The following is a 64,550-nucleotide window of genomic DNA, read 5'->3' as shown; positions in this document are numbered from 1 at the left end:
CGCGGCTCCGTCCCGTGCCGCCCCCCGCGCGCGGAGCCTCCCCGGGAGCGCGCGTTACCCGCACGTGCGCGGGGCGCATGCGCGGCGCGGCGGGGCGGGCTGCCCCTGGCGGGGTCCGTGGGGGACCCCGTGCCCCGCGGGGGCGCTGCCCGCGGCGCGGAGCAGGGCCCCGAGGCCGCCCGTGTGCCCGGTACCGCGCGGGAGCTGGACACGTGAAGCCGTTGCCTTAATTAAGCCAATATAACTAATCTGAATGCCTGCAGTGTCTTTCCCACACGAACATCCGTTAATGCCTTTCATATTGTTCAGATCGTTGTAAGAGTCACCTCTGCTGACTGTAGTGAGTTTCTGATCATCCATGAGGCTCTACCAGGAAGGYTTCCTAGATTTATTTGTTTAAAAAAAAAGGAAATATTGTTTGAATATATGGACAAAAACTGAAAAAAAAATGCTTGGTGAGACTGAAGATCGTTTTAAACACTCGTTTTCATAGAATTTGTCTACATGGTTTTATCTGAATTGCTCCTTGGCGGGCTCTCCGAAGAGCCAAATCTCTGTCCTTTCCTGAAAATGAGGTTCTCTCTGTCCCCAAATCCCGCTTTTTTTGTCCTCGACCCCGCAGCAGCAGGAGGCACCGGCCTGCACCTGCAGGGTGAGTGACTGCTGCTCTGTAAGGGCTGCAATTAGGCAGTGGCTCCTACAGTAAAAATAAAAACGGTAAAAAAAGAGAAAACCATAATTTCATTATTATGCATTAATTAAAAACTAGTCACAGTTACATGCTCAGCTGAGTAATGAAAGGACAATGTGCATAATCATAACCCCACCCAAATCAACTTACAAATAAACCATAATAAATTGTTTATAAATAGACAATCTTATCCTTAAGCGCTACTCGGTTACAGACACGTTCCATTTCAGCGGCACCAGGAAGGCACATCGTGTCCCCCAGGCTCTTCTGCTGGTCTCTCCGGCGGGACACGGGAGGCGTCATCATTTCCAAGAGGCCGGATGCGGCGCTCATTATGGCATTAGGCTTTTGTTTTCCTAGTCTTCACCTTCGCTTGTTCCCTCGCAGCTCCGCTCTCAGTGCTTGTGGCGGCAGCCGCTTCYGATGGCGTTGAACCTGCCCTGCGCTGGGGCAGGTTTCTACACCGCGCTTAACACCGGTAATAGCAGAGCTGCCTTAGTGACAGGCACAGTGTCACCCATCCTCCAGACCACACAGCCCCTCCGGAAGGATCAGCAATTTGGCTACACGGATCCTGTAGTTACCCTGGAAAYGCACAGTGCGATGTGTCCCGTGCACAAGGTTGGAGCTGGCCGGTTGTGTGCTAAAGCGTCGCCTTCGGTGCCGCCTCGTGCCCGCTGGCGCTGCAGACGCGCCTCGCTCTCGCCCGCGTGCCCGCTCCCTTCCTCCGCGGAGCTGCAGAGCTCCCTTCTGCCTCTTGTGCTCATTCGCCCTCCTTTTCCAGGTCCATGTTCCAGGTTTTTTCAGGCATTGCCATCTACTTTTACTACAGAGTGATTCTGTTATGTCAAGTGTGTGTTCCTTGGTTTTCATCACTTAGGCACAGGTTGTGAAGAAACCTGCAGGAAACGCAGCCTAGCCCYGGCCTGGCCCAGCAGACAAAGCCAGAGCAGGGCTGCCCTCTGTCACAGGCTGCAAAGGGCTTGCCAGGTCCTCAYGGAGCAGAAGGCACCGCAGGAGGAGCCCAGGGCTATGAAAGAAATTAACGCCCCGGTCCTTGCAGCACTGAGCAGCCGCAGGGCAGAACTGCCACATGGGCATGAAAGCAGAACRTTTAAGTGGCCCGGAGCAGTCTGGCCCAGCGGGGAGGTTCTGTGTGTGCCGCTCTCGTTGCACGTCTCATCCCGAGTGCCTGAGGAGCAGCGGCAGGCGGGCAGGAGAAGCAGTGCAGAGGAAGATCCCATGTGGGTCTTCCAGCTATGGAGACCTTGACACAGAGRATTAGCAAAGCCTAAGAGCTGGTACCAGATACCCGATTTTTCAGAAATGCAGTTTTATGCATAACTCCATGCATTCATGTAATTATTGCTTCTAATTATTGTAAAGTATCTAAAGAAATGAAGGTCTGCTTGCATGACCAAAATATACTGCAAAACAAAGCAGCTCGAGAACTGCAAGGTGATTCCTCTGTGTAGACACACACACGCAACTGAAGTCCCCTTTCCCTTTAAAGAAGTTGCTGGGTGTATATGGATAAACGGAATGGGTACAATGCCCAAATTCCAAGAGCATCTAAAGAACAATACCAGAAATTAAAGATTTATCTACATTCTAGTAAAAAGAATTAAAAAAAAAAAAAAGTTTTACATTTGACTAGGAAAAGTCTTAATGGTATAGAACTGAGGTCTAATTATCTCAGTGCAGCACTTATTGCCCTTGGTACAGCACTAGGCCCACTAACRAGATGCAGGTAAATGTTAAAACATTTAACTGAAGGTCTGGCTTCTAATACTGTAATTACATTTTCCTCAGCTTTTGAAGGAATTGTTCATCTCCTGTAGCGTTTAAAGAGATCTTCACRGGATGGAAAAACTGGGAAAAAAAAGGGACAACCATTGGTGACAAGGTAATACTGTGACATGTAAGGCAGCAGGACAGCACAGGCTGAAACACGGACCAGGCCCTTCAGACTGATCACCACAGTGACAGCCTGCCTACGCACAGGATTCCTCGCTGCCTTGAACTGCATCAACTACAGCTTGTTACTTCTTTCTTCCACAGAAGTACAATAATGATTAAAACACTAAATTCGTTTAAGTTTGGTCTTTGACTTTTTTTTTTTTTTTTTTTTTTGGGGGGGTGGTGAATAAGAGGGTTAAGAGTGGGAGGAAAATACGTTTGTTAAGTACTCACAGTCAGGAGTTAACTCTTTGGGCTTCTGAGGGCCAAAACATTTTCCTGTCCCTGTAGCCAACACCGGCAATTTCACACGAATCCAGTGCTTGCCTATTCAGAGCTGTCTATTAAAGCTACCACTAAGAGATCCTATATAACAAGACATGAAAAGGCAGACAGCCTCTGAGAGCGGAGCCGTTGCAGACCTGGCCTCCTCTGGYTTTTTCTGAAGCATCAGTCACTGCCACACCAGGCGCGTAGCAGCATCACGGGATAATGTCCTACAATGATCCTATACCAACCCGAAATGACGACATCCGTCACGGTTTTTCAGGAATCTATTTTGCAGAGCTGTCCATGCCATCAACAGCAACTGAGTTTTTGCTAATGTGTCCTTCTTTAATGCAGGACTGCTCGGACCCACACTCAGTGCTTGCTGACTTTTGCAGACAGGAGTGCAGCGGTTCCCGGCCGCCACTTCCCCCTGGCGGCAACTCCTGCGTTAACCTCTGGTGTAGAAGTCTGCCAAAAATACAGATACGAACAAGGAAGGCAAGTGCAAATGTCATTGCCTCCTAGTGGCCCTTTACAGCAATTAATTCTGTATGTAAATATGTACAAATGAAGGGAGTAGAGGAAGGAGGAGAAGAGCGGGGCCTTTTAAACAACTCGCAGAGCATGCACGAAAAAAGTACACCACACTCGTTTCAGAACATTGTAACAAAATGATCTAGTGTCTTTTATTTGGGAAACAGCCAAGAAATCTGTAGTTTTGCCTAATATGGCTTTCTTCTAAAATTAAAAAGTTGCATATACCTACATTTGAGTCCGAGTACAGAAAAGCTGCTGTATGCATCCTTAATCCAGGTCAGCATCACCAGAATACAGCTTTCAATGGAGTTTTCAAGCTGAATTACAAGATACAAGTTTTAAAATGTTCATTTAGAATATTTTATATTGTTTATATGAAAACATACAAATCTTTCATTTATACATATACTACATAGAAAATTCATTGCAATTAGCAAGTATCTTAATTTGGGTATTTACCTCTGTGCATATGGGGAAAAGAAAAAAAGGATATAGTCAGGGCTTCAGAAGAAACAATCAAGTCCAATAACCTTTGTATATGCCAACTAAAACATTATTTAACTAATAGCTCAAACAATTTTTGCTGCTTTTAAAAGATAAAGAGATTCAGCTTAAAAATACATTCATAAAACAAAGAGACAATTTTCTCCCTGAGACTACCAGTGTGAGTTACTTTGTGGTAATCTTTGAATGAAAAAACATAAATATTAAAGACAGTAAGCTTTGTTTTTCTATATGCTGCCTCAAATTTCTGGATTAACACTGGTATCATAAAAGGTGTAGACTGGAGAATCATGCTCGCTAGCCAAAAAAAGCAGGTGGTTCATAGATCAGTTGCAGAAGAAGGAAAAAAAACTCTTTAATCTAGACAACACACTGTAAAGTAAGATTTAATGAAAGATCTATACCTTGCACTGGTATGTATGAATGGACACATTTTTGTCTTTGCATTTCAGGCATGAATTTTACCCAAAGCAGGACAGCCAGATCAAAAGCTGGAGTCTTGATTTACGCAGAGAAACTCAGCAGACTATTCCAGATTTCCCAAGCATTTACCGTGGTTGGTATTCATTAAACAAACACGTAATTTTTGAGAACAGCTTCTGGTTAAACTCAGTGTCAAAATGTTAAGTTCTAAGCAGAGGGCAAAGACTGACGAGCAGTAGGTAAGAAACTTAAACCTCTCAATGAAGATTTTCCCTGTTGTTAGCACATGTCACAACCGCCCAGCTCGGGGGCCAGCAGCGACACTGGCCCCGATTCCCTTCACATTCACCCTTCGGGTTGTTAGGGAGAGGTCGGTTGTTTAAAGTGCTACAAGGTAACAGAGTAGAATTGGGCAGGATTAAACACGTCCTGTCTTAACTGCGAGACAGACAGAAATATATGWTTTTTTTCCTTTTATAATTTAAATCATATTTATAATAACCATGCAATTACAGTATTTTCTCTGGGGGAGAAGGGAGGGTGGGGAGGGAAGGGGAAGCCTTACCTGAAAACAAAGAAAACACATCTTCATAGGCAAAAGGGGGAAAGCATTATGTTCGTTCTACCAAAATTTATTATGTAGTAATTACAAAGTTTAAAGATTCTTCCGTTTCAAATAAAAATAATAGTTATAATTACACACATTTATATAGTACCATGTCAAGTGATTCCAACAAATATCACGTGAAATACAGTGCATTTTCAAATCAGAAAGACAAATACTTTCTCATTCACAGTGTTGGACAAAGTACGGGAAAGCTTGTTCGCGGGAGGGTTTACTTCAGGTCATGCTGTTAGAGAGAGCGCAGGCGCCGCCGAGCCACGAGGCCGAGCCGTCCCTCAGAAGGTGAAGTAGCGAGCGAGCCACTCCTGGCGCTGCGGGTCTGGAGAAGCCTCCGGGGACGCCTCAGTCTGAGGAGGGCTGAAGTCACAGAGAGAGAGAGAAATCTGACCCACGGCTAAACAGCGAGCGCGGAAGTTAAAGGGAAGGAAGCTCAAAAGCACACGGTCTATCCACGCCATGGATTAACTGATTATCCACATGCCTTAAGCTACGGTGTCGGGTCCCCCTGCGGAATGTGTCAGCATCCACTCCATTGGAGAGCACCAGCAGCACAGACAGCTCAGATCGGAAGCCACATTACCAACCAGGCAGCAAATAATATTTTGGGGAAACTGCATTTTAAAATCTCATCAGCAACTSCAAGTTTTGGGGGAGAATAAAAAGAGTTTTCTTGGAAAAGTGTGACTGTAGAAGCTCCTCTTTTAGCATCCTTTTCCTGTGGTAAAGGTAATTTTCAGGAATATGATGCCAGCATCATATTCTTAGACATGTGCTCACAGGGACTGGTTGGCAACTGAACAAAAGTACACGCTAGTTTAATACTTTACACAAACCACACTGAAATATCACTTGCATTGTTTCATGCACACATTTAAAATATGCTAATATACCAGGATGAAAGGAACCGGTGCACTGCAAACAAGATCTGTTCCTCCTTGAGCACTCCCCATTTCTCAAAAAATAGATGAAATTTAAGTTTGATGACACAATTAGACCCCCTTGTGAATAAAATAATCCCTACTGTATTACTGGATAATGCAGGGCAGAAAACAATTTGCAAGGGAAACTCCAGCATCACAGCGCCTAAGCTCATGCACATGCACGCGACAGGTATCTAAGCACACTCATGCAYGTCACATGCAAAGGAAAAAGCAAGCAATCAATATATTTAACAAAAGATTGTTTTGTTGAAATACATTATTTTTAGGTATCTATTGTATATTCTACTACTTGCTGCCCTTTAAAATTAGGGGTTGCTATGTCCCTTTCACATCTAACCCAGAGGAGAGGGTCAGCCACCAAGTGTGGGCCTGGTCTCTACAAACTACTTTCAACTGCCAACTCAGGAGGCAAGACACCAACACYTACAAAACACAGAGCCCAGCATTTCTTTGGGGAATTTAGTACGTAGGCACACCAGCCAAAATAGTTAGAAATCCTCTCTCATAAGTACCTTTTTTAAAATTAATAATTCACTCTACCAATTCTTGAGAGAATCAATTGAAAGTTTAACGTTGGTTTCACTTATAGGAAGCCCACCGTTAAACCTCCGAGCATGCACGTTTCTTGCTGCTGCAGTGAAGCTGTGCTTAGGAAACAGTTTGATACAGGTGAGGAAAGGGGAAACACCAAACATTCACATAGCACAGAAAACAGTTTTCTTGCATAAAAAAAACATTACCACACAGTGCTGAAGAAAAGAAAACCCTGTGCTAATATCARTTCTTAAATGACAATCAGTAAATAACACCAACATGTAAAACAATTGTTCATGTGAGTAAACAATTGGCAGCACATGAATTAAGGTGTCGAGAGAGGTTTTCAAAGTTGAGTATTCAAGACAGGTGAGAGAATACTTCACATTTCCAGAAGGTTTACAATAGAAAGGAATACTGTAAAGAGGTTACAGGTAGAGTGTAAAAAAATTAAAATTTCATAGTAGTATTTGTATTTCAGAAAGGTCCGTAAACAAGCGGGATTCAGCTAAACAGGAATGCAAAATTTTTCTGAATTAAGAAGGAAAAAAACAACAAAAAAAAAGACTGGTGAGGCAGTGCTCACCTCCAAAACGTCTTGGGCTCTTTGGGTGGTATTGGCTGTGGTAGTGGTTTGCTGCTGCTGAACTCAATATCGTGGATGGGTGAGTTGGGAATGGGGTCCAGGCGGTTAGGATGTCCATTGCCCACTCCACTAGACTCCATGGCACTTAGATTGGGGACACTCACAAACCTGTTTGTCGATTTATCGTTCTTCTTCTTTTGCTGCATTGAAAACAACAAACGTGAGGAAAGCCCCTTGCACCACGACAGAGGAGGGCATCTGCAGACTGAGGGTTTTGCTGCTCCTTGTTCTCATCWTTTGGATGGGGAGCAACTGACACAGAGCTCGATATTTTTCTACTTGTATTTTAACTGTTTGCTTTGATCTGCACTGAACAGCAGAAACTTGCACAGACCATTCAAATGTCCAAGAAGGTGATTACRTTATTAAGAACTAGTTTAATCATGAATGAGTGTATAATCTTTAAAGATTTTCCTGTATAAAACATTGGAGATGGTAAGTTTTCCACAAACTATCATTCAGTCTGTTAAGCCTTTCATTTTTACTTAAATTCTTCCTTAGCATTAACGATTAATGACACCACTCTGCTGTCCAATGTGTTTCATCTCATTACTTAAGTACATTTTGGTAAGTGAAACACGGAACCTAGAAAATCAAGTGCATTAAAGCACTGATGCCCTCCTCATTAGCAAACATTATAGCCGTACTCTTAAAAATTAAAAAAAAAAGAAAAAAGAAAAAAAGAAATTAGAAAAATAAGAAAATACCCTTATACCATTGTTCAATTTCCTGCACACAAGAAAAAACTCCAGACTTCTAATTCTACAGCTAACACTTCTTGACACCAGATGGCACAACTGGACTTCTTTTTTAGGACTCTGCTTACTCCTATCGACTGACTCAAAAACACTCAAGAATTATCCTGATGTTACTGTTCTACTATCCATAATACATCTCACACCAAGGAATGATACTCATCCTCTCCACTGTCACAGATACTTCAGTGCAGATCAAGTAGTTCTCTAGTTCTATAGCTTTATTGTGAACTGCCACAAGTATTTCTTGACTTCTATCGAACATGCCATGTACAGTTACTTCAAAAAAATCTCTATTACTGTCTTAATTTATTCTCACGAATCATATATGAAGTATATAACATAATATATGTTGAGTTTTTAAATAAATACTATCCTTCAATTACACATATAAAACTCTAACTAAGCAACTAGAAAACMAAGCGTAAGAACTTTAACTCGTGTAATCTGAAGCTGACAGACAGGCGGGATCTGCACTTGAGGCAGAGCTGCCCTGCTCAGAGGGGCGGCAGCAGCCGCAGCTCCAGGCGGCCGCAGGGCCGCAGGTTGAGCCCCCGGCCACGGAGCCGCCCGCCGGCTCCCCAGAGCCCGACCTGCCCAGGCCGGCGCCTCGCACCTGCCTTGGCTTTTGGCAAGGGATCCACAAAGCGACAAGAGTTAGAGCCATCGGCAGCACAGGATTAAACTAGGATCACCCATAYGCTTTACTTCAAGCTGAAAAAGCTGAAGTAACACTGCTGTGGAAGAGTAGTTTAGCAGGAGTAACCAAGTATGTTAAACACATRAGGCAATATACACTGTATTTACAACTGTGTACTTCTCAGGTAGCTTATTTCTGGAAAGTTATTTTCAGACATTCTAAATTTTYCTGAATATATTATCCATATAAATGCTCAGAAAAAAATATAATTTATATCTTCTTCTATATAAAACTATCTGCTTCTGAAGAAGTTAAATTTGGAGAGATAGGATTATATGTGTAGTTTCCATGAAATTCATGCCAAGTATTATGAAACGTGAGATCTAACGATATAATACTGAACATATCCATTGCACGAGTTTGAGAGCCTGTAAGATATATACACACACACACACAAATACACACATTGCAATGGTTCTAATTGTGTGCTAATATGCAAAGCCTGTAGTAACTCATAATTTCTGTTTTTCTTATTACAAAAAAAGCAAAAAGAGCAAGGTTTTCACTTTCTTTGTGATTCATTCTCCAGTAACATAGTATGCACTTTGACAAACTTAAGTAACAGAGCCCACAGTTAACAAAATGAGAGACCAAATGTTTTGGCATACAAGACAGTATTAAAACCYTAACAATTCTTAGTGATACAAGTATATGATAAAAGTGAAATTATCACTTTGGAAATCTGATGCTGCAGTAATTCTCACAAACGCTTCAGATTTCACACAGAACACAAGCTGATGCACTCGACAGCTAAACCCGGCACCTGCTCTAGTCAACTGTGCTCTAAGCTTCACYGGCTGTTCTTAGACATCCCTTTACTGTAGCTGGTGCTCAGATACACAGTGCACGTGTGGGAACTGTCCTACATCCCGGCATTGGCACTGGATCTTCAACGGGCTTTCAACGTTGCTGACTTCTCAAGCGCACAAGGGATGTTTTGAGTCCAACTGTTTTCCAAAATCTGTACGAACTGTTTAATTCCTAGTCAATGGGGGGTCCCTAATCCACATTAATCTTGGTAACTGAAGCTCTAGGTGATCTCAGCTGCTTACACTGTGCCCTTCGGGTTACTCCCTTCACCTTTCCACACGCTTCCGTCTCTCATCCCTCTCCACGCAGGTGTAGCGGCCGAGGAGCTGCTGAACGCTGCACTATGTGGTGGAGGAGTCCTCCTTCCTGCCGAGGTGGGGAAAGGGAACAGGGGCGACCCTCTGGCTGCTGGAGCCACACGCAGGACGCCTGCTCCCCRTGGGGGCTGCTCCCCGCAGGGTGCCCGAGGCCCCAGGAGGCACCGGGGCTCCCGCCGCAGCCGGGGCAGCGGGAAGGCCAGGGCTGCCCGCCCCTCCGGCCACTTCACACCCCTTCTCCATTATTGCTCCATCTCACTCACTCTCATTCCATGCCCTTCTCATACTCTTTCCTTTCCTCTTTTACCTTTCTTCTTTTTTTTTTTTTCCTCCCCTTTGTCTTTTTTTTTTCTAATGGTCTTCCTTCCTAAGCACCACCTAAAAAATAAAATTGCCCTCCCACTTTCCAAATTAACCAAGGAAAATGATGAAAGCAATATAGTGCTCCCAGATTTTACTGTCCTCTATTCATAYGCCACAATTCTGTCTTCTATAGACTTTCTTTCACTTTTCTACTGAGATTTTGCAGTTTTGTGTCATCCATGCCTAGAAAATTAGGGCAACAATATCAGTGGATCCTTAAACAACATAATAGAAACAAACACACCTACACAAAGAGAGACAAATAATAAACTATGTTCCTTCTTTTGAACATTTCTTTAAATAAAAGTGATATATGTACACACAAACACACACATATATATACTTCTTTTTATTATATTCTAAGTTAGATTTCTTTTTCTTCACTTTAGCATTGAAGTCCATGGAACATACCTTCACCAATGGATTAATAACACCAACATTAGGGCTTGCATTAAACACTTTGTTGTAGTTAGTCTCCCTGTTAACTAGTTCCAGTTGATAGAACTTTTTGTCCTCCTAAAAGAAGAGCAAATAGAAACTTCTTTTTATGCATTTTCAATCAGTGGCCAAACCTGTCTATGAAATTATTTGAAATAAATTTATTTAAATTTTAAAGAAAACTACATTTCTATTGATCATGTTTCATATTTAATATATTTTATATACTATTATATGTAAACACCAGATCATTTCTATTTATGCAATTCCATTGTATGTTTTACCCTTTCGAATGAGCACAGCCTTACGGATTATTGGGAAAGATTTCTGGTAGTTAACCTAAATTTTTTATTAATTCAAATTTCCTGACTCCTACGTGGTTGGCTCTGAATCAATTACAGATCACACTAATCTGTCAGGCCGCCTGGGATCCGARTTTGGGAAGCTCAGGGCATCAGGAAGTTTGAGACCTAACACAAGAAGCTACTTCTTACCTGGTGTTCATGCCTTACTACTTCTTATTCCAGGATTGCAGCTAGGATATGTCTGCTGAAGGTCATACTGCAATTATTTTAATTAGTATTTTAACCTATGTTTGTAATTAGGCATTATGCTTGAGTTTGTAAGAAAACCTCTTCATCTAATTAATTTTACTGAGTCACTGACAATCACAAGGCTAAAATGTGAAAGCATATGAAGATATGCTAGCAGAACTGGTACTTTAAATGCATTTTAAACACTCTGAATTAGATTAACATTTATATCTGCCATGACACTAAACCAAGAGAGCATAAAAAGCCTTACAATCAATTTCTTTATGAGCTGGTCCCTCTCTGCAATTAGGTCTTTCAGCTCTGAGATAAGCTGCAAATCTTCTGGTCTTGATTCTCTGCTTTTATATTTTTCTTCCATTTCTTCTAAACTTTATAGGAAAGAAAAAATAGTCCTTTTAGCCTGACCCAGTGTTAAAAGATGAGAGAGTAAAGTCATATCTTTGATTAGTACAAAAGACATTTCAGGGAGTAAAAACAGAAACGACTTGCATTTCATCTCAAAGTAACATTTCCACGTTATTGTTCACTTTTACTTAAAATTTCAATAAAGGCTGCATCTTTACTACAGAAAGCAGTAACCAGGACCAATTTCCAAATCCTTAACATCCTTTCTGTATAAGCAGTACCAGGTGTTAGGAAAAAAACACCTCTTGGAAGCCAGAGTGAAAATGAGGCACTCAAATATATAGACTGTAGAGTTACAGATTATGCAGAGAACACAGATTCTTATGTATAATGCAGGGTCTACATTGTATTGTATTTAATATTAATGTAAATTTTGAAAAGCTGGCAACTGAATGGCTGGGTGAGCAAAGCCATATCATTTTATTTTAACAGATATCTATGTTGAATGAAGATGCATGTTTATGATACTGGAGAAACAGGACAGACAGACAAGGTTGGCACCATCTTCCTGAGCTCGTGAGGAGCACAGTGAGACACAGCTATCCAAGGTTAGGGAAGGCTAACACGTAGCTAACTCCTCTCCACAAATCTACTTAGCACCATTAGGGATGGAAATAAAGGAATAAGCTGCAAAAGAAGAGCAATAAACATCCAGGTATTAGAATATTGGGATTAAGAGGAAAGTAACAGTTGAGGAAAGTAACAAGAGCAACAGTAACACCCAGGTATTAGAATATTGGGATTAGGAGGAAAATAACAGTTGAGAAACACTTGAAATAATATGAGAATATTTGAAATGCTTGGTGAAAAGCATTAAAGGAGAGAACTGAAATAAGCCAACTAAGAGAACAAATACAGCAGTAACAGCATACACCTCCTTGTTGTTTCTTCATAAAGGGAGAAGTCYTGAAGACAAAAGACACTTCCAAATGATTGCTCGTCTCTCAAACACATCTCTCGTAATGCTAAACGCTGTTCAAAAGAAAACTACTGGAATACCTGTCTACCACAGGTAGCCTTTGGGTAGATTAGCATACTAAGTCTCAGAAYAGGAAATTTAAAAAGCTTAGTTAAAAAAAAAGAAAAAAAAACACAGAAAAAAACCCTCTAAATCTAAGGTGTCTAGTCAGATCAAACTTAATTCCACAAGACATCCTGAAGCAGACGTAATATCTGATTTTAAACAAGTATTTTCCCCTCAGAAGCAGCTGTGTAATTTTGACTTTGTGTTGCATTACAGGAAACAGTGCATGTTAAATTATTTATAACCTTCAAATAAGCTGTGCATAACTTGAGGAGATTATATAATGTATTTATTTAAAACACTGTGAATCTGAGCAACATGACTGTTTTTATTTGCAGRAAAGAATGCTTGACTCAGCAGAACATAAATATGCTCAGCTGGCTTAATTCTGTGCATACATTTTATGCTGGGTTAAGCTATTGTGTATAAATCCTCAGAGTATAATACATAGTCATGCACAGCTGTCATTTTATTTTGAGATGTTGCAGAGAACTATTTTTGCTGTTTCAAAGAGATATCATGCAATTTATGGAATCTAGCTGCAGAATTTAATTAATAAGACCTCCTCTAAACTCTTATGACCTAGATTCTCCATGTCACAAAAGTTCACAAGATTGTGTTTTAGGTAGGGCAGAGATCATTAGTACAGAAATCTTCATATAGAACACACTATTTTTTCCAAGGAGTTCCTCCTTGGCCAGCTAATTGCTATAAAGCAAGCACAGAGACCGCACTGGGAGCGAGGACCCAGCACAGGGCACTCTCTGTTTGCTGCCCTTGTGCCACTAGGAGCAGAGCTGCTTTCCTGCAGCTCCAGGCTGCACGAGGACCGAGCACGGGAAGCAAACTCAGCCCTCAGGACACTAAAAGCCAGCCTGGGGTACAAGTTGGGGTGTTTGGGGTGGCTGCAGCACCTGTTGGTGGTGGCTGCCACAGGCCTGTTGCTCACACAGGAAGAACGCAGTGAAACGGTGACAGAACTTACTGACAGGCAGGTTACCCCCCAGTTCCTATAGCACAAGAGCAAGCACGTGCGTGAGGACAAAGCAGGAAGAGCTACTCTTTTATACTTTTGGGTGCTGCTATTTTTAAGGCAAAATAAGATRCTGTCCAGTGTTTTAAGTTCTAAGTGGGCATTTGTGGTTTACTGTGCATTAAGAATTGATATTTACTGAGAAAGGTGGTGTATCACATACTGGATCCACTTTTGACTCTTCTCTGTCATAAATGTTTAATGCTGATATTAGTGTTTCCTGACGGAAGGGATTTGTGAGTGAGCTACAACATAAACAGAGGAGAGAAAGAAGTATGTGGAAGATAGGAACCAGTAGCTGAACATTACCTTTACTGCACTCCTCCTGCCTAGGGGTGGTCTAACCCAGGTGACATTTTGACTGGGGCAATGTGAACATTCTGCTGTTCGTATGCTTGGAACATTCCTTTCAGGTTCTTATTGAAAGCACCAGGAGAAGTTTTAAACTTTTCTTATGTAAYGAATCAGAAAATGTCTGCACCGCTCAATTCACTCAGTATAACCAGCCATTTTTATAATAGATACTATGCTATTTATAAACTTAAAAAAGAAACTTTTGTTCTCAAAAAGGATAAATTGAGAAAAAAAGAAACCGCATTTTCTCTAATTTTCTAAGAGTTGCACAGATTGAATACTTTTTTTTTYCTACTTAATTTTTTGTTTGCTTCAAATCCATCATAATTTATTTTGGTAAATCCCCCTGGAGCTTCCAGGAGGTATGTTGTCCAAAGAATGCAAGATTCGGCCCCACATTTGAGTGCATATTTTTTGCATATCTGTACCTCTGCAATAGTTTTGATAACCTGTGGACACTGGAATAAACTATTGTTCACTGAAATGCGGCTACATATGAACTTTTTTACGCAATAAAACTTACGAAATTTGTAAAGCTGAATTAATTTCCTTGAGCAGCTCTTGGGTCTTATTAAAATCTGCCAGCATGCTTTGTTTCTCTCTGATGTGATCTGCTGTCAAGACATCCAGCTCTTTCTCATGTTTCTTGCTTAAATCTTGCTCATGTATCCTGTTTGATTTATTTTTGTTGAGAAAAGAGTTATTCTAAAATCAGACTGTTGGTTCATCAAGATTTTCTGCTAGGCTTTTAATGACTTTCACGCAATAGCAGACAACACAGAAAGGGATTTCAGAATCATCAAAACCTACTACTTACTGTCCCCTCTATTCTTCTAGCTTATTTCGTGGGAAACACACATCTCCTTTAATGCTTTTTAAAATAAAGAAACACAATGAATTTTTAAAAAAACACTTGAGAGGACTGTAACTCAAATAAGCCAAAATATGTTATTGAAATGCAGTTTAACTGTATCGTAACATTCACTAAGTTTACTAGTAATGGACATTGCTTTTTCTAAAGAAGATTAAGCAGGATATGACACCACTTGACTAAAAGCTTAAACTGAAAGCCACAAATGATAAAATACCTTAAGGAAAATAATATGGGACAGAATTTTTAAGCTTTGAGTAAATAAAATCATACCTGATCTGTTGGTTGGATTCACTGCGTATTCTAAGAACTTCTTTCCCTTTAAACTCTAGTTCCTTGGTCAGGGCACTTATATTCTCATGAAGATGCAGAATCTCTTTATCCAGCTCAGCTATATGATGGTCTCGGTGCCTTAGTTCATCTTGCAAATCTGATATTCGACATAAAAATTCTTTCTCCTATAATATAAGTAGCAGCAGCAAAAAGTACTTTATTAGAGTTGTCTCTCAGAAGCACAGCACTGGCTTTAGGAAGATGGTAGTAGATGGAGTAGAACTGTCCATTCACTGGACACTTCTTTTTTTCCACTTTTTGGATGTGGATACAAATTGTAATTGAAACTAAGAGACTTTGGTTTTTCACTGGGTAGAAAAGCAATTAATGAATAAATCAAAGTAATGTAACAAATGCAATTCTTGAGAGAAGATAAAAGGTATCACCTTGTGTGAAGCAAAAAGGAGTGCTGAATGAACTACAGAAACTTTTTTACAGGACACAGCAATCCTTCATTCACTGGGTATACTTCAATCTGCACAGGAAATCGGACATGTCTTACAAACAGAAAGACCAGTTTTTCTTTGATCTGGACAGTTTTTTAATCAATCCAAGTGCTCTTCATTTTCCACATGGATAGTATTTTGGTAGTTTTTTTAGTAATTCCAATAGCTTAATAGAAGGAGAGGCAATGTCCAGCCTCACCTTCACCCCCACGGGGCTCATGTTGACAACTACTAAACAGGTTTTAATCAGCTGGAATAAAAGTAAGTAGCGACTTGTGAATTGGTGCTGAAATGCTAGAATCAGCAACTTAACTGCTGATGTTAAGTTCCTATTGCACATTGGTGCTAATTCTGTAATGTTTTTACAGCAAAATACATGTCTAATCCAGTACTAGTGCATTTTCCTTTGGAACCCCAGCAGTTATATTCATGTCCAATCTGGTCAATTTTTGTCTATTTTCCTGGTTTCTCTTGTGCAGGTCAAGAGTGCTCCTCGTGGGTTACTCCAGGAAATGAACATTTAAGTGYGTATCTTGTCCTAAGTCCCCAAGGAAACATACAAGGGTTTTAGCAAACCAGCATTTCCAGAAAAAGATTTATTGGCAACTAATCATCAGATAAACAACATGAACCAATGACCAATGCAGGATGTTGACGGGTGGTTTGTTCACCAGAGTTTTTGATTTGGCCATAGTGAAAAGCTGTATATGGGAGTACAGAGATGGGCATCTACATAAGGGACTCTGCAAAGGTTTTCAACCTAGAAAGGCCCATATGATACCGTATCTTGGTGACTGACCACAAAAAAGTGAAAAAAAAAACAAGTGAAAGAACAAAACAAAACAAAAACCTCTTATGAGGAAACAAAAGGACAGTCATAGTTAGATGGAAAAGCATAAGATGTGTGCACTGCTCCAACACACAGTGATTCAAGTCTTCTCTCATAGACCTATAAGTACAAACATATATATATATATATGTGTGTGTGTGTGTGTGTGTGTGTACACACACACACCATATATAGATATATATGCTGGTATGTGTCCATCTAAGCAAGCCACTTATGTATGTTTTCTTTCTTTTTTTTTTTTTTCTCCAAAAAAAAATCTGTTGGTAGAAAACAGCATTTCAAATGTCCTTAGTTTTATGTATGCTTTCAATGTATACTGGATTTATAATGTATCCAATAAATCAATCAAGTAATTTATTTTGCATTAGAAATTCTAATGCGCTTAACTTCTGGGAGATTATTCATTCTAATTCATTTATGCATCCATGGGAAGCTTTTCTGGAATCCATYTGGATCCCATCCTAATGATTTTGATGATTCTGCTTGTTTTAGAATAAGTCTGTAATAAAATTAACTACTTCATTTTTTGCAGGGTTCTCCACTGCCATCCATTCAACTTTTTCAGCTCCACAATTAATGATTATATCGTTTGCACAAACAGGCAAGTCACAGACCTTTCAAAGTAGTTTTATGTAAAATTGCATGGTTTTCAGCCTTCATGCATTCAGGAAATACAAATATATTCTAAGGTATACTTGTATAGCACAACCTTAAAAATAGTACCTTAAAAATAACTATGCTTCCCTACACAAAAACTACATAAAGGTTGTAAGAAAAGTATGTGAATATAACTTTTCCACTGCACTAAGAATTTTAAAAAATCAGCAAATATAATCATCCTTTTCTGATATTCTTCTCTGCTTCCACTTTCATGATGAAGCATTCTAATACAGGAAACCAGTTAACTGTTAATTTGACGCATACTTAAAGCATACGGCATATCACTAAAACAGAAGCTGGGGAGCTCACTATACTAAGTCCAAAGTATTTGGCATTTTGTAGGATCAAATCCTTGATTTTGCACTTTGTTTCTAACACATCTGCATGGCTTGCTCTAGGCTTAACAAAACACAACTACATTTACTTAAATCCTGCATGTTTCTTTCACTGCAGATCGCACCTCCCCTTTGTCTCTCATGCTGGTTTACAGGCATGAGCACTAAACGGGAGAAGGAAGGAGTCACCTTTTACTGTGCTCTTTGTGTGCATATGAAGGCTAAGTACCTGTTTCATCTACCAATACATTTCTAAAAGCACTGCACCTCTCTGCTACCAGACTATTTGTAAAGCAATCCTGAAAAGCCTCCTCTATATTCAAAAGAGAAATAATTTCCTGGTCCTCTTATTTCCATGGCTCTCATTCAATGGAGGTGAAGCTTTAAATGTTTAGTTACTACTTGTAAAACTGATTCTGCACAAACCTCAGCATACTCTGAGACGCCTGGGAAGTTGCCTGAGAGGAAACTGCCCTAACTGGGAATATTTTATAAGTCTCCTAGGGAAGTTTGCTGAAGGAAGAGAAAGTTAAGGTGGCAAATTTACCTCACTGGCAAGTGTGCAGAATCTACTGGTGCAGGCTGGCTCTGAAGGATTCAATTCCTCCCTGCGCATTCCTAAGTTACTGCCTCCAAGCTAACAGAAACCCAGTGCTGACGATGCGTTTTTACAGTAAGTTCCCAGTAAAACCTCATACCTGCCGTCTGCCGAGTTCGATGCTTCTCTCGAGCTCCAGCTTGGCAGCCACCAGCTCCTGCTGGTGATTGTGCCTCAGCTGGTCGATTGCTGCCGCGTGCTGGTGGTTTAGCTCCGAGCGCAGGGACGCTGGTTACCGGGGATAAAAGAAGAAGTCTAGTTTGCAGATGTTTTAGTTAACTGTAACAGACCAGCTCCTTCAAGCACTGCTGCTCACCCGACACACACACACACTGTTTATGGCAACCATGTGTTAAATTTCAATTTAGTAGGTTGTACTTGCTGCACGTCTGCAGCCAGACTATTGAGAATCAGATCTGTTCCATGTTAAAACGGAAATTAGAATAAAACTCAGGATGATGGCTTCTGCTTCCTGCTCCAAACACAGGGCCTATTACATAAAAACATTTATGACCAGATTTGAAAATAGAACTTAATTTTCCAAGTGCATATACCTGAGCGCATTATTCAAGCTCAATTACTCAGGTATAGGTAACAGAACAAACATACAACTTCACTTCTGCAAAGGGGTTACTTATGTACGTACTCAACCATCTGTACATCTGAAATTAGAATCTTAAAAAGCATCTGCAAAAGAAACCTCTTTAAAGAACAAGTCTCTAAATGCAGTCTCTACTGAATTCTTACCTGTGTCCGTTTGCTTTTGCCATTATTCTAACAAAAACTCCCCAACTACGCTACATAGGGAAACTCACACTCTTTTAATACATTTGTTCTCTTGAAAATAGTTAGTAGGGAAAGCCTTATGTGTATTCTCACTTTACAGAAGGGGAAATGAGGAGAACACAGGTGAAGTGACCTCCCTTAGAAGTCTGTTGCAGTCAGGGGGTTCCAGCCGATCTCTTGAGCTTACTCAACAGATTATTCTTCTTCCTTTGAACTATGTTACACTTTCTCCTCATATTTAGTATTTACTTTTTGGGTAAAAAAATAACAAATAAATAAGAATATGTGGTTGAGTTTTGTAAGTTCATCACTATAAAGATCTTTTCTCCATTTTTGATTTTATTAGCTCTGACACTGACATTCAAAATATCAAWTTGGTAAATACTACTGCATTAATTTTTTCCTACGTTTTCTGTCAATTGCTCTCAACACTACATGTTAATTGTGATTCATTTATACTGGTCAGGTAATTCATGGTTCTGAAATACTTTCTTAAGCCTTTATTAAAATTGCTCTCCACTTCTTCTTATACCTTCAGTGGCCTTGTTCACTAGATCCTGTAATCTAAATATTCACTGTCATAGGTTAAGCAGGTGAAAGAGWTTTCAATTTTCCTTTTCTGGGTCCTTTACCACAGGGATATCCTTGCCTAGATGCATGCTAAACTTTTACTCATGATCACAAGCAAGGATGAAATACTACTTTCCAGCTGCAGCACTTGCCTCTAATTATGAGTTGTGCTGCTTTTGAGGAAAATAAGTTTGTGTTATCTTCCTCTGCACTATATGGAAGATCTGGATATAATCCTCAACTCAATCTTCTCATTCAATGGACATATTGATTTTGTTGCTAAGCTGCATGTCAGATGCATTTTTAAAACATTTTGAGAGTCTCTCCTTACTTGAAAATGACCCAACTAACTCTGTAGTGCTTACTTTGGTTTTCTCGCCCACTCCTTTTCTATAAAGATATCTTTGCTGGTGTCAGCTCATTCCGTATTAACCGCACTCTGCCAGGGCTTACAAGCCCCACTCTAAACCCCACTGGTTTTAGTTGAAAATCCCCAAAGCAATGAGCAGTTACCAGCAGAGTATCAACGCTGCAGTTAGCAAGAATTTGGGCTGAAGCTGCCTTTAGTCAGCTTGCAATTCCATTTTGAATTTTTTAACTGTCATTTTTCTATGCACGTAAACAAATTGCCAAGTCAGAAGCACACAAATAATTCAAAGACATGCAGGAGGCACTCCAACTGCACTACAACCCCTGCATGAGCCCAATCCACCAGACATCTTAGGATACCAACAATTTTCAGCCCAGGAAATTCCCAAATCAAGAGTTTGTCTTAGCGTCCAAGGATTTTTTTTTTTCTCTCTCCCATACGCTTGTCTAGATTAAACTTGTGTAACTAAAGGATTTTTTTTTTTTTTTTTTTTTTTTTTTATAGTGGGAAGCCTGAGCTAATCAAAGTGGAAAAGATGCTGAGCGAATCGAGAGAATTAAAAGGAAGAGAGACGATGTCTCCTGACAGGACTGAAATTTTTATTCTGATGTGCACTTTACAAGCTGTGCATGCATTCCTCAAGAGGACAAATGTTCCCTAACCACAAAGAAACCCATAGCATTTGCAGTGCTAACCACTTGATACGCAGCACACATGAAGAAAGCAGTGGTTAGAAGTGACACAATTAGTAACTGTGCTTCCTGACACTCTGCTGTAGAGAGAGACTGCCAGGGCTCACACTTCTAAAAAACCACTGCATGTATAAAGCTAAACAACTATTCAGCTGTTCTATTTCTGACCCTTTCTGAAATATTCTCCATCATTAAATTTGGTCACTTATTCTGAAAAAACTTAAGGTTAGATTTTCAAAAGTGACCCATTTTGATTTCTCTGGTAAAGCTTTTGTTGATTTTAACAGGAACAGTTAGGTCTAATTTGGATGCTTTTGAGATGCAGTGCTTTAGCCATTTCAGTTATTATCTACATTTATACTACCCTATTTAGCTTCCATTTATTTTTTATTTACAGTTCTGCACTGTCTAGGCAAAATGCAGGAAGTTTTTGTGTGTGCAATGTACAGATATATTCATGTTAGTGTGGGGGTGTATGCATGCTATATTTCCATGATTAAGAAATAAAGCTTCCCAATCAATTTGTAGATTGGGAAGGGGYATACCTAACATGGCTTTTCCTTCATCCTCCAGCTCAAATCGAAGAGTCTGAAGTTCCTGCTCCATCTCCAACTTGAAACCTTCCATGGCTTGTTTATGTGTTTCTTTCAGTGCCTGAAGTTCTTCTGAATGCTTTTGCTGTAAACGCTCTTCTAACTCCTACAAAATCCAAATGCAGATTAATTATATACCAGTTAAGGGAATTTATAAAATATTGAACAATAATTCAACCGGCAACAAAAATTAGGCACTAGCATACTCTAGAAAGCATTAAAAATGCATTTATATTGCTTGCATTTGCTTCACTCACTAGATTACCACACTACTGTATTTTTTTCTTCTCCATGGCTGGTGGTTATCAGGATAATCTGAGTACAARAAGAGTAGGGCTACCTTGTGCTGTCAGTTGGAAACAGGGAAAAGACAGACAAACAAAAACATCTATGGTTATGTTCAGCCAGAGCAGCTAATTAAGAGCAGATCCATAGAGGGGCCTAGTGTTTACTATAAACATTTGGTGCRGGACAGGGTTACTCTCCATTCAAGTACATGAAGCTTAATGCTGCTGGAGCACATCATCTGATTCCATTTCACACACAGCAAATCCAACTTGCGTGCTCCAAGGCCTCCTTCTGAGGTGAACCAAAGCACAACCAAGGCATAGTAAGTGGGGATAGCTGGGAAACTCCCTTCAAAAGTAAACTCTCAATCTGAACTAAAAGTTTACCCTACGAAGCACCAATGCACTGTCAGAATTCCTACTTCCAAGTAATTTTTAGTCAAGGTATGTAGAAAATATCTTCTAGACACAAACATTACCTTGGAAGCCTCAAAACAGAGCTTATTGGATTTAAAACACAATGAAAATGTAAAATACATCACAAAAGTAATCAGTTAGAATACTGGAAAACATGAAAAACGAGATAAATATAAAAGAAAAACAAATCTCTTCCAGAAGAAACTCAGAACTACAGATAACAATCTCAAGCTACTGTAAAGATATGTGTGTTGATAATCATCATACAAATAATACAAAATAAGAGTAGGAAGCAAGATACTAAGTAACGCCAGTATTAGAGATGACTTTCAATATAACTTAAATAGATTTAGCTGAATAACAACATCACTTAAGTACATTACTTGAAAAGGAAATGTAACATTTGCGTGAATACTTTTCTTTACTAGTTTCCACTGTGTATATAATGCCTAAATCTGTGACATTGTCTATGCCTGGGGACATACCTTTTGCTCTTGTTCTTTTGTTTCTTCCATRTTCTGAAAGGCGAGGATGTGGGCTTCCTGGAGAGACTTGTGCCTTTGCTGATGCTCCTCTTCCAACTCCTGGATCTCCTGCGTCAGCCTCTGTCGCTCCTGACTGAACTGGGCTTGTAGCTGCTGCAAAGAGCTCTGGGACTGGGAAAGCTGCATCTCCAGATTCTGCTTCAGCAATGAGATCTAGCCCACAGAACAGTAAATACCAATTAGTCATTAACACCAACTCTGAAAAAATATTCAGAAGAAAAGGTTTGAAATTTTAAATTCAGCATATTAACTAATAAAGGGACAAGCAACGCTGTCAATCTAGTGAATTGGTTTTTAATATTTTAATCTCAGGGATACAGTCATTACATTGGAATAATTTTGCAAGAGTTCTCATATCTGTAAGTTCATAGTACTGCCATTACTGTTGATACTTCACGGCCAAATTAAGTTATCAAAATTCACTTCTACTTTTTGAATAAAAATAATAAAAATGACACTATCAAGGACTAAGTTCAAACATGTGATTTGCTAAACTAAGCAAACTAAACAAACTGYTAATCGGGGGAAGATGGTGCTAATTTTGTACAGAGAATCCTGCACTTGTTAAGGTAGAAAAATGCTTCAGACAAAGTTGCAGGCTATCTCTTCATATGCTATGGACCTTTCTTACTGGTAGCTGTCTGATTTGAAAAAGAGTATCAAAACATTTTATATCAGAAATCAAATATAACACTTTATGAAACCTTTTTTTGTTAGCTCATGGCAGTGTTTTTGTACTGACTTTCATTTAACACCAAAGCCATTGCAGTCACAAGTACTCATTTTCTTAGAAATGCTTCATATTAGCAGTGATGTTTACACTTCAACAAATATTTTAATATGAGTACGCTGTACTCCTTGAAAGAGTTACATTTTCTTTTTATTACAACCAATGTTATACTCTGTTCTTCACATCAGATAGCATCTTTTCAGACAGATGATACTAAGATGATACTATTCCCTGCAGAGCCAAATGAAAACGAGGTACCTTCCAACTCTAGGCAGAAGATTTTAACAAAAAAAAAAAAGTATTCTGTTACAGTGACTCATCAAAAGAAAAATTAACATTGCCATGGAACAAAGTATTTGAATCCGAAAGAGTATTTTTTAAGTCTGAGAATATTACATACAATTGAATCAAAAGAAAGTTTGATAGTGTCATTTGATTTACTGTATCTTACAGTTAATTATGACAAATAAAGACATTTTGCATCAGCATATTGAATTGTAAAACGTTACATCTCACCACTTAACAAAAAAAACAAACAATAGCAGCATATCAAAGGCAACTTGCAGCACGAACATCACCGTTCAACATATTTTTTTCAGAAGGCCACAGCTTAAGCGGTTTTTAAAGGAAAGAAGCTACATTTAAAGTAAAATTAGCATTAAAAGAAAATCAAAAAAAGCAAATCAAGTTAAATGAAATGACCATGGCCTGCTGCATTTAGAAGTCCCCTGGTTTCTGTGTGCAATATGTATTATTGCATACCTAGACACTACCTTCTAACCATACTACTGCAAGAGCACCTTACTTCAAGGACCTTTGAAGGAGATTAAATTATAWTTGAAGGATTACAGTGAAGACTCGCACTATATTCTATGATCTGAACGATACATGGAAAACCTTTTACTGAGGACATTTAATATTGATGTCACATGCAAACTGTACAATGCCAGACCAAAGGCTGTTTAATGTAGCATCTGCCTCCAGAAATGGCCAACTTTTCCCAACAGGGATGGTAACTCTAAAGTTTACCAACACCCAGCAGCTATATCAGAAGAGATAATCTTGCAAAAAAAAAAAAAAAAAAAAAGGAAGAAAAATCAATTAATACTGTCACTATTGAATATAGTGATAAGCTGTGTCATCCAAAACTAAACTTTTATCATCCACAATATCCTGTGTTGATTCCCACAGCTTCTAATAGAAGAACCAGAAGTTCCCTTTTCATTCACCCATTCTACTCATGTATTTGGAGATCTCCATCACATCTCACCTTATTCTTCCAAACTGGCCAGTTTCTTTCTACCAAATCACTCTTTATATGGAAGTAATTTCATATCAACTATCAGCCTTTTCCTACTTTTCTCCTCTTCTCTCGTATCTCCTTTTAAAGACTGGAGGATCAGAAGAGTGTAGAGTGTTCAAGGTGGGAACAAACAGTGGTTTGATATAGTGCCATGGTTTTAGGTGTTATGTTCTCCATTCCTGTTATTTATTCCTAACGTGTTATTTGCTTTTATGACCACTACTGAACACTGAGTTATGTTTCCATGGAATTACACATATATTCCCCAAATCTAATCTCTTTAACTGTAATGTTCAAGTCAAGGTCTGTCATTTCTATAAAAAAAATTGTTTTATTTGTGAATCACTTAGTATTTATATACACTGAATTTTATCTGCCATTTTATTGCCAAGTTCCTTGTTTTTCTTTCTTCACCTCTCTACAGTTCTTCAACCAACCTTTGTCCTTCCTACTCTACCTTAATACAAACTGCAATCTTTTCCACTGTACTTATTCACAAACAACCTGCAAAAAAAGGATGTTGCACATCAGTAGATGTGATGATCTACTGATGACCTACCAGCTTCACTGTGATAAGGCTGTACTTAATTCCTATCCTTCAACCAGTTGCTTATCTATGAAAAAATTCTTCTCCTATATCATGGAGTTACTTCCTCCAAGGTTTTCTGAAAGATGACTTTGGCAAAAGCATTTTGGAAAACAAAGCAGAYTGTATCAACTGCATCACCCTAAGACAGACTTTTACTGACCCCTCCAAAAAAATAARTTAATTCCAAGACAGGGGTTCCCTTCTCAAAATCTATGTTAAGTCTTCCTAAACAGATCATGGTGCCCACAAATTCTTTATTTCTTATACAGTTTCATAGAATCATAGAATGCTTAAGGTTGGAAGGGACCTCAGAGTTTCTGTGAGTTTATCTTGAAAAGACATTTGGCTTACAGGCTTGTCATTCCTCAGATCTTCTTTAGAGCCCTTATAGAGRCTGCCATCCTACTTGCCCACTCATSAATCCTTATGAATCAATGCAGATACAAGTGAGTAACTACTTACTGGTGCCTGTGTTCAAAAGGATCTTCAAAATGAAATTCTTAAGTGAATAAGTACTCACTTTTTCAGCTTGCTTCACACCATCATTTACATTCTCTCTAAATTGCACAGGAATACACTGGATACAACAACGGGCTCCAGTGTGGTAAATGCTCCTTTTTTGGGCATTCAGAGAGGTATTCAGTGTTCAGACAAGCCAATAACACAGCCATACACTGTATTCTGCTCTTCCTCTTCACTCCTGGAATTTCAAGCCATTGCTGAGGTCAGTTTGCAGCACATCACTGCCAGCATGACCAACCTTGTACTTCTGTGTATATTTTGCAATTTCGTGTTACAATGTATTATTGATGGTCCTTCTCCAGGTCCTTCTCTGAACTCACCTATGATCCCTTCTCATTCCCATCTAATCTTATGCACCTTACATTCACAGTTGGGTCCTTGGCTTTCTCCCTATTTTTGTATTCTTATACCTAAGTGGGTCCTTTTCAGCTTTAAGCCTTGCCTCACTCTTTACTTCCTTTTCCTCTGCCTCACTGTAGAGAAAAACAACCAAAAATATCAAAACTACCAGAAACAAACAGCAATCACCACCACCAAAAAGACCTACCAGACTCTGCCTGGAGTTCCCCTTTCTCCCTAACACCATTTGTAGTATCACAGGGAAGTAAAGCTAACATGACCTTATGAGATTTAGCCTAGCTCCATGCATTAGGTCAGACCAATCACAAACTATGGCTTAAAAAACTCCTCTGAAGGAAGTCACACAAGATCCTCTTCCTCCTCTCTGCTGAGGGAGGGCTGTGACAGAGACACCAAGACTGGACGGATGTTCTGTCCACTCTTACATGCCCCTCTGGCTTCTCGAGGTTGTTCTGTCCCTCCTGACACCAGGAAAAGTAACAGCTCCAGAGAAAACCCTGCTCAGCTCCTGCAGAGCCTCAGGCCATGTAATCATCATACTCTGAAAGGTCTTTCGTGATAACATTCAAAGAGAGTTGAATACAGCTTGGTATCTTGGCCAAATTCACATGGATTTATGAAGATGACGAAAGAGTCTATTATTTTGCCTGAGGTTAAATCTCATCCTCATTTAAATTGTTGTTCCAAATTCTAATTATTCTCACTGTATCATTTATAAACATTTTTAGCAAGGAGAAAACAATTATCTTTTAATATAACTCCTGAAACGTAGGAAATATTTTATCTAAGGAGCGTTTTAGAAGTCTGACATCTAGCCAGGCATCTTAGAAGAAGATGACAAAGATCAGGAATACCCTTCTCAAGAGCAGCTCACACTGCGACCAGATGAAAGTGAGTAGAAAAAACACCACCACCACCAAACTCCAACACAGCCTGAAATACGGCAATCTCTGGAGAGATTCGGCAGGCAAGGCATGATGAGGTTTAAGAGACTTCAACAACCAAGCCAGACATCTAATCGTCCATTCTTAAAAGGATTTTTTGTTTAAAGCAAAACATATACCAAAAAAATGACAGCTWTTTTTAAAGGGAGAACAAAATTAAGAATTTGATTATTCTGTATTTATATCCATACTCTTCGGAGGACATTTTTGAAAGTATTAGTGCCTCCCTTCGCATGTCTTTAGAGCTTCTCAATACTCCTATAATAAGGACTTAAGAGAAAACATCTATCTCTGAACACTACCCTCTGAAACTCCATTACTCATAAGGTTTTCAGCAGATTTATAGTTCAAAAAAACAGTTTTGAGTATTTCAGCTACAATCATGACTTGCACTGCAAAACTGCAAATTATAAGACAGCATCAGTCTCATGCTTTGTGGAAAGCTCTACAATACACATTTGCAATGCCCACAAGCTTGCTTTAAGGATGACAAAAATGCTGTTTATGTTATGAGATGTATGTTAGTGCTTGATGTCCAGTGATATATGCAGTTACACAGATGAATGGATGCAGTACAAAAGCTCCAGAGAAATAGTAGCAAACATGTTCTCTTGAATATTATCACATATTTGATTTTATAAGGCTAAAGCTTTAAAGCAGTATTAGAGGACACGCAGATTTAGTAGTGCAAACATGCCCTTTACAAGCTGTAAGTGCAAATCACTTACATTGCTGATAGATTTATGCAAAGCTTCACCGAGACAGTGCCGCTATGAAGAAAAGATCACAGGAATAAAGGGAAACATTCAGAAATCAACTAAGTAAAAGAAAAAGGGATAAGGAAGGGAGAGCAAAACATAGAACATTAATTATAATTTGACCAGGGAAGAATTAGTTGAAGACTATCTGGATAACATGATAAATAACGTTCAGGATAGCAGTATCATTTCAAAGTAATATTATAATACAACCAAACATTTTTTAAATTATCCAACTGGTTCCTCTTCACCATTACGGCAAATAATTTTGTGGAAAAATCATTGAGCACACCAATTTGCATTACTACTGGAAAAGCTATACATTAAAAAAGTTAATGATCATTTGTGTCTCTGAAATACAAGCATATCAAATACTTAACACATTAAAGATCAGATTTCACTGCTAAAAAAGAGAGATCAAGTTTAGACTCAAATAAAGTAAAATTTATATGAAAATGCTTTATTTTTCTAAGATTTCAGAATGAGAAGGGAATATAAAAGATTTTCTGTAATTACCTACCAAAAAAGAGGTCCTGTACCACCTTGTACCAATGTTGTTAACGAAAAACAAAAATATAAACAAACTGCCAAGTAGATACTTCATATAAAGTATTACTGACCATATGTAAAATTTGCACAGCTAGACAAAGACGCACACACACATGTGCCCAAAGGCTCACAGAGGCACTAGAAACAAAGTCAGAGCAATTTAAAACCCAGCATGACCAATTTCTGCTCTTAAAGTGCACAAACAATTCCCACCTTTAGCACCTACTAGTCAAGATGGCGACAGCAGATCAGAGACAGCAGATTTTTATACCAGCTTGGAAGAGTTCATCTGGGAATGTTTAAAAGGTCAGTTTGTCAAAATTTTACAAGAAAACAGTATTCCTCCTTCTGAATTTATTAAATGATTGGCATAAAAAAAAAGAGTGCAAAATCTCAAATTATCTTATTAAATTTGTAAACTCGTGAGAGTAACACTAGGAGGCACCATACTGCAGCAAAGAACARAGTAGCACATTGACAGCTCCAATTTCTACACCTCATTTTGCCAWTGCCAACCTGAGTAAATCCATCTACTTTTCTGGGATTCCTCTCCCATCCGTCTTGTTTTACTTAGGTTGGAAGCTACGGAGAGCTTGAATGCTCTCAATAAATGTTCTGCTTCTAGAATAGTTAGGATTTAATATCAATGATATACTTAGGCACTTCTGCAGTATGAGAAACAAACATTTATCGGCTGTATATGAGTTGACAAAAATCCAGCAGAAAGGCTAGTAATGTCTTACAATGAGAAGAAACTCCAAGTAAAAATACTTYAGGGAAGCAATGTTCTGAGCTGCGCCCTGCCACGTGCGGAGCACTGCAGGTTGCTTCCTCACGGCGAGTATGGAAATAGGGAAAGAACCGCAGCTGCTGTCAGACCAGTCTCAYGACTGATGGAGCGAAGACGGCCTAGCCCTTTCACTGTGTGAGATTCTACCAAGTTTAAAGGTTTTCCTGAGACAGCGAAAACAGAAGGATCATAGACGATCTTTTGGTTAAGGTTCTGGACTACAGCGCTGCAGGAAAGTTCAATTTTTAGACTGGGCACAGACTGCTTATGTTCCTTGACTCAAAGCAATTTTTCTGCAGCCCACACTTCCTGATTAGGAAGTGAGAACAGGAATTACCTTCTGGAAAATAAATTAACTCCGAGATGCTCATCTACTGCAGTGATGAGAATACGAYCAACATGGAGCCACCCTCAAAGTTATTTTTTAAATAGAGTTGGGCTTACATATTTAACGCTTTTCGGTGCTCAGGCACAAAAACTGAGCATACAAAAAATGCAGCTTATTGATTTTTAACACATTTCAAATACACAGGTAGTTTATAAATCTAGAAGTCCCAGTACCACACCACTATTCAAACGCATTTAATTATGGGTTAATTAGCCAAACATTAGTGCTTGAAAAAGAACGGAAAGAACGGAGAAGATGCCACAGGATTCAATTAAGAAAAACTTCAAGTGTGAAGCTGAGATTAATTTCAGTCAGCATGACAAAGAGCTGAGCTAAAGAAAGCTTGATTTCTTGCCTCAACAAGGCTACAACCCTGAACAATAAATGCTGCTATGTAGAAATAACASTTAAGACTTTTTATGGAATTTACTATGGGACTTTTATTTAAATGAGTGTACTATTACAATTTTAGTAAAGCATCCTTTGAAGGATTAAAGACGGTCGATTTACAAATCTAAAAAATCACTCGTGGTGAATCCCAGGCATTCTTTAGGATCAGTATTCAACTCGCTAACAGTTGGTATTTTCATCATTATTAGGAGACAAGACTTTCATAGAGTACATGCATGATAAATTAGTAAACTATAATGGAGTGCAGCCAATTGGCAGAGGGGATCGACTTTAACAAAATACACAGCAACATTATCAGATGTAGCTCCTTATTAAACAGTACGTGGAACACAGTCAGAATGGAGACCTCCAAAATAAGCTAGCCTACCTGAAATTATTATTAAGATATGGAAGAAGACTTGTATATTCATATTTTAAAGTCTCTATTAAAACAGCAAAGTTTGCATCAAAACAAAACAGATTCAGAGATCTGAAACTTATATTCTTGCTTGGGGTCACCAATTTCATTGAAGTTGCTGGTAGACCCGCAGCAATGACTGTCCCAGGGATCATACATACTTATAACCATAGTAAGGTATTTACCTCCAGAAAGGATGGAATGGCGCAGCATTTCAAGATCTGACTTTGGTACCCAGCTTACCGAGTTTTCAAAACACTGTCATTAATAAATTTTTGTGCTAAGTCCTGAGATCCTACATGGGGAACAGCAACTTGCTGTACCAAGAGCAGTACTAGATTACTACACAGTCCTATCTTACTTTAAGAATGAAATTCAACTGATGCTTCAAATATTTCTGAAGGAAGAAAGCCACCTGTATCTATCACATGTTAGTTTAAAAAAAAATAGTCAGTTTAAAATGCTTATTGAAGAAACTGAASAGACCTTTGGCATAAGTCCATTTTATCCGCTGAAAATAGTAATAAAAAAGTCAACAAAGTAAATTATATCTTTTTGTTTGAAGAGAAAGACTGATTTGTCAGCAGATTCACCATTTCTGCTGGTGCTTATGCAGCTGCTGATTATGCAGAGATTCGGAAAGCAGCTGTTTCTACTCCAATGTTTTGTATTTGCTTGAGGCTTGTGACATACTAGGAATGTAGGAGCTGCACCAAAGGTTGCCCTCACCGGCTGATAGGAAAAAGCAGTATTGAGGGTCCCTTCTTCCATTTCCCTTTCTTCTCTGAAAGAGAAGGCTTCTTCTCTTTATATAAGTATAATTTGAATATAAGTATAATTTGAATATGAAGTTGTGGTGAAAAAAAGTAAAACGCTAAGAAACATACTGAACAGAATGGAGGATAACACAACATAAATGTTTTTTTTTTTCCATAATGAGTATTGTATATAGCAAATTCTTGGTGTTTACAAAATTACTGATGTTCTAAGATTTATGGCAAGATAACAGAAGTAAAAAAAAAAAAAAATGTTAACTGCCAACAAATGAAACCAAAATTATTTTAGACAACAGTTAGGCATGAAGAAAGTACAAAAATAACAGATATCTCAAAAAGAAGTAGTTTGAAGACTCTAATTCCGGTGTTGTAAAAAAAAAAAAAAAGAGAGAGAGAGAGATGCTCGGTGATACTACAGAGTCAAATTGAAAACAGAAAGCCTACAATAAATTTCATAACTTAGGTGAGGAAGCAAAACACCCAAAAAAAAAAAAAAAAGAGAATTTTACCACTGAAATTAGGATGATCTCCCAAATACTACTTAGGTTATAATTGTTGATGATAGGGGAAAAAACAGATTTTGGAAACAATGTAAAAAATAGTTACCTTGGGATATATGGTAATTCTGAAGTATTAAGCATTCAAGGAATACTTCCATGAACGGATATTACCACATTTTTTGCTTATTGTGGCTATAGTTTACATCAGCTAAAGCTGATTTTGGGTAARACACTTAACTAGAAGATCCTCCACTCAGAATATTTGTCTTTAGACTTTTGCAATTTATCCTTTCTCTGGCCCTGTAAGTCTTGCTTCTGTTTTTATTTTCGTCTTTTCCTGCWTTCAAACATACAAAAGTCCATCTTCTTTGATGGAAAAATGGAAGGAGTGCTATTCTGAATATGGCAGTCTGGATTACATGATTATTCTTAGACCCACATACTGAATTTTTGACTTTCTGAATACACAGGTTCCCAACTCAGAATTTAGGAACACTGACAAGATTTCCTCTAAGTCATAACTGAGTGCTGGAATGCTTAAGGCACTGGATCGCAAGTCCTAAGGAGAAACTCCCACAGCTCCCCTTGTTCTCAGCAAGTCCCTAAGGAGCTAGAGCATCGCTCCATTAAGGCCACACTATTAAGAGTTGCAGCCACTTCTGACAAGCTCCCAAGAGCTGCAGAAAGTAGTGTCTAAAAAAAGGTCTAAAGATGGAAAAAAGATGCATACAATCTTATCTTGAACCCCTTTCCCAGATGGTCTGTTTGCTTAGCATATATACACACACACACACACACACACGTTTAATATATATGTGTATATAAATCCTTGGGGCAAAAGGTTTTGAAATAAAGCCTATCATTCACTTGACATCACGTTAGACTTAATATTATGTGGGTACAAAATGCACGAGCAGGGAACTAGCATGGAGAAGCAGCTGGCTTCAAGTTTACATTCCATCTGACACCAATTAGACAAGTATTTACTGTGCTCTTGGCAACATTATGGGAAAGGAAACAAGAGTAGAATGACAGTAYGCTAAATAGTTGATTGGAAAAGGATGCAGAGCCACATGCAGATCTTTCTTATAGATCTTTCTGTAGAAATTTACAGCATCCATTTGACAGTAAACCTTTTTAACCAAGGTTTACCCAGATGGTGGAACATGCCACTAATCCTTGGACCCAGAAATCGGTGTATCTTGATTCTTCTTGTGTAGGTGCAGGCCAGCTCTGAGGTAACCACTTCCATGCAAGCAAATACTGACCCAGTAGTAACCGGCAGTGTCCCTCAGGCCGAGGGCTGATGAGGAGCCACCTCGGTGACACAGAGCACCTTGGCGCTTTTCCACAACCCTCCACCTCACCCAYGGGAGCCGAGTCAGCAGCCAGGACTGGCAACTGTGTACCAGAATATGAGAGAAGGACCAGGGGAGCTGCATGTGCTAGGAAGAAAAAGTTCACCAGTGACCTGGGTTGCAGCAACAAGGCAGAAAATCAGAAGCCGTGGGTCCTGCTCTGTAAGGCAGGGCGCCGCGGGCAGGCAGGCAGGCAGCCTCCTCACCGCACACACAGCGCTTCAACACAGCTCAACTTGCAGCCCCACGTGCTACGCACATGCAAACCAGAACCTGTTTGCTAGTGCTGGGAGAGAGAAGCTTCATTTCACACGAGAAAGACAATACTTGGTAGGTGTTATTGAATTCAAAATTCCTCCTCAGCATTTCCTTAAGATTAGCATCCTTTAGCTAATTTTACCAAACTTAATACACTTTTGAACCAAATCAAATTCTGTGAGATCCAAGGGAGGCCACTGACTGAAAGTTTCTTTTGTTGATCCCTTCCATCCACAACTCCACCCTCTAAACCCAGTCTTTAGTGTTTCACTTCTTAGATCTGAACAGCATTAATTAATTTTCTGGATCTCTAAGAAATGAAGACCTAGTAATTACTTCTCAATTACTTTTAAAAGAGTCTTGAATCCTCTGAGAGCTACAAATTTGAACAATCTAGTTGAGAAAGATTTTGTTTATAATAAAAAATAAATAAAAATAAGTTTCTCATATCCACTTTCAAGATGTTRAAAAAAGGAAAAGACTCCACCATAAAACCAAACTCTTTGACAAGAAATCTCCTACGATCATTTCTGAAATAGGAAAGAGCCTTTGGAAGAGGAAAAATAAGCAAAGGGCTACCAAAGCAGGTAGAGTATACTTTTGTCCATTCTCACTGGAAAATGGTTAGTGCTTCCATTCATACAAGATGGTACCTTAGATTTTACAAAAAATTTTTTCTGCATTTAATTCTTCTGATATTTGAGCAATGCAAAATCAAGCAAGGAAAACAAACGTTTAAAAAAGAGAAAATTCTTTTTATATTGTTCATAGTTGAAGCTTTCTCAGCAGCAAAATGTTTTTAATAAAAGTGCTAAAAGAGCAAGAAGCTAACACATCTGAATTCTCTGCATATTTCATGAAGAAACTCTCACATGGATTGATATTTTGTAAAATTTAAAAGAAAAAAAAAAAAAGGAAAAGCACTTTCCTTTTCAGACTTGGTCTCCAGACACCAAGCCCACTTAACCTACTAACCACAGTGGCTGTAGATGTAAATGATGCTTTACATTTTACCACATTTTGGTAAAAATGTGTTTAAGCTCTTGATCAGCTAAATAGCATTTTTTCCTCACAGAAATTATTTTTCTCCTTACACACTATTTCCACAATCCTGCAAACATTCTATGAGAGACCACTTAATATTAATGGCATAGAAGAGAAATATTGTCTTGCTTTACATCAAACTTACATGTCACTTACCAAAAGTGCAGCAGCCTATAGGAGGCAAACTGGCATAACTCACACAAAAGCTTAAAATACTTTATGGTCATAAATTACCAGGAAACAGCAGTCGTTTCTCTCTCTTTCTTAACAAGTATGAGATGCACTAATACATACTGGAATATAACATACCAGTAGGAGTGCGAGTATATCAACTTATAAAGCAATGCAATGTCTTCCCAATTAAAAAGACACCAGACTGATAGTGAGGTCAAGCACGTCAATTTTCATTATTCGGCACTGGACACGGTACATGAACATGATTTGGGGAGAAGGGGAGATGAACTGGATGCTGTTCACGTTGACTTGAGCAAATTAATATTGTTGCATCCAAGTTGGGACATGATTTAGATGGGAGGACTCCCTGGTGGGCGAGTCCTGGCTTATTGGGCTGGAAGGGGAATAGCCCACAGATCACACACTACCTGTTGGAAGAACAGGCCAGTAGGGACCTAAGAGATTGAGCCATGACAAACACAAAGCCTTGTGCCTGGGATGGGCTCATCTGCAGCCCTAGTACAGACGGGGTCTCACTGGATCTGCAGCGAGGAGCGTGGCGCTCCCGGCGGACGACAGGAGTCAGTTGGCAGCAGGCAGGCAGGCGAGCGGCGCMGCGCTGGCCGCTATGAGCACAAGCACGCGTAACCTGGAGGCAGGGGGAGGCAGCCAGCACCCTGGAGCGGCACCTGTCAGGCTGCAGATGTGCAGCACTGCAGCCAGCGCGGGCAGCCCCAGGACGGGGCGCGCGCTGGTGAATGTGAACAAGCTCAGCGGAGCTCCGCCACCRAGACGGAAGGTGCTGGAGCAGTGCAGGGAGAGCCCGAGGCAGGCAGGTTCCTTCAGTCTGCAGAGAACTTTCAAACCACTATAAATCAACCGTTCAACAGAAACACTGGTAACGGAAATGCAACAAGCAGATAAAAGTGGAAATAAAAATCCTCTACTTTAGTTTTAGTGCTTTTATGAAATGAGACAACTCTTTGGTACAGCAGGAACAACAACAGCCATTTTGCATTCGCAAATTACCTTTTATGTGCACAAATTCTCCAGTAAAACTCTCCGCTTGACTATTACCCTCCCAAGATCTTTGATTCTAAGATTTCATTCACACACATGAAAAAAAAAAAAAACCCTTGTTCACTTGCACCATGTTTATCACACATTTTCCCTTCTGAAACCACAGATTAGTTTTACTGTGGAAGCACTGAAAGGAAGAGATAAGTATTTCAAAAGTAGATTAAAATTACATAAAGATGAACATTTTTGTTGTCATATCACTTGCAAATGGTACTTTACTAGGGAAAAATGCTATCTATAGACTGAAGTAAAGACAGTAAATGGAGCTTGGGCAATGGTAGTAAATGAAACTTRAAAGAATTAAATGAGTCTAAGTCTTTTATTAAATTCACATCATAAAAAGTAACAGACCAAGGACCGTGAAAGCCTGCATACTTTATGAGCTTATGTTACAGAATTTTATAAGCTTACATCTCCTTGGTGACAAAACACAGGAAATTAAAGGTTCCTACAGGAAACTCATGCATGTTTGGTTATTTGAATTCTCAAAGTAGACAGCAAATTTCAAGTTATCCCACAAGCCAACCCATTAAATGGCTGTGATTTCAATCAGTGTCATTTAAGGATTTCCACAATCTGTTTTGCTTATTTTAAAAAATGCACTTGTTCATATTCAGCTGTTCTTTCAAGCTTCAGTCAACAAAACCAGTGCTGCAGCACTTACGGCTTGGAAAAAACCTTAGAAAACCAATAATTTTCGGGAATTATCAAAATGCTAGTATAAATATCAGTATTTATAATCAGTATAATCAGTAAGCCAGTATTTATTTTAAAAAACTCAGTATTTATCAAAAGCTACACCAAAACAACGTTTGAAGCTACTCAAGAGAGTGTGTAAGTGTATTAAATGTGTTGTGGAAGCTACGGGATGTTCTCACTTTGCAGTTCTTTGTACATTATCACTTCCTTAAAGTTAAAAGGTCATCACCAAGCAACCAGCACTGGTAAACATTTGCAAGTCAGTATGTCAGCAAACAGGGAACCAAAAAATATTAACAACAAAGAGATAAATCAACTTCTCGCACCACGTCCAATCCCCAACCCTGATCCCAGGCCTGTGCTGTTCCTTGTCCTTCCTCCCCTACCATATCACTTAAAACTTTCAGTAGTGACTAGGCTTAGAAAGCGTCATGCTACCACATTTCATTCTAAAAACAAGTGCCACAATGAATTTAATGTAGTTAATAGGTAATAAACCATCATCACCTAAACTGTAACAGCCTTCCAATCCTCAAAGGGGCATCATAGTTACCTGGTCTAAAAGGTCTTCAACTTTTTTTTGCCATCCATCCCTGGCTGCATTTTTTTCACGTTCCTTTAGCTGTAATAGCTGGGTCATGGCTGCCTTTTTGTCCTCTTCATGCTGAAGTCTCAGCTCTTCACGAAGCTTATTACACTCCTGTCTAAAAGCAAAGGTGAAATAATTAAAATACCTTGTTAACAAAACAATATATAAACTTGTATATATAATACCTTGACCTTGTATAAGAAGTGAAAAATTAAGGCAAACTGAGCAGCACATTTCACTTGCTATAACACTTGCATATATTTGCTTCCTTATTGAGAGGATAAGGAACAAAAATTAACACTTGCCGAAGATTTTCTGTCCATTTTATTTCCAAGTCACGGGCCATTCTGTCAACTTTGAACTTCTCCTCTTCTCTCATGGCAGCAATCATTAGCTCATGTTGTTGCCTCTCCTGATCTAGTTCTCCCTGCAAACACAAACTTCACAATAGAGACTGATCAGCAGTAAAAAAGTTTTTCAAAGCTCAGATGAATGTTCTTGTAATAAAGTGTCTGTTACTATTGACTTTAAGGCATTGAACTCTTTTACAGTGCATATCATAATTAAACCTGCTAATGCCTTTATTTCTGCTGAATATTTCTTATAGAACCTGATTCTGCATTCTTATAAAAAGCAAGTTTATATTAGGTCTCTTTGGAAGTAAAGACTGCAAATACTATTATACTGCATCACATAACTCAGGTTTGAAACAACTAGAGATCTTGCAGACTAGTGGAATACACGGCTAATTTGGATTTAGAACGAGTTGTTTTGTGTCTTGCACAGTCAAGACCTTTTTCATTTTTTTTTTTCTTGAATCAGTGAATATTCAGTACTTGAAAATCTGAAATTCAAGGTTTAACTATTTGCTGAGCTACAACGTGCCCGTATCTTCTATCAACTTCTTGACAGTACAAGCCTGGAAGACATAGTTTTAGTCTAAATAGAGAAAAAAAATGTAGAATTCATATAACCATTTCTGTTTCAAATTTACAGTATTTAAATAGTACTAGGTATTACCTAAAATTCATACTTACACTGAATATGTCAGTGGTGCTTGCTTTATTCATGAAAAGCAAACCTGACCAGCCTCTAAATTTAATTACCACTTTTCAAGGGAGACAGTCTTTGTAGGCTTTTTTTTCCCATTTATATTTTAAAATCTGCCGAGATAACCATCCTCGCCAATAATCTCTTCTATACGAGCATTTAGATGTTACAATAGTTGAAAAGAGAAGGATCTAGTAATCCCGATAGAAGGTAGGAGAAGTTACAAAATATACAGCAGAAGTTATAAACGATAACAGGGGGCCATACCTGACTAATATTGTTGAAAATAACAACTTTGTGTATTTGTGTGTATGTGTGTGTATATATATATATACACACACACACACCCCAAAGACCCCAATTTAAGTTATTTTTACTAAGAAAGCACCTGACAATAACAGATTAGGGATCTTTTTCTTGAATGTTTGTTGCTCTGCTTCAAATATTTGATGGGATCTTCTAAGTGCGCATTGCTTATTGAGGAATGAAAAAGAAAAGGTTATACTTAGCATTAAAGTCAATGAGCTACTGGAGGATACTGACAGTTTCAGAACTTTACGTTCTCATCACTGCTCTTTTAAAAAAGTTAGTAAAAAAGAAAACATACAATGAAATATTATATGTCATTCTCACATGATTTTAGAGAGGAATAGTATAGCTCAAGGTGGMCACAGAGTTCAGAATGGCAAATAACCCCGCTTCCCAGAAAACTGTTTTTAGAGGTGYATGCATCTTAAATGATCCATTCTGAGACCTGCTTTGTGTATACAGAAGCTTTACAACTTCCATACTATATATGCTATAATAGATATAGCTATAAGCTATACGATTTTTCCCTGCACAGACACAAAACTGCCTGGAATAGCACTGGTGTAACCCACATCCTTCTTACATTCTCATGAAATTCTGCTAACTCAAACCACTGAAAAATCTGATTCTCGATCTATTTTATAGGGACATATTGTACTTTGGCACCTAAAGTTTTTATTAACTAGAGAGATATGTTTTTAACTATAACCATTTAATAATAGACATGTTCTTTAAAAGAAAGAAAATAAAAGAAAAAAAACAGACTTTTGATCTCTACTTGAAAAATGAAATAGTCCATTTCTGTGAAACCACATGGAACTCCTTTTATAAAAGGTACTGTATAACATTTTTTGCCTTTTTGGCAACAAAACCAAAATCACTATGACAGTAATTTGCATAATTTATTCTCCAACATTATGGTTACCTCAACATTATACAATGAATCTGTGGTTTCTCGCAATCTTGCTCTAGTTAATTCTAGTTCTTTTTGGAGTATTTCCTGAGCTTCTTGAAGACTGGAAATATGTCCTTCTGCAGTTCCAAGGCCTTGCTCACTTTTTCTTACAAGGTCCTGTAGACGACACACCTACAACACAGAAAAAAATATGTATCATTTAAGTAATTACTACTCATGGCAGACAGAAAAATCACTGTGTTTTCATTTTCTTCTAGGAATTTCTAATTTCATCACAAACTACTACTTTTCACTGCACAGCCTCTTCTCCTTTCATACTACTTAATGATCATGAATTATAAAATGAAATTCCATAATGTCATAAATTTAAATATAAATATTCATATTCAAGGATTTTACAAAAAAACTCCATTCTATATTTGAAGCATTTTGCAAAGTACTAGGTTATCTAAAATTCATGAAATAACCTGGAGTTCTATTAGGGGAAAAAAACATGCTGTACACAATTCAAAATCATGATGATAATCGTTTTTAAATTCACAAAATCTAATACGTATCTTTCACTAGGATACATTCCTCTGTCTTCAGATTGCTACCTGCCTGTGAATTAGCCCATTTAAAGCTCAAATATCTGTAGAGAATAGCATGATCAGTTTTGTAACTGCTGTGTAACAGAGCATTTCTCTCTGTGCCTTAGCTCCCCATCTCTCAACTATTATTAGACAAAATATTAGACAAAATTGTTAAACATCCATAGGAAAGTAAACAATTATCTAAATAAGTTGGAAAACAGAACAAAGGGAGGGCAAATGGCAGGGGAAACAAAAACAGCAGCCAGTAGGAAACGATGTTTCTGCAGAAGCCTCTGTATGTTAAGCATAACCCAGGAAAAAAAGATTAAATCCTGAGTGCATGCCTATGTTCCCTTGCATTATATGCAATTACAACTAGTAATTTCCTATGAAATGCTATTACTTGAGTAAGAATTTCTTTCTGAAAATGAAAAACTCAGAAAATAGCCTTGAAAACTGAGTTTATTCTCAAGTTGCATCATTCTAGCTGGTGCCTTTGCCGTCAACAGCGTATGTTTCTCAGGTACTCATTCATGAGTCATTTGGATGAAACTAGTTTAAAAATGAGTGTATGACAGCCAAGCAAAAGACCAAAATAATCAATTTGTAAGAATATTTATTCAGAAATAAAGCTGTACTGAGAGTAGAATTAAAACAGACTGCAATATCAATATATTGATACAGAAAAAAATAAATTTGCTCTTAAAATAAGAATTACAAGTCATCTGTTTTTGGAAATATCTGAAGACCATTTGCAAGTAAGGAAATTAAGCAGGATTTACAATATACTAAATACTAAAAATGAACAATTGTGTTTAAAATCTGGCCTAATTTTTGCTCTCTCTCTCAAAATATGTTGTGTGTAGAAACTGAGTACTTAATATGAAGATAAGCAGAGCTAAAATAAGAAAGACTTTACACAGATTCTTTTTTTATTTAAATATCTCTTTTTATTTTCTGTAAGAAAAGTTACTGGCCTGCTTCTGAGCCTTGATTTTATCATTTCACTTTAAATAGACATAATGCACTAAAGAGGCTGAAGAGCATAAGCCTGGCCTAGCATGGACTCTAAACATGAATCGAGCATGAGAACACTATTGATTAGATGTGGTCTAATGCACTTGGCTGCTAGCTGATCTCATTAAGTTGATTCTTGCCTCCTGGTTGGCCGAAGTCAGTTTGGTTGTCAGTTCTTCCCGGAGGTTTTCCAACTGCTGTCGGAGCTGACTCTTATCCTCCTCCAGGTGCAGTTTTTCCTTCTCAAACTGCTGCTCCAACTCCTTCAGAAATAAGAAAAAGGGGGGATACATCAAACACTTGCCATATGGGTATCATGTAGCACAGCTATGAGAATGCTTGCAAACTGCAAGCTGCACTGGTCTAGGCAATGGGAGTGAAGAGAACTGCAGTTTCCTCTGCTGCCCACCTGAAACACAAGTGTTACATTGAAGCAGTCTACTTGAGACATGTAACAAAGGGAAACAGTTCAGGATATTCTACAGTATCTTATACTAGCCATGACTCTAACAAGAACTGCCATTAAGTAAACGACATCAGTAAAAAAGGAAAATTCCCTGCCCTTGTCAATTCAAACTTTGATGTGACTGTTAGCATTCCACTGCTCCGTAACATCCAAAGATTCAAATTAAAAATATATCGAATGGTATATTTTTGGTTCTGCATAGATAATTACTCCAGAGTAATGAAGACCATTTTTATCTAAACCATCATTTTTGATACTACTTTCAAAATGCCTTTAGCACTCTGATTACTCCTATATATCCACTTGGTAAAATGTAATTTTTAAGGCACTGAAAGTTAAGTCAGTAATTTTCAGTAGCAAATTTCTTCCAGGTGCTGTACAAGATCAAATTAAGCAGGTATTTATAACCACTGTATTCAACCAATTTGAAAAGTGAACTACCTCAACTTGGAGACATTACAAATAAACAACAGATCTTTCTTGGACTAAAAGAAGGGGTATGTTTGTACTTCAGAACTTGATGAAATAGCAAAATATTCACCACTGAAGCATGTATTTAAGTATGAGGAACATTGTTCTGCTTCTGCATTTGACTTTTTCTTCAAATGGAAGATCCTCAGAGTGATGGCTAATGAGTTATTCCGCAGCGTGCAATGTAAGACTCACCAAGAAGATTTCAAAAGTTAAAGCTAGTGCTCAAGATGGTATAAATAGGAATTCTCATGTATTCTTTTGATTTATCCATGTATCAGGACCTATTTTTACAAATCAGTACTGCTTGCAGTAGCACAGAGAATTGTTTACAGATATTACCATGAACAATTCATTTCCTTTTTCTTAAGTGGTTTTCCATCTTTCCTTAAGACAATTAAAAACTAGTTCTTCTACAGATAAATATTTGTTTACTGAACCCACAACTAACATTTCTACAGACAAGTTTTCTTTTGTAAACAAGACGAGGAATGAGCACATGGAGGTATTGGTTCAAGACGACAAAGCAGAGTTATGAACCATTCCTCTGCTTTTCTTTCCTCTTCTGCTCAAGAATTTAAAAACATTAATCAAGTTATTAAATCAACTTGATATTACTTTTACAAAAGCTCCAGAATTAACATGGCACATGCATTCAGCTGAAAGAAAAGATGGGATCAAGAAGCATAAATGAATCAACAGACCATTGTCACTAAACAGAGTGTGCTCAGGGTGGTATTCTTCAACTACTGGGTACCATAAGGGATTCTCTCAAATATTTCTGTAAGAAATGCAATTCCACAGAAAGTTTAAATGTTTTTGAAACTTGTATAGATATTGACATTTGATTATTTTTTTTTTCCAAAGAAGGAAGAGAAACACACTTCATTTATCAAAATAAATTTATCAAAATAAAAGGAGAGAGAGAGAGAGAGAGAGAGAGAGAGAGAGAGAGAGAGAGAGAGAGAGAGAGAGAGAGAGAGAGAGAGAGAGACAACAGTGCATTACTTTTTAAAGTCAATGCCTATTGCAGCCTAAGAATGTATTGGCTAAGAATTGAAAGAAAAAAAAACACTCAGAAAGCCTTAAAAAGAGACTGATAATTATATAAAGCATATTAAAACCTCTCCCCCTTGCTCCTCCCCACCACGCGCGCGCACACACACACATTAAATGAATATGTTTTTTCCATTATTTTCTTCCAAGAGCTAATTTTAATTCCTGAAAGGTATTAAAAACTATTTGGGATTTATAACAAATAAAATTTTAAAAGCAACACTCTAGTTTAATAGTCTAAGATGACTGGCTGTTTCTACATTCTTGGTAGTTTTCAAGCAGACACCCACCACATGAGTGCAACAAAAGCATAAATTAACCACATTAGTACTTACCCTGCATCTCCTGTGTGCAGCAGAATTTGTTATAATGCACATATAATCAGAATAGGATATTGGTCCTCTCATTCATCACAACACAGCTGGCACACACAGTTGCAGTTCTACAATACAAGGTATGTGCAGCTGTACATGCTCCTCCTGAGCGCATCTSAAGTCAAGCACTAAGACACTACTACTCTGAGCTGAGAGAACCTCTTCTCTGAACCTCTGARCTGTCTATGAAAAATTCAAATAATTATTAATCTTTCAGCTCCTTCAGTAAAACTGACCTTGTAGACAGGTCCAAATGAAACTTTGCTGGGCAACAATTTCAATCTGGTATCAATTATACCTTTTCCTTTCTCTATATTTTATTATTCAGGAAAAAAAAAAAGTCACCTACCATCTGCAGTTTTTTCTTATCCTTGTTAGCACTAGTGTGAGCAGCCTCGATTGCAGTATGATGTTTCCACGTCAATTCTTCCAAGGTCTTAGAATGAGCCTCCTTCAACTGTGCAGCCTCTCCTTCCAATCTTGCCTGCAATTTCACCAGCTCCTTCTCGTAATATTCCCGCTGCGTCTCCCTTGCTTCGTTTACTTTCTGTAGAAAACAAGGAAAGTCTTCAACTGCTATCTCAGACCCCAGTTTCCTCTAATAAAGGATAAAGACCCCAACTCCACTCCAATAAGAGAGGAAAAAAGAAAAATAGAGGAAGTGTACTGATAATACATATGAACAGATATTAACATAYATACAAAATATAATGCTTAGCATTTGTCCAATTTCTCTGATTAATCACTCAACAAACAAAAATAGCTTCAGACCATCTGCACATTTGATTTTAGATTTATTGTTAACGTCCATCTTTTAGATATATTTACCTCATGGAAACAGCCAGCAGGTACTAAACCTACAGAAAATTTCAGTTAATTTTCAAACATGTTTAGTTCATTTTCAGAATATTGCTTTTCATTTTTATTTGGCCATTTTATCTTCCTTCCTACTGAGATTCTTTTAAATTGTGAGACGCTCTCTGAATCAACTGTTGAAAAGGTGCCCCAAACAGTTTGGGCAATCTCTAACATGTCTTCTCTCCCTCTGCCTTCACTTCAGTTGAAACAGGTAACACCAAATCCGCCACACACATTCTACATTAGACCTTCTATGATGCTAYATGAGGTTCACTTGGAACAAACTGCTCCTGTCACTTCAGACTTATAAATAACTAAAACATATTCATATTTCTGCTCAAAAATCTATCTTGTTTTTATTTGTTTAAAGCCARTAAGCTGGTTTACCTTCTCCAATGCCAAAATCTGCTGCCTTTGTCGTTCATCCAGGCTCTGTGTTTTGCTTTGTAATAAGTTTCTTTCTTCTTCTAGTTGGGATAGCTTTTCTTTSAGTCTAGATTTTTCAGATTCCAAATCTCTGATTGTAACTTCTTGAGTCATTTGAGTAGCTTGRAGCATCCCAATGTGACCTAAAAACAAAAGAACTCTATTTTTTATCTGACTACTTTATGTGAAGATTTTAAAGAACTGTGTGTAGCAGTATTATTTATTCAAAACATGTTTGTTACAGCCCCAGCTTCGTGGCATTACCTTCTTATTAAAACTTATGTCACCTGGCAATTTTAATAAAATTTAAAAAACAAGTTTTATTTAAAGGAGGTTTAAGTTTATGTTAGAGAGAAGTAGCTAAGGAGGTCAGCTTTGTTGCCTTGCCTCTCATAAGAAAATAAGACMACCACTGTGGCTCCTAATTCATTTCCATCTCTGCACAGAGGGCAGGAAACAGCAATTCTCTCTCAGGCTGAATACAAGAGGAATGCAAAGCTTTCCAAGACATAGTAAAGTATTTTTTACTGCACTGAATGACACGCAATGTTTAAAACTTTAAGGAATCTTTTTTTCTGCAATTAATAACTATGAGAATAGATTTCTTTGAGACAGCATTTTTGATTCCTAGGTGTGAGCTGATGTCAGAAGCGGTTTCTGAACATACAGGTAACTGATGGCCTTGCAAGATAATGGCTTGGTGGCACTTCCAAAAGCAGGGCTCCGGGCTCTTGAGCACTTGAGGTGCTATACTCTTGCACTGTGAGGTGCTCTTGCACTATGAGGTGCTATAGAGCAAAGAGGGACCACTGACAGTGTTACTGTGCTCAGCATCAGTGTGGACACAGGGAATTTCGGTGCCAGAGAAGACTAGTGCTTGACTGATAGTCTGGGTTCATTCCATGCCATCAGCATTGCTGAAAAATGGACTGGATACTTAAGAATGACTTAGCACCCAGGCCTGTATTTAGGGGAAAAAAAAAATATATGTTTCTGCCTAGGAATAGAATCAGAGGAGTGAAAGGAGTGGAAGAAAAGTTTATTCAGAAGATCTCATCTGGTAACTTATAAAAAGATCAGATTAATCCCCAAAATTCCTGATGAGTGCTCTTTAGGGGAAGCACTGTCCTTTCAGTTATTTGCATTCAGTAGGACTTACAGGATTGGATCCTAGCTTAAACAATTACCCAAAGAGCCCAGACTCTTTCTAGGCCTCACCTTAGTCAGCTTGTATATTCTCCTCTTTCTAAGCATGAGGTTTTCCAGGCAGCTCAGTTCATCTGTAGGGCCTGCTTATTCAWTTGAGGGACAGAAATAAAGCCTAGAGACAGGCCACCTTCACACACACAGTTTGAGGGCTGCCATCTATGACAGTAAACTACATTAATATTAGCAAGTTAATGTCAGGGAGTGTTTTCTGGCCCTAAGGYGAGCTTGAACAGCTTGGCAACATTCCAGACTTCAAAGAAAGGTGACCTCATCCAAACTGACTTTTGGGAMGAGTCCCTGGCTTGTGCTGGCTGCTTAAAAATAATCCTACCACTTGTCCTACCAAATTGTCCTACCACTGTTTAGTGGTGTCAGTGAGGTAAGAAAATGGCATCTTAAGTCAGTAAGAACCACATGTCTACAAAAAAGTTTTATATCATTTCCTATGCTTTCCCACATGCCAACAAGCATAACAAAAATCAGGAAAAGTGCTGTAAAGAAAACCCAAACACTTTACTAACTGATAAACAGAAAGTATTTTGAAAGTCAGCACAAAGGAAAAGAAAATCTGCACGCTAAGCAGATAAATAAAGCTCTTCATTTCAGATGCCTTTTAGGCATCTGAATAAGACAGAGGAACGGGAAGCATATGTTTCAACCTAAATAATRATAACAAAGAACAAGCAGAAGTAAAGCAAAAGCATATACTGTCCCCTTAAGTAGAGCTAAAGCATAAGATTCCCAGGACTGAGAATACAATATCTACAGGGCATCTAAAGTAGAACATTTGTACAAATAAGCACACAAAAGAGAATCTTAAATACAATGTATGCAATAAAACACTTGCCCAAAACTTCTAGGTACAGTATTAAACACTTGTTAAGCATTCTACATCTATGCAAGATTAATGGTAAAAGGAGAGACTAGTAATTTTGTGACAGAGTAGGTACGGCTGGGTTCCAGATTAAGTTACTGACATACATACTGGCTTTGAGAACAAGATCAGTGGCCTGCTGCTGTAAGCGCTCCCTAGCAGCTGCTAGCTCGCTCTCCACTTCCTTGTGTTTGCTCAACAGGGACATCTCCTCCTCCTTCACGTCATCTAGTTGTTTTTGAAGAACCTAAGGAAGCATCATATAGTGCTTGTTAATATTATACAAATTATGTTTAGATTTAAATGAGCATTAAGTTAAAATGTGCAGAAGAGACCTCCTAGGCAAACAATTTACATACAAACCAAAACCTCATATTACCACCTTAATACTCATTTTATGTTTTGTATTTTTCCAAAAACCCTGCTGAAATACTACAACGTGCCGGCTATATAGCATGAAAAAGATGTGTTCATGAAGACTGTGAAGAAATAGCACAAAAAAAGCTATATAAAAACAACACAGAAAAAGGTAACACATGCCACAAATTCTGAGGAATAATTTGAGAAATCTAGTAACTGATTTCTTAGAACTGCTTACACACATACAAAAAACCAAGAAAACACATTATACATTCACAGCAGTTTTCATTGTCCTTAATTGCAGCTGTGTTTACTATTAGCACAAATCAAGTTTCACATGCAAATACATTAAATGAGAGCAAGGCAATTAGTTAAAAATTTGCAATTTAAGTCACCTGCGTCAATTCWCAAGAGAAGCTCAGTTGTAGTATAATATAATGTATTCCCAGCCATTCAGGAAGGGAAAGGGAATGCTTCTCTTTTAAAAGAAAACTKCATCTCTCATCTTTGAAGTTACAGGAATAACAAGTGGTCAAAGAGAAAAGAAAAGGAGGGTAAGGGCATGAAATGTAATCGGAACAAAATCCAAACCTTGAATTCCTCCTTTTCTAAGCCCAACTAGTTAACTAAGAGGTGGATGTGAGGCAAGGAGGAGYGATAGATTAAAGTTTACATGATGAAATCACTTCAAGCTATCAGCCTTGCAGAAAGCCAGTCTTAAAAGGTGGAGGAAAAATATATTGGAAATAACACAGCACCAGTCTCACCTGTACGTTGTTTTCCGCCGTACCAAGAGCTACCTGAAGTTTTTGGCATTTTTCCCGCAGACTGGCAGCTTCATCCTGGACCATTTGCAATTCAGTTTTAAGCTTTCCCAAGTTCTTCCGTAAAATACTTTCTTGGTTTTGAAATTCTTTTCTTAGCTCCACTTCTTTTTCTTTGCAGGCATGCAGGCTCTCAGCTGTAAAAAGCTGAGATCTTTTCAAAGAGTCAAGTTCATGTTCATAAAAGGACTGAGCTTTGCTGAGTTTGCCTTCATAGTCCTCAATAAGTTTTTTCCTTTCTAGTCTCAGCTCTTCAACTTTACTGTTTAAGTCTTCCAGCTCCATTCTGTGCAGTTCCTCTAGCTTTTCTTGCCCCTTGCTTAAGGTAGCATTCTGGCTCTGCTGCGTCTTCAGAAGCTCTTGAATCTCAAGTCTATGTGCAGCTCTCAAGTCTTCAAGAGCCGCTCGTTTGTCTTTTTCATACTGCACCTGCAGCTGTATGAAACTTCGTAGCCTTTCCTCAAATTTCTTTCTAATCTCTTCTACTTCCCTTGACATGGTCACTACCCGTTGGACATGCTGAGCTTCTGCACAAAGCTGCATGTCTTCAACTCTGTCTTTATAGGCTTCAAATTCAGTCAAGGCCTGATGTTTCATCTTCTTATGATCTTCCAGTGACTCTTCCAAAACCTGGATCTTTCTTTTAAGATCCATTTCTTCTGCAACTTTACTTTTATATTGCAAGATCTTCTCTCTGGTTTCTGCAAGAATTTGTTGAATTTCTTCCTCATGTGCATCCTTGAGGGCTTGGATGGCAGCTTCATGCTCATCATTTTTAGTATTCAAAGCATATATTACCTACAAACATAAAACAATGTTATACTGAGTAAATGTACTGTTTTTCTACTAAGTAAAAAAGGCATTCGGAAAGCTATTTTAACTATTTAACATGTTTTAATGATATATGCGAGACACCACATTTTCTTATGTACAAATACTGTATTAATAATTACAACAGCTTTCAAACACTGAGGAATGGGATTTTTATATTCTTTAAACCTATAATTTTGCTAGTGAAAGTTTTGCGTTTGTACGCAATAAACTACTGCAAATAAAAATTGGTGAAATTCTAGGAAGAGAAACACACTATTCTGAAAAACAAAATAAAGGTATTTGTACAAAAAAATAACACTCAGAGTATATACTACAAGAAGGCATGAAATCTAATCAGAATGAAGTCCACATTTTGAATTCCGCCTTCCCAAAGGCTAATTACACTTAAATGCTTCCTTTTAGRAACGCAAACATCAACACTGGTTGACCTGGTCTAAAGCCTGCCSTTTGCCTGGATACAACCTAGGTTTTTGACAGCTTATCCGGTAGCAGCCTGTGTATGCGGATCTCTTAGGACCTGAGGTCCCTGGTTGCAGAAGGCTGCCACTCTGCTAGCTGGCAAGCCGGCCAAAGAGGCAGGTAGCTGGCAGGCCAACTAACCATTTGGAGAGCCCAGGAGGCTAAGCAGCTCAAGCAGGCTGGGAAAGCAATGAACTGCCCAAAACCAAGTGAAAGTTTTCATGCAACCAGACACACTATGGGATGTTTCAGTTGCACCAGGATGGGATATGTAGGCTGCACTTTTGTTTTAAGTAGAAGCATTAAGTGATAAGTATTCTTACTGATGGACAGGYATGTGATCTGTAACTATCACAGTGAAGAAGTTATATATGCTCCAGTAAGTGGTTAAATGTTTAATTTTATGCTCTAAGAATTCCAGCAAATCCACACACTTCTCCAACATATTACAGCCAGCAGTTATAAAATAAATTTGAATAACTGCCCCTTCTCCAAAAAAAAAAAAAGTCAGATCACTATACTTGATGTATCCTAAAAATGAACAAAACCTATGAAAAACAAAAGAAAAAAAAAAAAAACAGTGTTTTCTGTGAGGACATGAACTGCATCAGTCCTCAGCTGGCATTCAAACGGACACCAGAAAAGCATTGTCTTGATTTCATCAGAAGATCAAGAAATCATTGGGCTCTACAGCAGCAAGCAGAGTCTCTACCTTCTGGAGAATATACCTACAGTTCAAGAGTCCACACACAAAACTCAAAACACAGTCTTCAGAAGGGAAGAATTACATTTTAAAATGTTCTATAACAAGTTCTGTTCTTATAACAAAACCCTTATTGGTGCTCTCTGTCCTCAGCAAGTCTATGACGCTTGTCTGATCTCCCCCTCAGCCACTAAGAGTAGAAGGTTTAAGGTAAATCAAGTGGCCTTCCAGCTCAGATACAAAGCTACCACAGAACGCTGCCCTTTCTCTGGGTCCTGCCACRGGACTTGGACTGTTCTCACATTAGCTGCTACATTCCTCATTTTCTCAGTCCTAATGCTAATACTAGTAAGAATGCAGCTAATGCTAGTAAGATCTCTGGTCRGAAACCAAAGCACTAGGAAAATGCTGAGGCGCCTGCCTGAAGGCTTTTGTAAATTAAACAGGACTCTCTACATTTATAATTTTTGCCTCCTGTCACTGTGCACAGAAACACCATAGCATTCTATCTCACTGCAGAGTGTGCCAGTATCAGGTTATATGGCATTATAACCTGCAGTAAATAAAAAACAAACAGTATTTTTAAGGGTATTATGATTTAAAATTAAGACCACCACAGAAAAACCCAAGTGAAAATTAAGCCTGCATTTCATGCCAGATTCAGAAGATGTCCTAACTTTATCATCTGCTTACTCCATATAAAACACATTGAACATCTAGATGTTCAAAAAGCACCATTCATTCTCTGAAGGACAGAGATGTCTTTTGGAAAAATGTAAGAAAAGTAAATTAAAAGGCATGTAACTGTATAATAAAGTATAAAAAGAATAAATGTCTGATTAGAGTGCCTCAGGAGGCTTATTTTCAGCCCGATGAAATGTGTAGATAATGTATTTTGTATTTGCATCTCATCAYTCAGTGTTCTGAGTGATGGGATTGCTACATCAGGTTTTCTATGAGAATTTGATGTTAGATTTTAGCACAGGAGCATAGGGAAAATCAGTACTAACGTTACACAGCATAACAGTATTTCCTTCAAATGAGAACAGAAACTGATATTTTTAAAGCAAACTAACATATTTAAAAGTTCCAGACTTGCTAAATAAGTTTCTGACAATTCAAATGCAGTAAGCTTGCAGATGYTGGAAATGCACAAAATGTATCTTGTATTCTTTACTTCTTTTGAAAGAGAAGACAAGTCGCTTCCTAACCATATTCCTTTAATTTTTAAAGCAGTCTTAGTTTTTTCAGCAGAAATACATATTATGAACAAGCATAAACTGTTAATTTAATTCATTTTCTCCAACCCAACCCTAATCATTATACACACTGCAGGTGTTTCAAATAACAAGAAAAAAATGCATTTTATTAGGCTTTCAATTAGACAATTAGTCCAGGGATACAGATARAAAAACAGAAAAATAGTTCAAGAATGAGACTGCTGGCTAACGGTCTTATTTTCTATAATGAATAGTAAGATAACAATCCTACAATTGTAATAATAATAACAATAATAATAAATAACATTAATATGAATCTGTCATAATTTTGTGTGTCTGGCTCTTACCTACCAAAGAATAAAAAAATTTAAAATAATGACTTTTTAGCACTAAGAACTCGGTATAGGAGTGGTTAGCAGTATTGTATGTGGCAATTAAAGAGTCTGTTGCTGCATAAGCTTTGGTGCCTTGTGACATATGGAATACAAACAACAATCGGTGCTCAACACCGTTTTCAGCTGAAAGCCTTTTGTTTGACTATTTGGCGGAGAAAAAATTTTGACTCCAAACCAGATGTTGTGCTCTTGCATGGTTGGCTGCAGTTACATTTTGTAATGACAGAATGTCTTTCCAATTAAAAATGCATAATTCAAGTTAATACTAATATTAGGTGCCAAAAATATTTACAGTACAGAAAATTACCTCAAAAAAATGCACGTGGCTCATTCTGCTCAAATTTACATGAAATCAGGACCGCTACCTATGAGGCCACCATACGTAACAACCATTATTATATAACATAACAACCATTATTATATTTTCTACATAAACATCCATCTTACATCTCCAGCAAGTCTTGATTTAGAGCTAATGCACAAACACTCACATCAGATCCCARAGTCCGCAGCATCAGCGACTACCCATGCTGTGCCCACCAGATTTCGTTAGCCRCTGCTGCACACCTATTAAAATTAGCCACTAAATTTAGGAATTAATTTTATATAATATTTAAAAAAAAGAGATATACTAAAGAAGAGTTACACTGTTCGTTACAATGGATATTGGATTCATTTTTCCCCTTGTCCCATCTTTTGACCAAACGGRGGAAGCCAGTTACATACATGCATTTCAAACTTATTGACCACTAATAACTGACTGCTAATAGGTCAATTAAGATATAATATCAACCAGTTTAAAATCTAGAAAAAGTCTGGTTTTGCTAGTCAAATTTTTTTTGCTTAGTACCACACAAAAACATTCTCCAAAGTTATTTAAAACAGTATTTCAGAAAAGTAGTCCACAATTGCTGAGTACATTCTTACAAATATTTTTCTAACATACATGGAGGAGACGGCTGATTATACACTCCATTCCTTCACATGCATTGTTACTGGAAAGACACACTCTGAACATTTTTCTTAAAATACCCTATTAAGTTGCATTTTTGAGGCCAGCTTTTAAAAAAATGTAGTCAAGAGACAACTCTGATGAACATTCAAAAGGAAAAATCATGTTATTGCTAAATCTGAAGACCTCCTTCTTTAAAAAGCCATGTTATGGATGCATGTTTTGGGGCCTTGGTGCTAAAGGACACAAATGCTTTCCATTCTGGTATTTATCGACATTGCTGAGTCAAGACCACCAAAATGTCCAGGTCCTTCTCCACAACTGCACTTGTTAGTTTGTCATAAGGTTTCTGCTAACCTTTTAACTTATATCCTACATTTTGTTTTTCTAGTGTGTTTTATGTATTGGTTATGTGACTGAGGAGTGCAATGAACTAAAAAAAAAAAAAAAAAATCCTCCAAACACCTTACATTCACACAATCACACAAGCTGCCTTATGAAAATCTTAGTTCCCTTTACACCAAACATTTACATCTGGTACTACTAAGCTACTTCAGAATGCAAAGTGAAGGAATGAACTGCCAACACCACAGCCCTCAAAGCCACCCCCAGTCTATATGCTCTGGATGATGARGCGTTGAGAAGTGAACCTGCACAGCACCGCCACATTCCTCCCTTTCCCAGTTAACTACCAAAAGGCAAAACTTACCCAAAACTAAGCTATGCAAACATACTCCACAGCTACTGTTTACAATAACACACTTGTTTGGAGAAAAAGCATTAGGAAGGTATAAATTGAGGTGAGGATGTAGCTGCCAGGAAATTCATCTGTTTCAGCATCTGCTACAGCCTGCCGCGACTTTCTGAGGGCAGGTTAGACACCATTTATGAATGTAAACACAACAGTCCAAGAAAGACTGGCTACAAGTTAACCTCCCTGACTTGTCATACAATAAATTAAGGACTTGAATTTAAAAAGTCAAATTAATTAAATGACATCAAGCATGCCTATTTTCACAACAGAGAAGTCAGGAGTCGATCAACAAGGGCAGATCTTTTAAATTCTGGAGAAGAGAAGGCTGAGARGGGATATGATTAACATGTGTAAGTTCATGAAGGRGGAATGTAGGAAGGAAGGGGCCAAACTCTTCTCAGTGGTGGCCAGTGAAAGGACAAGGGGYAATGGGWACAAGTTGAAACACAGGAAGTTCCATCTCCATATGAGGAAGAACTTCCTTCCTGTGAGGGTGCCAGAGCCCTGGAACAGGCTGCCCAGGGAGGTTGTGGAGCCTCCTTCTCTGGAGGCCTTCCAAACCYGCCTGGATGTGACCCTGTGCCATGTGCTCTAGCTGTCCCTGCTTGAGCAGAAAGGTTGGACTAGATGATCTCTAGAGGTCTCTTCCAAACTTAACCATTCTGTGATGCTGTGATTCTCTGTGAAATTCCATTATAAYAGAGGCCTGCAAAAATAGCTTTTCCATAACTCTAATGGACAGGATTAGCTTAATACCCATTCTGCAATCAACTGTAAGTCAACTGCATCCTCCTGCTACATACTAGGTTAACATACGCTGGCACCTGCAACTCCATGCCCTCTTTCCAAGTGAGGCATGACAACATTGCCCCAATGCCAGAGCAAAACCCTTTTTCAGTTGTGGGATTCAGCCCTACCAACGGGATGTCAGAAACAGCCCTTGCAAATGTGCGGCCCAAAAAGCTTTAGGCAATTTGCTAAGACAGTTAAATCTTGGGAAGCATTCTGCAAGAAGGAAGATTTAGTGACAGATGCACAAATTCCCCAATCTGCCTCCTGGTAAGAAGAGGAAAAAAAAAAAAAAAACCAACAACAAAAATAGTTATTTATCTGTTCTTCATCCAGTTATCATATTATCTAGAGTATGGCTAATACTTCTGTTACATGATTAGACCTTAAAAATCACTTCAAGGAAAAAAGGTAGAGACCAGAAGACTATCCAAATTCTTTTGGTTGCTGGGCTATGTTTGGTGGGGTTTTTTTTTTTTTTTTTCTTCTTCTCTTTTTCTCCCATGCCTGCACTGCATCGACTTGTAGACTCTGTAGAACAAGGATGCCCAGGAAAGTTCTCAAATCCAAAATACTGATTTTGGGTTGAAGTGATAACATTAGTCTGCCTTAGCAAAAAGGCAGTGATATTATAAAGTTCAAAGCTTCCTAAAATAAGAAGTGGCAACTTCCAACCGGAAAAAAAAAAAAAAAAAGGCTGGAAAAGATAGTCATCTTATAGGTCTGTATCAATGTTTTGATTAGCCATCAAAACAATTGCTTTTTAGTAATAGAAACAATATTTTATTTTGAGTGCTACTGGGGCTTCTGAATGCTAAGGTACTTAGTGAAATATTCAACATACATACAGATAGCACACACACCTCTCAAATCTGGTGACAAGACAACTGTGCTTCCACGTTGTCAAAAATCCTCAAAAGGCAGGAACGCAACTCTTTCACAACAGAATTAAACCAAGCACCAATCCTCAAAGAGACTGGCAAGTACTCTGCCTACATTAAGGCAGCTGAAGGAAATCCAACTTGAACAGCTCCCTTAAAGAGCTGCAAATGCCACTCTTATTAAAATACCTGCTAACATGGCTTAATTTACCAACTGAAAGAACTTCCTGAAAAACAACAGCAGTTGTTTTTTGATCTTGCTTTGCAAAAATGATTCGTTTCCAAGGTCAGTGTCAGAAGCTAAAACTCACACTGCATTCAGCACCATGGAGAGCAATGTGCCTCTCCTCATTCCTTACTTCAGCCCTTTCCTCACCCACTTGAACATAAACATAAGACATAAACTAGAAAACATACTTCTCAGTACAAACAACTTGCATTTTTGCATTTTTAGAAGTGTGAAGCCTACATACACAAGTAAACAGACATAAAAAAAAACAGACTTTTTTTTCGTTAATCTGCATTACAGAAAGAATTTATGAGCATTTTCATTTGCCAACTTTTAAAATGCCAGAGATACTAACTGGAGATTACTGAAATATATTTTAGTACAAGCTATCTAAACATATCAGCAYTCATTGTGCAAAGTACTAAATTTGAGAAGGCAGTGTGAGACATACCCTTTGATAAAAGGTATAGATTTCAGTCATGCTGTGAGCAAAACCATTCCTCAATTAAAATCTCTGGATTAGAGTAGATCTGKTTTTTTTAAACTTTTCAGAGAATTAAATCATAACATGTTTATTTTTTCCAGCTATTTTCTTAAAAATGCTTAGTCTCAAACATGATAAGAAAAAATGAAATATTTTTCATAGTCACATCATACTSTATTTTAGCTCAACTGTAAACTTTCACTTAAGAGCATCTTTAACAAGTAGGACTGCATGAACTTTTTAACTATATCTAGTTTTACGGGTTATCTCTTTGAGCATAACCTTGTGACAATCTCAGTAAAAGCTGTTCTTCCTCATAATAGTCTATGCTCAGTTAAAAAAGCTTGGCCAAGGCAACAGGACCAGGGTAACAAGCATTAAGTAGGACAAGATGGTGAACAGCTTTTTGTGTTAGGCTGTTTTTTGTTTCTTCTAGTTATTTTTGGAACATAATGCCTTTGGTTATTGTTATGACATCAGTCATTAGTAAAATATATAGAAACCTGGTTTACTACTGCCAACTTGAAGCAGCCMAGAGATACACACAGCTGCTTCTGATTTCATACTGTTATGTAGAGATTGGAATTTATTCAGCAGCAAGTCTGCAAACAACATAAAATCGTTAGTGACTACCTAAGGTAATGCCTGTCTGCCTTGCCCCCCAAATCTCCCTGCCATGTAGTTAAGATCAAACCAAGTTTTCCATGTAGCTTCACAGGAGACTTCAAGGGGAAAGAGGGAGAACAGTATCACTGACAAAATTGCTATCCCGATTAAAGCCAAAGACTGAGTTTAGATAATAGGATACTAAAAGAATTTCTAAGATTAGAGGTTACAAATGCTGAAAGCTAAAGCTCCCAATGTAATGCTTGATGGCAAATAATGTTTCTATAGCCTGCATCCAACACATATGCATCTACTTTGTATTTTATGACATTCAAAAAACTACAGTGCACCAATAAGGTTGCAAGACCATATGGAAATACCTGACAATGAACAATGCCTTAGAGCCCTGGTTATTAAATAGAGCTTTACAGAACTACCTTGACTAAGATTAAACTGCAATCTTTTTCTAAAGARGCGGTACAAAGAGAGAATGAAAGGTGCATCACTTCGAAGCAAAATCCTTCCATTATCATGGTGGGACACAAGTGTGTACACATACCCACACACAAATGCACACACATGAAGAGCTCAACTTGTGTCTATACATTTTTATATGAGTTAATGTTACTTTAACTTCTGGTTTCTTCTTTACATAAGAATTTACCAGTGCTCAAACAAATGAACATATGAATACCTTATGCAATTACATAGGGTTTGACTCAATTTTTTTTTTTAGTCAAAAAAATATGTAAAAGAATCTTCTATTTAAAACAATTGTATTTGGCAAGGGGTTTTTCAATATTATATTCTTAACTATAAAGTGGTTCATCCTTCATTTTATTTGAAACTGAACTTTTCAGACTTTCTAGGCAAGTACTACATTAGAAAAGAAGACTCTTGCTATTATTGTCTGTTTCAAATAAAATAAAATAAAATTTTATTTTCAAATAAAAACTAAATTTTGAGTATTTTTGTCATAGGATTCCTATCATCATATAGGGGGAAAAACCAGCTAAAGCTTACACAAATTTTAAACTTCACATTGAATTTTTTACTATAAATCCTAAAATAACCATTTTATCCATTTTCTTTAAATAGTCTTAAGGTAGTGATTTATCAGATATAACTGCTGAAGTACCTGAAAGCAATAACATCTAACTGCTGTAACATCTGGGGCTTTGTTACCACATTTTTCTATCCCAGAGAAGCCAATAAATGCCCAAACATATTAAAGAAGCATTTTAGGCTAGTAGGTTATGTGAATATGCAATTAGACACTGTTTCAGCAATATCACACTTCCACACATACAAAAAATAAAATTAAAATCTTTAGAGTACTAGGATGGATAGCCAGTGAACTCAGAAGAACTTMGGCTCATTGGTCAACCACTAAGAACACACGTACAAAGAAAAAGAATTTCATCCAAGGACCAGAAATCTGGACCTAGGGGTTTAAGAGGAAGACCTATTTCTTCTTCCTGCTTGACACCTGGTGACAGAAAGCTGCAAATTCACTGACCTAATTCAACCCTGAGTTTTGATACATACCCATTTGAGGTTTATATACCCATAATCTCACTTAATAGGTATGCAGTGATAATCATTAGAAGCAGCACTCCAACATGCACGTGAAGAATAAGTAACTTCTACATGTAATACTACTTTTTCAGGTCTTCTAGGTCTGCAAAACCGCTTTGAAAAATTGCAAGTCTAGATGTAGTAACAAGACATAGTTTCCGCCCCCCCCATCTTATCACTCACAAATATATGCAAAAATCTTGACATTCCAATATGTGCTCAAATCACACCGTCTGTGAAATTTCAGACCTTCTCATGCAATCCTAGAAACATAAGCAAATACTGGCCGACTGCCAATGTTAACACACATTGGAGTAATCACATAAGGTTGCTTAAGAAAATAAATAAATAAATAAATAAATAAATACAGAACTCTTAACAGCACCAGTTCTGCAGGATTATGGCTAATGTCTAAACGCATTTAATGGTTCCTTAAATTCTCATTTCATCTCTCTTTTTAAGGGTTATTCTGTTAGTTCTCTAATAATCCTACACACAATGAAAGGGTAGTTGAGCTATTTTGGAGCAAAACACTTTCAAACAAAAACAGATAAAGTTGAACTGGAAATATAACATTCTGTTAAGAATTSTAACCGCATTCGCTGATAGTTTTAATCAAGTCCAGCAAAAATACCAGCATATTAGAAGCAGCAAGCATAAGGATTATCAAACTTGCTATGTGTTCTTTGAAAGAAATTTACTGTCTGCATCCCAAAGACAGCTCACCATTACTACATTGAAGTTTGTTCCCCAAGAACTTCTCTCAAAGCCAAGACGACAGAAAGAAAACCACTGAGCACATTACTAAGGGAAAACATCACCTGAGTATAGAGAGCATTTACCTAATGGATCAGTCTAACAGAACCTATAATTTTAAGATATATATTTACCCTATGGACCTTACAGACTTCACTATCAGCTACTGTATCATTTCTACAATTACCACCTTGCAGCTAAAAGTTCTGAGAGACCAGTCCCAGCGTGGCTTCCAGTTCCACAAAGATGTGTGTTTATGAGACACAATTTGCACAACAACCTTGAAGTACCTTTAGAATATGAATTTCTCAATCACAAATGCTCAAGTCACAGACAATAGCATAAAGAGGATATGTCAAAAAAGCAATTTAYACTTGTATTCTTCTGACAACTGTAAAAGCAGATCTCATTCTCCTCTATGGATATATGCATAGCAGCAACCTGTTTGTTTGCTACTCCAGCTGCCTTAAATAAAATATATATGCATATTTTCATCTGCAGTAGGCATAATTCAACACTGCATTAGCACTCCAGTATGCAGTAATACAAACATATATATGCAATCTCATAACCACAGCTTATTTTTTGTTGGCTTTAATCTTGATGTCAGATGCTACTTCATCCCCAAACTGGTACACAGATCTTCTGAAATGCCTAAAAATAAGGAGCTTATACTAAAGAGGAAGAGTCGAAATCTCTTCAGCTACAATTTATCACAATCTTTCAACATTACATGGAGCATCCTTGTAGTTTTAAAAACTGTATTTCTTAACTACTGACTTGTCATACTTCCCCTCCTGTGAATTAAGTATATTAAAGTTAAATTGAGCAAGTTTATTTTTCTCCGATGCAACAGAAAAATAAACTGTAATCAAGCATTCCTGAAATTTTGTGCTTAGTGAAATGAACTTCCCTCTTATTTTGCCTGACTCCGAATTACTGATTAAATCAAATTATTAAAGAAACCTTGCCCCTTTCCTTGTGTTCCTGCATTGTTTTGACTGAATCACATTCTCTCAAGGTGACTTAAAACATGATAGAAATTAGCATTACTTCAGGAGTTACCTCCTGTGAGGAAAACATTTTTTTTTCTGCTGCTAGTTTGTGGTAAACACTGTACAACGAYAAGAAAATATAAACTACTAAGTCACATTTCTTTTGCCAGAGGATGTGCCCTGGATAGCTTTCCTATATGTATTCCTTTCTCAGTGCCCTATGTATATTTAGTTTTCTTTTTAGTATATTATATTGGGGAAATTGTTTTGATCTGATAAAGCACCTAACTTTAACTTAATATGACAGCTTTAAAGAAAAGTTGGAAGACAAAAGGGTTTTGAGAAGTGTTTTATATAAGGGATATTACACAATTTGAAAACTACATTCCAAAGAAGCTCCTAGATTATTCGGGAGAAGTTCTACATACAGATCAGGATTTGGGCCAAATATCTTCACAGGTACCAGCTTTCAAGTTAGGCCACTTTCAAGACCAGGACTGTGTGGCCCAAGACTTTCAACTATGAAAATGTCAAAATTTKATTCTCTCAATGAAGTTATACAATAGAATCAGATATTAAAGATTAAGATAGAAAAAAAATTATTGCTGACTAATATGCAAAAGGGTTATTTTTATTGTATCGCTTGTTTCAATTCTAAAAACATTGCTTTTCTGTTTACAACTTCAGTTCACCACAAAACTCGGTTAAATTCTCAAACTTTCTGCCTACAACTTGGTGCCTGAGGGCGAAAAAAAAAAAAATCAGAAAACACAAAGTAAAATATCACAAAAACACGCAAGTCACCAGCAAGCAAACACAAAATTCCAGTCTTGCAAAGGCCTAATTCACATGTAAAAACCCAGTAGAGTCACAACTAACTTGCAGTTATCTTAACTGCACAATCTGAAAACAATTCCTAGCTTTTATTTGCAAAATGTTTTGAAATCCTTGGCAGAAGACATGTGCACACAACTTTCAGAATCTTAGAAGAATAGCATCATGAAGCATAAAAGAGTTTAAAGGGAGAGGAGAGGAATGGAACAAAAACCAAAAMACACATCACGGGACATGTGTCCTGTAACTCATGGGTAAAGCACATGTAATATCACAACAAAAATCTCAAAGTTCTGAGCTCCACTACTAATCTGCTAGGTAAGGTTCTGCAGAAAGAAAGGGAAAGACAGCAAAGGATGCACAAGCAATAATCAGTCTTTTTAGGTATTAACTTTGGCCAAAGTGATTCTTCAGCTGCTTTATTTTTGTTTTCCCCTTATAGCATTTCAGTTCAGTTTAACTGAAAAAAATAAACAAAATAAAAATGACCAACACCCCTCTGCTTGCTGAAGTGATCATTTTTCCAACAGAGGTTACACACCATGTTTCATGATAAATAGTTACTTAAATCAGCTCTGCTTCAGATGTGCATAAATATGAACTATGTCTGCAACGGGAGGCTGCCACCAGCTTTCATCCTCTTCATTCTTACTTCCAACGAAATGTCACCTTCATCCAATTTAGTCTACATGTGGAGAAGGCCAGACATCTCTCCCTCAGGGCTTTTAAAGTATCTTTAAAATGCCTTAGCTATATAATTGTTAATGTACTTTTTCTCTTTTACCTCTAGACAAAGATTATCTGCCCTTCATTCCTACACAAAACTAGTCCTGTATGACTTGAGCATCATACAATAAATATTGCAGGACCAAAACAATCATTTAAATTTATTCTGATAAGTAACTGATACTAGGTTGGTACTGATAGCTTAGCTACCATTGAGTTGGAAACTTGGAACCTGCTACCCTTGCCAATACACTTTTAAAACACACTGCAACTTGATCCCAGCCTTAAACAAAGGGTCAATATATTTTCTACACTGGAAATGACATCCTAAGAACTGTTAAATCAGCATGACAAGGCCAAAGGTATTCTTGCACATTACCCCACCATCTGTGGAATTAAGGCATTTCAGACATCCTTACGTTAAAAATAAACAAAAAAAGAGAGTAGAACTCAGCAAAAGGAAACATCACTTGAATGTCTGTATTCTAAAAAAAAAAAAACTCCATAAAGAAGGTTTATTAATAAGGCAGAAAAATATATATATTTTTCATAAAACAAAGAGCAAGCACCAGGCCATGAACAAGGCGTTCTGGCTACGAGGGTTCCTGCCTAGGAAGGAGCGAACTCCGCCAGGCAGGCGGCGACACCGGGGCGCCTCGGGGGCAGGTTTGCCYCTCCCGTGGCAGGCTCTGCTCCGCGGCTTCCCGCGCCGGCCGGGCGCCCGRGCGCCGCCAGGCCGCGCTGCGCCTCCCGCGCCGCGCGCGCGGGACCCACTCGCGAGGCGGCCCGCGGGGCACGCACCTCACCCGCCGAGGGAGAGGCCTCAAAAACCCGCAGCCCTTCCTAAGCGGGGCTCGTTCTGCTGGGGCTGGGGGAGGACGAGCAGCGGGAAGGAGCGTCTCCCCCTCTGCCGAGGGACCCAAGGGAAGGCGGGCGGCGCGGGGCGGCGGCGGGCCGCGCGCTCCCTACCTTGGTGAGCTGGGCGATCTTCTTGCTCATTTTGAAGTGCAGGTCGGCGCTGTGCTCGGCGCCCGGCGCCGCGGGGCCAGAGGCCGCGGGGAACTTGGCGGCGCCGGGCGCCGCGCCGCCGCCGCCGCCGCCGTAGCCGTGCTGCTGCTGCCAGCTCATGCCCGGCGTCGCCATCTTCGCCGCCGCTCGAGCTCCGCGGCAGCGGCCCCGCCGCGAGGCCGCGCAGGGGCCGCCGAGCGCGGCTGCCTCCGCTCCCGGCGGCGGCCGTTGGCGGCGCCGTTACCCGCCGCGCTGTTTACGCCGCCACGTCACTCGCCGGCCCCGCCCGGAGCGCTCGGAGCGGCCGCGGCCGCGCGCGCGCGCCCGGCGCCGCCGGGGGCCTCGAGTGCCGCGGCGCGGGGCCGCGGGAGCGCGCGCGGGGCCGCGGGAGCGCGCGCGGGGCCGCGGGAGCGCGCGCGGGGCCGCGGGAGCGCGCGCGGGGCGGGGCGGGGCGGCTCGTCCCGGTGGGAGCTTCGTGTTTCCCTGCCGTAAGAAACTGTTTGCTTCGGTCAGGACGCCTTGCAGGCAGGCGGAAATGTCGCCGGGGTGAGCTGCAAAAATGCGTGGGTAAATCTTAGGCCCTCCAAAATGGTGCGGAGTTAAAAATGGTTATTGGTAATCGTAACGGTAATTTGGAAGTGACATTAGTGGGAATAGCCAGTGGTAAGAACAGGTCCAGCTTAAAGGCAATGCCTCACTTGCCAGCTTGCYGGTGGAAATCCACGCTTCCGCATTGGCCCTCTGGAAATAAATGTTTCCGGTGGGAATCGTGATAAATAATGAGCCCAACAAGAACTCACCGGCTTTGCAAGCTTGCAGGTGCTTATCTTTAATTCCCAGGTGTCAACACACTGAAAAGGTGCTAAAGGTTTAGAGGAGAAAAGGTTTCAGTCCAAAGACTCAAACCCAAACTATTTTGAATAGCATGTTTGGGGGGCGGAGGGGGGTCTAAAAATTGGTTTAATTCCCATGTTTTACTAGCTGTATTGCCATTGGCCCGGAATTGTGTCATTCAGGGAATTCTGACACTGCTGCCTGTGTTTTCCATTCGGAAGTGCCCCGTTCTGGCACCRGAGCACAAAGCACAGATGGTATCTGCGCAGGCAGTGATTCCCACAGACGGAATACGAGGGGAAGAAAGAATAAATAGCAGGAGCATCTCTGTCAAATCTGTGCCCTAGACRGCATCCATGAGCATCACGTTAATTTATTCTCATTAAACCAAAAAATAAGTCAATAGCAGCAGCGGCTCTGACGTGTTATATCTAAGAAAATCCAAATACTGACTAAAGGGGACTCCAGGCTTGCTTCARTTACTGGTTGTATCTGACCTACACTATTGCGCGACTATAGGCATATTCTTTAATTCCTGTGTAAATGGACACTTGTTCTCAGTGTACCTAACAATGCCCGTGGTAGTGCAGAATGTCTGTCTTAACTTATTACAGCTTCTAAAACCCCTAAGAGTCTCAAAAGTTCCAGAAACTATTATCATCTTAATTTTCTTGGCACATTTGAAATATTATGAATTAACTTCTTTTTCAAATAGAGTGGGTTAGATTGATCAAGATCTTTTCTGAAAGTGTAAGCCCTTATTAGGATTAATTTTTTAATTTTTTCTCAGTTTCCTCTGAGAAGTATGTACAATTGTCCTGATTCACACTGGTCAAAAATCATTGTTTTGACCCATTTTGAAATTACTTATTCTTCTAGGACAAAATAGTTAAATACGTTTCATTTTTGTCTTCCTCTGATACTTGGGTTGCTGAATACTAAGTTCTGTCTAGGCCCTTTTAAATTGAAAAAAAAAAAAAGGTTATTAGAGATTCATCATAAATTATTTTGTATGTCCTTTAGCAGCAGTTTCCATACTTAAATTGTTTTCAAACATTTCTTCAGTAATTTAATGCCTTTAGGGCTCAGATGTTGACCACAAGAACCTCTCCTGCAGTCAGGCCCACACCTGCAGCACAGAGGCTGCTTTCTTTAAGGGTCCTGCTGAGAAGAGCCTTTACGCCGCACAGCAGCCAGGGCCCTGATGCTGGTTCCCCTGACGGGGTTTCGTGAGCACTTGGTGCTCTGTGGTAGGTGCTGTGGATCCAAAGGTCTCCCAGGGTTTGGGCTGAGACTGAGCAAAGGCAAATTCTGAGACAGCTTTGCTGGAGAGTGCAAAGAGCAGGGGAATGAGATATGGTTCTTTTAATGTGTATCAATGTATATGTATCACTGTAATGTATATCGCTGCTGTAAAAGCTCAACGATGAAATCCTGGGCATCTCCATTACCACTGACATATAACTGGCCTATGATTTGGACCTAACCAATGTCCATAAGCAGGTACGTAGAAGATTTATGTATATARAAGAGTTTTATGCAACTGAAATACTGTTAGTAAGAAGTATGCTTTAAGACTGCATTTCCGTGTGTATGCTATGCATGTGTGCTGGCGTGTGTACTCTTTCCATTTTGATTTTTCAAGGGTAAAATCAACAATTCTGGCTCTGCGGGAATGTACCTGTGCTTTCTGTGCTCTCCCTTATATCTGTTTAAGTGCAGCTGCATACTTGGTGTTCATATGTGTGTGTGTTTCTAAAATGACAGGTTATTACTACTGAGGTGTSCAAGACTAGGAAAGAATTTCATTTACAATAAATTTGCTGGGAATACTGTAGATTACATCTTTTCTTTTTTTTCCCATGTGCCCCAAACCTTTATTTATCCCATTACAGCTTTGAGTAAGATAAATGTTTGCAATTGCTGCATGCTTTCGTTTGAGGCCGTAGGCATAAAGCTTCCTCTCTGATTCTTTATAGACAAAAAGTGTTACAAAGCCTAAGCTTGCTTTGTGATAATGTCTTTTGACARCTCTGAAGACATCAGAAAGTCAGCAGCTTTTACTGAAAGGACAGTTAACAAGAAATCTGACCYAGTGGTATTTGCAGGTTTGTGCTGTTTGATTTGTTAGCTAGCAGCCGCAACTCAGGAAAGTGAGTTTTCAAATTCTGTACAGATGTGTATGAACAAATTCAGAATTCTCATTTTCATTATTATTGTATGTTTGAATTACGCAAACATGTTGTAATAAATACCTAAAATATGGAGACTTATGT

The 64,550-nt window shown here is 38.6% G+C and overlaps 1 protein-coding gene across 1 annotated transcript; it reads right to left on the bottom strand.

Annotated features, from left to right (window-relative positions):
• Positions 1-4,959: 4,959 nt before the first annotated feature.
• On the bottom strand, positions 4,960-61,477 carry FAM184A (family with sequence similarity 184 member A). The gene is made up of 19 exons (XM_026041849.1): positions 61,402-61,477; positions 47,181-48,035; positions 46,165-46,300; positions 43,932-44,113; positions 43,036-43,233; positions 40,460-40,582; positions 38,740-38,901; positions 36,761-36,882; positions 36,420-36,570; positions 27,413-27,454; positions 22,177-22,389; positions 20,940-21,093; positions 18,077-18,204; positions 15,028-15,212; positions 14,407-14,553; positions 11,318-11,435; positions 10,487-10,591; positions 7,071-7,270; positions 4,960-5,366 (listed from the first exon to the last, which is right to left on the bottom strand). The coding sequence occupies exons 1-19, from the start codon at positions 61,429-61,431 to the stop codon at positions 5,285-5,287; spliced, it is 3,333 nt and encodes a 1,110-aa protein (XP_025897634.1). The 5' UTR covers positions 61,432-61,477; the 3' UTR covers positions 4,960-5,284.
• Positions 61,478-64,550: the final 3,073 nt, after the last annotated feature.

Source organism: Nothoprocta perdicaria, unplaced genomic scaffold, assembly GCF_003342845.1.
Source record: "Nothoprocta perdicaria isolate Ctin4 unplaced genomic scaffold, notPer1 scaffold_296, whole genome shotgun sequence".
NCBI lineage: Eukaryota > Metazoa > Chordata > Aves > Tinamiformes > Tinamidae > Nothoprocta > Nothoprocta perdicaria.
Note: the sequence above shows the minus strand (reverse complement) of the source record. Positions and strands in the feature narration are given on the sequence as shown.